This window comes from Melanostigma gelatinosum (genome assembly GCF_949748355.1).
Source record: "Melanostigma gelatinosum genome assembly, chromosome: 15".
NCBI classification, from domain to species: Eukaryota; Metazoa; Chordata; class Actinopteri; order Perciformes; family Zoarcidae; genus Melanostigma; species Melanostigma gelatinosum.
Genome location: NC_136648.1, coordinates 19,084,823 through 19,144,084, shown reverse-complemented (window position 1 = coordinate 19,144,084; position 59,262 = coordinate 19,084,823). Strand labels below are relative to the sequence as shown.

Below are 59,262 nucleotides of genomic sequence, written 5' to 3'. Positions count from 1 at the left end.
CTTTCAGAGGGAAGAAAAAGGAATAAGATAACATTGAGGAATGTATTCATACATTTGCTCCAGTATTATTTGCAAAATAATAAAATGAATTGTAGTGCAGAGGATACATTACATTTTGTCATGCCTATTTTGTATTTAGTAGAATGCAGACCATTTACCAGTCTTATTGTTCATCTCGTTGGCCTGACAGCGGTGTGATGAATGGCACGGACAACATCGGTGGGATCTGCAGAGCGGTGGGCGTGAGAGGAAACATAAAGGTGACCTGATCGCTGAGTATCTGAGCATAACAGATGGGATTGGGTCCTGGCTCTCACACTGTACATGAGAAAGCAGCGGACCAGAGGAAACTTGTGGGGGAAACACATATTAGGATTGTGGAGAAATGTGTTTTTCATGTTATATACATTTTTACTGAAAATCAATTGCTTTTGTTCATTGTGTGGACAACATATGAGGGCCACTGTTTTGCAAACATACAAGTTTGCCCCTGTGTCAAGGAGCGTCGGTGAGAATATTTTTGGTATGCGCCGTATTGACACGTCTCTGTTAAATAATAACCGAGTTCCTCTGACCTTTTCTGAACTTATGAGGATCAAAAAGGCTCACAGAGCCAAAGCACGCACTCAATGAAACGCTGCCAAACATAAGACAATAGCCGGATGAAAAAAGAACACGGTGGATAAAGACAAAGCAAATTGAATTTCCATATGGTGTTTGAGAAGGAATAGTTTGACATTTTGCTCAATGCAAATGCCTTCTTGACAAGATTTAGATGAGACGACCAACTCTTTCAGCAAAAGACAAAAAAACAAAACAACAACAAATATGGTTCCCAACTCTAACTTTTGAAATGACAGCAGGCAAAGCATCTGCAACATTGTTTCCATTTCGGTCATGACTAATGTAACCTCTCACCCTGATGATATCATGCAGCCAAACCAGAGACCGGTAAAGAGAGAAGACGCTGTGCGCTGAAACACTTATACCAACCTGTTGTAATTTCTGAAGAATTGTTCACTCCTAAGCATGAGTCAAGTATTTTCCATTGGAAGTTGTTGCTGTTGCTCTCATTGCTGCGATTACAATGGTGTGATGAAATGTGTCCATGTGTCTCTTCATCAATTGCTGTGTCCAACAGTTTGCTGTGCAGGGGCTGATTCACGCGCTGCAGTTGCTCCGGAGATGAACACAAACAGACAAAGCCGACAGGAGCTCCGCTGTTGAACAAATGATTTATCTGTTGCTGTTGCCTCTCTGCTCTCGCCGTTACAAAAACAAATCCAGAGCATGTAATGTTCACTTTCTCCTTTGTGTAGCCTATCAAAGGCAAAGCTAGGGGGTTTTCAGTTCAAATTTCAGACAGGAAATGTGTCCCTTTATGAAAAGTGTTGAATAATTTACAAAGAGCAGACCAGAATTGAATCATTTATGATCGCTTTCCATAGTTTTTCTAATCCCACAAGCCTTTTGTTCTCTCCATTTAACGTTACATTGTCTGTGCGAAGCCTCATGACTTTCTTACTTATATTGAGTCAGAGCTACGTTTAAGCAATCCTCACTTCAACTGTCGAACAATACTAAGAGTCGACAGCCTCATTAGCAGCTCTGTGACCGTGGCTCCCTGGGTTAAGAGGTCGTCTGTGAACCGGAAGGTCAACGGTTCGATCCCCGACTGGGACGGGTCACGTGTCGAAGTGTACCTGAGCAATACACTGAACCCCCGGCTCCCCGGGAGCAGATCAATGGCAGCCCACTGCTCCCTATATACAGGGATCGGTCAAATGCAGTCGTCAAATTTTGTGTAAATGTATATGACAATAAAACTGGTTTCTTCTTCTGCATTTTGGCCCATGCGTTGCCTTTAAGCTAAATGCTAACGTCAGTATGCTAACACGCTCGGAATGGCAATGCTAACGTGATGGTTGAATGCTAAGCAGGTATAACAATGGTTACTATGTTCACCATCTAAGTGTATGATGTTAGCATGCTGACATTGGTAAGTTACTCCTAAACCCAAAAGTACAGGCAAAGTTTGAAGTATTTAGTCATAAAACATAAATTGGTAGGTTTCTGGACACATTTTTTATTTTGATCTGGTTTTGTTAAGCTTATCATTAGAAGTTAGTTACATTCATCCAGAGGACAACGTGAATAGCTATCTCAAATTCAATGGCAATCGTATCAAATGGCAGTTTTTGAGATATTTCAGGCTGGACCAAAGCGATGGAGTAACCGACCAGTTGACTGGCATTGTCATTCCCAGAAAACTTTGAAATCTCGAAGTCATCTACTTCCCTTTATCTCCATCTCTGTCTTTTTAATCAGTGTAGATCTAATATATCACTTTTACCTGGATAGTGGGATTAGTGGACATTGTACAAATTAAAAGTACATTAAGCATTTAAAATACTCTATTACTCTAACACTATTTTTTTAATGACGACACCTCAACTTTCCACACCTCTGATTCATTTAACTCCAAGCCCACACATAGGACTGTTGGCAAGGGTATGTCCCTCTTTAGAGGAAGCGTACCGCTGTCATTACTGTCACAGAAAGGGCAGTGGTGACATTGTTTCACAAGTCAAAAGCAAGTCATAGGCCGAAGGATTTTGAGTCATAAGTGCTTGCCCTCTTGACCTAATTTTAGTTTTGAGATAGCAACGGATCAGACACATGCCATCATTTAAAATCCGGTTTTTTTTTTGGTCTTTTTTTCAAATTTGAGTTGATTATTTTAATTTATTTATCTATTTATTTCATTCGTACTTGTTGAGATGCTTTGATTTGGGTGTGTGGAGTTAAATTTAGACTGTATTTAAAATTACACACAACTATGTGCCACTGACCTCATAAATAAAACCATCAGGTTGTGAAAACGTGAGGCGGAATACTGTACTCCGTTATGTGACAACATTGTGCTCAACCAGAGACAAAAGAGAGAAATGTTTTCAACAAAATCAATCTCATTCTATAATCCCTTTTTTCCCTTGATATGTCTCTGGCACTTTAATGAAATCCGGCCTTCATTTTACAGTTATTTATAAGAAGGCTCAAAACATTTGATGACCTTCAAATAGGCCTACAAATTGAAAATTGGCTTTCTATTGTCTACTGCATATGGAGCTGTAACCCACCAAGGTTTCCTCTGCTTTGTGCTGTGGTTCAGTATTTCACATCAAAAGCCCTCACAAAGTCACGAGTCACTGGTGTTAAAGTTGGATTACAGGACTTATTTTGATTGAGTCTTATGCAGCCGTGGGCTCTAGTCCACACATTTTACCACATGTAGTCTTTGGGTGAGCGTTGTGATTGGATCCTTCTACCAGAAAAGTCACCATGCTGCCCTCTGGTGGTTACAACTAAAGCTCACTGCACTTAATGACTGCAAACAACCAAAGATTCATTTTTGACATGCGGACAAGAAATAATTTGGATTCTCCGTTAATTATTTAATCACATTATGCATGTTTTAACACAAGACGGATTGTAATGTAAGTAACAAATAGTCATCAAAACAAGAATTCATATCGGTAGTATCGACACTCTGGGGATTGATCCGCCCACTCCTTTTTATTGATTGACTGGAGGCAATATTGTACATTGGTGTTCATTTAATAACGAAGCAAATAATCATTTTGGAGAAAAAAAAATCTATTTAACGATGATTCAATATACAAGAAGCAGTTGAATCAGGATACAATCATGGAAGGAGAAAACAAACGAAACAATTCTTTAATTAATTGTTTTTTCTTTTCTGTATGTGTTTCATCCTCCTGTGTGACGGATAACACGTTCAACTGTTTCTTCTTATATGCCACATTCACAGACCTGACAGATGTGTTTCCATTAATTACACTGCTTTATTTAGCTCTGTGTGTCCCAACTTGAGACTTTTCTATTTCTTAGGGAATAGGCTCACACTCCAGTATAGTAGGTGGCGGTAATGCACCGTTAACGGTAGTCGCCACACACCATTAAACAAGTCGAAGAAGAAAATATAAAACCAATTATACGTCATCAATACGCGCCATAACACGCAGTCTCTGGGTCTTCACATCCCACACGTGAGTTAAACTACATTGTGTTGCCTTCCACAAATTCAGTTTATATCGATTCATATTTTTGCACGAATTAAGCCTCATTAAGCTCGCCTTCAACAATTTGCTGAAGACGTCCACTTGTTCCGAGTGAAATATCGAGCTAGTTTTGTTCTCTTGCAGGAAGTTAGCGTGGACGCCTCCTCAGCCATCGTCTTGTATTATGTAACGTTAGAGGTTGCCTGAACAGAATATGTCAGTGATAAAGAATATGTCACAACTTAACGGCAACCATAATGACCTGGTAAAACACGACCTATGACTGTCTGAACCGTTGGCTGAACGGTGTTTATCTAATATATGCCTGAATATGTTGTTTCCTGAAGAACAAGGTAGAGCTTTCAGTTCTATGATGCTTGACAGTTCAATTAATAATAATGCGTCATATTTTAATTTGTTTATATTTTGTAAGTCAAATCTGAATCACCAGAATAACCAGCAACATGTGTGTGTTCGGTAAATGTAGTACTTCAATGTTCCTCTGTAGTAGAAGCACAGTAAGTAGTAGACTATGCAGCATTGTTCTATTTGTAAGTGCTTTGGGTACATTTTGTGTATTATATCAGGGTATAATCGGTTATAATATTAAATATTTTTCATATTTAGCGGTGAAGTCTTGTGTTTTTTCCGTGAACCAGACTGTAGCCCTAATTCAAAACATTAGTGTACAGTGTCAACCATTTATGATGAAGATGTGCCGTTTGGTAATTCCAGAAAATGTGGACTTGACCATCAAACCCTAACGATGACTTTGTGTTGTTCCCTGTTTCAGCCAGAAGATCAGACGGAGCATCCTCTCAAACAAGATCAAGTCGTTCTTCTCATAACCTGCATGCTGTTAAGTCCATGCTATGTTGGTGAAAACAGAGGAAAGGAAGCAACACAAAGGTGAAGGAAAGAAGAGGAGACACCCTGGTGAAGATGGAGAAGGAGGAGAGAGGAAGAGGAGGGGAGGTGAAGAAGGAGACGGTGGCAGGAAGCGCCTGGACCCCCTGAGTGTGGGCTATTTCCGCCGAGTTGGGGAAAGACTCAGCGAAGGCTTTGAAGAAACGGAGGAGAGAGGTGAGGGATTATTTTACTGGACATCTGAGCAAGTAGACACCTGGAAGTTGGGAATGTGCATCAAAAAGGCACACGACACCAGTACACCACCGTATTAGAACAAAAGTTGGTGACTTTTAACTGCATTATATGGTGAAAATAAAGTCTTTAAGTAATGTAGGATTTTGGAAAATCCCCTGCCAACGTGTCTTGTTAAAGTTTATAACAGCTAGCAGAGCTACGAGCTACGAGCAACAACAGGACTCAGGACAGCAGAGTTATATTGCAAATCAAGATGACTTATTTCTCTCGCTCAAAAACAAAAAATAGCATTTACGGCTAACTGGCTTTGCCAGTTGCTGCTAGCACAACAGCTATTCAAAGCTATGAGCAACACCAGTTATTGCCTCATTGCTTTTCGTTTGGTAGCCGTGAGAGACCGTAGTCTGTAATGCAAGTATGTCTGCATGAAAAGATGTACAAATATATATTATATATTCGCTAATGCTAATCGCGGTTAGCATTTCCCCATTGGCGGAAATGTTAAAATTAGCTTAGAAGCTAGCGAGTCGGACATGTAAAAAGCATCTTGCCGTTCAACCTTTTTGTTAACAGTCCTAGTGAGAGGTAGGTCAAAGGTACTTCATCCATATTGTAGCGACCCTGTCAGTAACAGCTGGTAGCAGAGGGGTTGCTGGTAGCAACTGTTCTGTGTCGGGAGCTAGTAAATGTTGTGTTAGACCGGAAGCGGTTGTTGTTGTGGCGGAGAAAAGCTTTCCATATATAAATCGCACCGGACTATAAGCCGACGCCTCAAAGCGTGGGGTAAAAAGTAGCGGCTTATAGTCCGAAAAGTACGGTGCATATAAACCCACTGTCGCATATTGATGACATCTTGTTGTCACATTGCCCACACATTGGTTTCCTATCATTCTGCTTATTGCATCATTTTACCAGAAATATATCAAGCAGGTTAGGCTAGTTTGTCCAGTTCTGTTTTATTTTTTGTTGACTCCAACCACTGTCAAAATGACTCATCTCGACTTTAAAAAAAAAAAATCTCAATATTGTAGATGCTCCATTGCGGCCTGTGTTTAATCTCTGTCGACTCTTGTTGCGTCTCTTCATATTTCATCTGTAGAGATGTTTGTGGAGAATGTCCTCACAGAGGTGAAAGGTAAAGCGGCGGTCGTGGCGATGGACCAGACGGGAAGCATCACCCTGCAGCGGCTGCTCCCGCTGTGCAGGCCTGACCAGGTGGCGGAGGTGTTGGCTGAACTGGGCGATCCAGCGGGGTCCGAGTTTAAGGCCGTCTCTTGCGACCGGTGCGGCGGCCACGTGGTGGAGAGTGCAGTCAGACAGATATCCAGGCGGACGGGTAAGTTTACATGCGTCGTCTCTGAGCGCTGGACTGCTCATCGCTGTACGAAACGCTTTGGAAGGAATAGGTGGATAACAACCCGGCTTTGTGGTTTCCATTCGTTTTTAAGAATCATCACAAAAGGAGACAACAGCAGAAGAAGAAAACAAAAAGGAGAGCTGTGACTTGTTGGAGGCCCAGGTGTTGTCTCTGAGTCAGGTGGTGAGAGACAACATCGCAGAGTTCATCAAACATGTCCATGGCTCTCACGTGGTCCGCACACTTCTACATGTGCTGGCAGGCTGTCTCGGACCACCGCGCACTGAGTCTCGTCCAGGTACACACACACACACACACACACACACACACACACACACACACACACACACACAGAGATTCTTTGCTTGACCTAACGCCAGGGACTCTATGGGCCCCACCTCGGACATTTGTCACTCCTACTGTGATTGTTGTTGGTCTGACCTCTATTTGAGGGATGATCACGGGGGAAATGTCTGGAATTGTTAAGATAAAGCAAGGCGCAACTAAGAATCATTTCAAGAAGCTGTATAAAAAAGTTGTGATGATGATTTTGTGAATATGTGATGCACAATAAGTCCATTATTTAAGTCATAGAACTATTTGGGGCCACCATTACAAGTTTGCCAAATAAGGATTTAGCTGTTCCTGTCTGCAATGCACACATGGATGTACAGACGGCTAGCAGTGGATTTCTTTAATGTCGAAGAATATTTGATTCATTCTCATGTTCTGGAGTTAAAAGGAGCGTCTTTCTTTCTATGACTTCTTGGTCGTTTACACGCAATGACTGTTGGTAAGCGGGTCGAATCAGTGGCCACGCTACAACAATGCCTGAATTCTGAGGGGGCAGAGTTTGAGAATCCCCGGCCTGATAAAGCTGCTGCTGTTGAATGTCAGTGACCCTGCACTGCCCAGTGTCCGGCAACATTGACTCTAGTCGACCTTCTGAGTGGCTGTTCCCCCTAGAAAATAAGTGATTTTGTCCTTTTGGTGTGGTGGTCGCCTCAGTCACTGCTTTTCTCTTCTTTTTCAACAAGAGAAATAGGAAGAAAATCAAGCTTTTGATCCGTTGGCTTTGTCGGTGCTACTTCTTTGAGTGTGTCACAGGGCCTCTACACACACAGGCTTGTGGCTTCGAGCTTGCACTCAACTCGTCTTTTGTTATTTTTTTTCCAGGTGCAAAGGACCGCAACGTTGCTCCTCAGTTGACAGACTTTGAGATTCCCACGTCATTTTGGTACGAGCTGAAAAGCCTGACGGAGACGTTGATGGACAACGTTAATGGTGAGTCGTCTTTCATCAAACCCAAGCACATGAATCCTAATCCTAGTTGTTGCCAGAGTGAAGAAGACTTGCATTGTGGTCCGCTTTTTCACGAAGGGTTTGCGAAGCAAAGGATACCATCTGTATCTATTTCTGTTGACGTAGGCAAGGCGTAAACAGGCTGCTGCTGTTTATACATTTTATGGGTTTTTCAATAGTTGATTTATGACTTTGAATAATTAAAAAGAAAATGCGTAAAGATCCATGCTAAAGAAGTATTTTGATGGATGTGGTAGAAATGTAAAATTACAAAACACTCAATGAGCGACTCTTAAGGTTATTATAGTTGTACTGTTTGTGTGCATTCAACATTTTGAATAGTAGGTGAAGTATCAATGCCCCATGGCCTGTTGATTGGGAGTATTTAAAAGACTTCCCCAACTCAACACTTTTCATCGCTGCTGCCTGCCTCTTCTTCTACTCAGCTATGGCTTTTTTCTTGGAATTAGAAAACCATTTAATCCTGTTAAATGCAAGCGAGGACTCTTGGGGCGAAAGGGGAAGTGCTCAAGGGCAGGTTTTTATTCACCGGATTTTGTTTGGAATTCAAATGATAAATCCAACCTTGCCGTTTTTTTATATTAAAACAAAATAGTCAATAAATAACCTCGGGGCAAGTGCACAGGCTGCAGGGAAACCTAAGCTTTTAACAGAGCTCTCCTGCACAGGTACTGTTTTTTAAATATCATTTTGAAACAGAGCGGCTGGATGACTGGAGAGAAAGCCCACTTATGCGTCTGATATGCAGCTCTTCTGATATGCCTTTGAAGTGATGGAGGCTGGCACAGTTCTGTTCTGATGAAAGATGGTGTGCTAATATGAGGGCTATAGTGTAACTTTTGAATAGGAGTTTTTTTTGCTTTTGCTTTGTAATAACAACCTCCACTGGCTCCCGGTCAAGTCCCGCATCTCATACAAGATCCTCCTCCTCACCTACAAGTCCCTCCATGCCCATGCCCCCCAGTACCTATCGGACCTCCTCCGCCCACATGCCCCTCCCCGGAACCTGCGGTCTTCAGACTCTGGCCTGCTTGCCACCACCCGCACCAAACTGCGAACCTTCGGGGACAGAGCTTTCAGTGTGGCAGCCCCCACCCTCTGGAACTCTCTCCCTGCGGTGATCCGCAACATCTCCACTCTGGACGCCTTCAAAAGGGCCCTCAAGTCCCATCTGTTCACCAAGGCTTTCGGCCCCTAGTTTACTTGTTCTGTTTTTCTGACTGTTTGTCTAAACTGTTTTTGTCTAAACTGTTACTCTTGTAAAGCGGCCTTGGGTCCCCTGAAAGGCGCTATATAAATTAAGGTTATTATTATTATTATTATTCAGATAACACACTATTCCACTACAGTGGGTGGCGGTAGTAACAAACAAAGAAGAGGAGCAATTTGCCCCACAAGGCACCGGCAGTGTGGAAGAAGACTAACAATCTGCATACTACACACTCTACCACTATGAATTTTCTGTGTTAACGATTAATTGTGCCATTACCACAACACTGATCACACTGAAGTAGTGTAATACATTCTAAATGTGAGCTCACACATTCTTCCTGTTAACCGTAACTTCACTTCATTAGGCCTAGTATGAATACCATGCTAGTATGAATACCATGCTAGTATGAATACCATGTTAGTATGAATACTATGTTAGTATACCATGCTAGTATGAATACCATGTTAGTATACCATGCTAGTATGAATACCATGTTAGTATGAATACCATGTTAGTATGAATACTATGTTAGTATACCATGCTAGTATGAATACCATGTTAGTATACCATGCTAGTATGAATACCATGTTAGTATGAATACCATGTTAGTATGAATACCATGCTAGTATGAATACCATGCTAGTATGAATACCATGCTAGTATGAATACCATGCTAGTATGAATACCATGCTAGTATGAATACCATGCTAGTATGAATACCATGCTAGTATGAATACCATGTTAGTATACCATGTTAGTATGAATACCATGTTAGTATACCATGCTAGTATGAATACCATGCTAGTATGAATACCATGCTAGTATGAATACCATGTTAGTATGAATACCATGCTAGTATGAATACCATGTTAGTATGAATACCATGCTAGTATGAATACCATGTTAGTATGAATACTATGTTAGTATACCATGCTAGTATGAATACCATGTTAGTATACCATGCTAGTATGAATACCATGTTAGTATGAATACCATGTTAGTATGAATACCATGCTAGTATGAATACCATGCTAGTATGAATACCATGCTAGTATGAATACCATGCTAGTATGAATACCATGCTAGTATGAATACCATGCTAGTATGAATACCATGTTAGTATGGATACCATGTTAGTATACCATGTTAGTATGAATACCATGTTAGTATGCCATGCTAGTATGAATACCATGTTAGTATACCATGTTAGTATGAATACCATGTTAGTATGAATACCATGCTAGTATACCATGCTAGTATGAATACCATGCTAGTATACCATGCTAGTATGAATACCACGTTAGTATGAATACTATGTTAGTATGAATACTATGTTAGTATGAATACCACGTTAGTATGAATACTATGTTAGTATGAATACTACGTTAGTATGAATACCATGTTAGTATGAATACCATGTTAGTATGAATACCATGTTAGTATGAATACCACGTTAGTATGAATACCATGCTAGTATGAATACCATGCTAGTATGAATACCACGTTAGTATGAATACTACGTTAGTATGAATACCATGTTAGTATGAATACCATGTTAGTATGAATACCATATCAGCAATAAACAGATTCATCGGTCTAGCTCTAGAGGTAAATGCAGTAGACCTCAAGAATACACGCACTGTGTTTTGGTGAGAAACGCTGGCTATGGATATGTCGTTTAGTTTACCAGAGGACACCTTTTTAAACTGTCAGAGAGGTCTAAGAAGCATTTTCCCCCTCTCCCATTGTGTCTCTTTCCTCCCCAGTAAGTGTGACGGATGCTGTTCCCAGTGCAGTGTTCCAGACCATGTTGACTGTGTGCCACAGAAATCGGCCTAAACTCTGCAAACAGCTCCTCAAACGCACCACGGAGTACCTGACAACTCGCAACGCCGCTCCAGGAGTGAGGTCAGAGACGACTCTTACACCGGTTTCCCTTTTGTCCTGGAATGACTCGCCATGGCATGTTATGTAACCGCTGTTTTTTTGTTTTTGCACTCCTTTCAGTCCCCTTCTGGTCTTTCTCAAGGACCCGGCCTCCAGTCGCCTCATTGAGACGATCATACAGCTATCCCACAAGTCGCTCCTCCGGGACCTCTACAAGAACCACCTCAAGGGTCAGCTGGTGGACTTAGCCCTCCATTCCATCGCCAACTTCCCCATACAGAGGCTAACGGCAGCCTCGGCCAAATACAAACTGGTTGGTCATTATGTCGGCATGTCACGCGGCGCACGATTAAAGTCAGGATTTTGTGAATGGAAGGATGATTTTCTCTCTCTCTCTCCTTCTTTCTCCGCAGTTCCTGGGGTTGTTTGATGAGCTGATCCAAGGTATTGAGGCCATCTTGGCCAAGGGTCACATGGGTGTGATTGTCCAACTGGCCGAGAGCTGTGCAGAAGGCGGCGAGAAACAGGACGAGTTGATACAGTGCCTCCTCCGTGTAAGTGTCAAAGGGTGTCTGTAATTGAGGCGCTACGGTCTTGAATCAATACGACAATGAGCGTGTTTTATTTATCTATTCATGACTGAAATCAAAAGTGCTTAGCGACACAGTAAATCTACTTACTGTTTGATTTGTGGGTAATGGAAACCTTGTTGGTGTGTTGCCTCCCAGGCGTTCCACTGTGCTGAGCCCGGCTCCCGACACGTCAGCTGCCTCCCTCTCTTCATGTCCCTGCTCACCTACGAGGTGTATTACCACTCTGACACAGCAGAGGGCGGCACGCAGACGGAGGTAAAGGACAGAGAGGAGTTGAATCTCATCATTTGGGGCTGGATTTTAATTCATGTCTTGATATTTCAGTTTCATATTTAGTGCAAAGCTGCAGCAAACGACGGCCCTTTGAGATCTGGAGCGTACCCTGTCAGCATATCGCTGTTGAATATATGTACCAGATGCGGACAGTTGCAGTTCTGGTGTTCTTGGTCACTTCTAGGTACCGCTGTCCTCCATCTGTTACCACGGATCCCGGCTGGTCCAGGCGCTTTCCAAGTTCAAGGAGCGCTCACTCCTCCTCAGCAGCCTGCGCACTCTGAGCCCTGCTGACCTCCTGATGCTGGCTTCTGACCCCTCGGGCAGCCACGTCCTCCAGGCCCTCATCACCACATCCAGCGACAAGGGGAGGGGCAAGATCCTCAAGAGACTGGAGGTAGGACTACAGCGGTGTTATACGAGTATTATAGAATAGGAAGCTGGTTATTCATTCAGCAGCATGATCATTTTTACATTTAGAATTTCAAGAATACCCATTAATATGGAGTAGGCCACGCTGCTGCATTGAGGGATTGAATTATTTCACAGTAACTGTATCTGTTATGAACAAGAAACTACACCAAAACTATATCAATTCATAGATGGTTCCAAAAGACTTTATTTCATATTCTTGTATCTGACCTCTTGGTGTCAAAAGGAAGTGGAACATTATCAGCACAGATCATCACACTTTGTCCTTTTCTCCCCCATGTGTCGTCCCAGGGCCAGTATGCTCCCATGGCCTGCTCCAGGCTGGGTAGTCGGGTGCTGGAAGCCATATGGAACGGTGCTTCAGTCAGTCACAGGCAAAGCATCGCACAGGAACTAGGTAATACCAATCATCCCACAGATCCTGACTTAAAGGGTGTGTGTGTGTGTATATGTATACATTGTAGTATCATTTTATATATATAATAATAAATCATTTTTTAAAATCCTGTCAATGACTTCCATTCCCGTCTCCCCTTCCAGTGCTGAGTGAAAGCCAGCTGAGGTCACATCAGTTTGCTCGCCATGTGTGGGCCAAATTTGGCCTCTCCCACTTCACCCACAGAAGAGCCCACTGGCAGGAAATACAGACCGGAGAGTCCAAAAAGAGGAAGCTCTTCAGTGACATTCTTGCGTAAACATTTTTTTTTATATGATTAGTTTTTGCTGTGTAATTGGATACAAAATTTAATTGGATAAAGAAAGAAATACGAAAAATATGTCTTATTTGTGTGCTATTTATTTACCTCCTCAAAAAGAGCACGGATCCTCCTCAGTATTAGAATGTCATTATTTCATCACATCATTTTAGTTTTTAAATAATCTCTGATGTAAATAATTTTAACAAGTTACGAGGAGCTGCTAAAGATGAACAGCAAATTAATTGCACAACATTAATATCGAATAGCATATGGGTGATTCATGGTTTTCATTTAGATTTTAGATTTTGTCAACGTTATTGTAAATGCTATTACACAAAAAATGTATTCTGTAAAAAATATTGCTGGATTATCAGAGTTGCACAGTGTTTTGGGAATATTGTCATTTTCCCTCACCTTGCCGTGAAATGTTGTAGGGACACAAGCAAAACGGTGTACAACTAATCCAAGTGATTAATAGGTGTAAGCAGATGTCGTATTTATTCATTACTGTCTCTTGAAAATTGAGAGAGAGTGCAAAAGTCCCCTGAAGTACATGCATATGGGCTGACAGAAAATACTTCAGTAAAGGTTATGTTACTTTACATTTAAATATTCTCAAAAGTGCAACGACACAAAAGAACAACTTTGTCCAAAAGTAAATTTAATTAGTTACTTCCACTCCTGGGTTTACATATTATTAATTATATGGATCAAAATGTTTGATGTGATATTATTTGTAGAAAATATGATAAACTGAAAATGTCTTTTTTGGCACAGAAAAGTAGCTGTCTCCACTACTATGTGATGTAAGGAGCAGCATGGCCACTAGGGGGTGTTAGTGTAGTATTTATCTGAGTTCTCCAGTGTTGCCCTACTTTAAATGAGAGCAACACTAGCTCTAATGCGTGAACCTAAAGTCACTTAAGAACACACTGAAGAAGCTGATGTTGCTGAATATTAATAACAATAGCAAAACTGAGGCACTATGCTTGTCAGCATGCACATGTGAAATTTGTAATAGCAGTTTTTGTACATGGAAATACGATACATTTGGCGGGAAATATATCTGTCTGAAGTAGGTCTGAAAATCATCGGACAATCTTTAAAGCGTGTTTCTTCTGTTCTCCTGGACGTTGTGCTTCCTCATAATTCCTCAGCACAAACAAATTCGGGCTGTCTCAGTGTGCCACAGCAGCGAGCTCCTTCTGTGGCAGGCCAGTGGGAGACGCAGTAGCTTAGTCACAGAGGGTAACATTGATTATGTATGGGTTTGAAGAGGGAAGGCCTTCATCTTGGCAGAAGCTTCTGAGTGGAGAAGAAGCACGAGAAGGCGCGTGTTATCAGTGTGCGAACAACTACAAAGCCCAACATAACCCTGGGTAATAAACACACTGTAGTTTATTCACAGTTTGATGTGATCACACAGACGGCATGCAGTGTTCCATACTGGACATACTGTACACACTCCCTACATGTCAGGTGTAGACCACACCATAGGAAACCACCTGCTCTTTTTTTTTTTTTTACATCCTGTAAACCCATTTTAAGAAATGGACATTCATTCAATCCCATTGGAAGACCTTAAGCAGAATGAAAGCCATTCTACGTTGTACTTCAATCCAACACAGTAGTCCTGTCATGAATACTACCTTTTTAAAACCGCCAACAATGTGCTGATTCAACTGTCTGGTGCCTTTTAGGCTCCAGGTTGTGTTCAGTTGTTCTGCTGTGTATTTTATTGGAGAATGTTTTACATCGTTTTTTCCCCTCCAAATGTGGGTTAAGTGGAAATATACAGTGGGTGACGGTGGCTAAGTGGAGAGCAGGGCTGTCCTTCAGTCAGAGGTTGTAGTCGCATGTCGATGTGTCCTTGAGCAAGACACTGAACCCCTAAGTTGCTCCCGTAGCTGTGCCTATGGTGAGATAGAATCTGAATTGTGAGTCGCTTTGGATGAAAGCGTCTGCTAAATGACTGTGATGTAATGTATAGTGCAATGCATATCACCAGCTTAGAGTCTGAGAACATAGGATGGAGCTACCCAAGCTAAAGAGGAAGTCTCAGCAAAGGAAGGTAGTTGCTGTATTTAACGCACAAGCTGAATGAAAGATGGCTTCTAGTGATCAAAGCAAGTAACACGGATTACCGTTGAAAACTCGACATCACCGTGTCCGTCCTGCAACACTGTCCTGGTTGTGGGTGCTGTACCTGTGGACTCCACTGGATGCAGCTTCGTGTTTCCTCTTCCTTTCTTTGCAGAATATAAAGCCAAAGTGTCGACGATGCACAAAAGTGGTAACACTTTATAGGAAGGATTCATATCACATGCCTATGAATGCATTCATAATGCCTCCTGTCGCTCGCTATTAGCAGATGATCAAGTCAATATGAGTTGATGTAATTAGAGCTTTAATTACGGTCGTTATCAGTGAACAGGGACTCTTCTCACACACGCGAAGCTTTTTAAAGTCACAATCAGATTTCTGGATCCTTTGAGCTTTAATCACAAACATACATAATGCATTAAATCATCTTGAGTGACGCACGTAGTTATGCAGTGCTTAAGTATGTGCAGTATGTGTGTGGGTTATTTTGTGCCAGATACACTTTTAGCCCGGCACAATGAGCTGTGACCTGGATGACGGTTCATCCGTTGTTCACTCAGTCACTTCTAATGAAGGCCAATCGATGCTCAATAGTTCACGGTGAGCACGTAAACCCAGATTTCAGACACTTATGCAGCATTGTTATAATTTACATCTATAACATTTGACACGTGGCCTTGTGGGATTGTAAGCAGAAAGTAGCGTACGTGTTTTGAGTTCTATTTCATCCTTACTGACCGCCAGAGGCAGTGCTTCACACTGGATATCTTCCGTCTCGCACATGCGCAGGTCGAATATTTATATCAACAAAGTCACGTGTGACCTCGGATGACCCCCGTCGTCTATAAGTTCCGGTGTCATCCTGAGCTCAGTCCTTTTTTCTTCTCGCGACGCAGGTTAGCTACCATGGTAGCATAAACAAGGATGTGTCTACGATCAAGACATATTAGAGCTCGTCGCTGTAGCCTTGTGACTACCGGTCGGAGTTGCGGTTCTCTCGCCCTCCAAAGGCTGCGACGAGCTGTCCCTCTTCGGAGGGAACGGTGTGTTCGCCGTTCGGACATCGAGCCCCGGACTGGTGGACGCCCCTATCAGCGGTCGTCACCAGTCTGATAAGGGTCAGCTAAGTCGTGATGACAGCAATCGGTAAGATCGATTAACATTGTTTTCTATAACAGTTGTTTGTTCCACGGTTGGCAGAGCGCTTCCGCTCTAGTTAATCGAGTGGCGCGCTAACGAGAGCGTAGAATTACGCTGTCGGCCCGCCCTTCACAGTGTTACGGCTATCACAGTTAGCAGAGTGTTCCTGCTGTGAACTAGAGCAGGGATTCCCAAAGTGGGGTGCGCCAGCTGCCTCTAGGGGGTGCGCGAGAGGAAAAGTGTAATGGCTGTCTGATGGTGTAATAATATTAAATATTAAAAAAAATGTAATTTTAATTTAAAAACTGTCAGGTGGGACATCTGAAGCTATCAGTCGTAAAAGAGGAGAGGGACAGAGAGAGAGAGAGGAATCGGAGGCGAGGGGAACGGAGAGGTGCAGCACAGACAAATCGGGAGCACATCGGCCCATCGCGGAGTCAAGGTAAAAAAGAGGAAACGAGAGTGAGCGTCAGACTGGGAAAAACAAGAGGAAATATGATGAACACTATGTGTGTCTGGGCTTCACTTGGATTGGCAACGCAGATTCCCCAAAGCCACAGTGCGTGGTGTGCAGTGAGGTTCTGGCTAACAGTCTGAAGCTCTTATTTACGTCGCCACCTGAACACCAAGCATGCCAGTGCAAGTCAAAAGCCCCTTACATCGTTTATATCGAAATTGGAGGAGTTACAAAACAGCCAAAAACAACTGGAGTCTCATTCATGTGTGGGTCTATAAATGACGCACTACGGGCTTCATATCTGGTTACAGAATAGCGAGAAAGGGGCTACCGCACACAATCGCCCAAGACGTGAGCTTGCCAGCTGCCAGAGAGATGGTGGAATGTATGATTGGGGAGAAAGAAGCAAACAAGTTGTGCATGATCCCGGTGTCCAACAACACTGTGTCGCGCCGCATCGATGCTTTGTCCGAAGACATCCTGGCTACATTAGTCGCTCATTAATTGTAAATTAAATGTGATAATCTGCCTCTGAGCCTGTGCGTGTGTCCTCGCATCCGTATTGCTCTTTAAAAGTGACGCCTTGTGTCACTGAAAGTTATTGAAACTTTGTTGCAGTGTTTCAGGGCGTTTTCACACCTTCAGTTCGTTTGCTTTGTTGCAGTTGCTCCTTTGTTCGGTTTGTGTTCACACTGCAACATTTAACAGCGGACTAAATCTTGTAAACAAATGCCACGAGCGAGCAAACTGTTCTCTCATTGGTCCGATTCTTATGCGGCTATGAAGGCTTAAAAGGCTCTGTTGCTTCTTTTTTTTTTTTTATTAAGGGGGGGGGGGGTGCGCGAACCCGGTCGGGATGTAGAAGGGGGTGCGCGGCCTAAAAAGTTTGGGAACCGCTGAACTAGAGGGTCGGATTTGGCATTCCAATCCCTGCCGCCTTCAACTATGGGTCACGGGAGGGCCCGACCGGATGCTGAGTGGCTGCATAGAACCAGTCTGACTGACTATTCTGAATGCCAATGCGCGGTCTACCTGCCGGCAGTACAAGAAACAGGTGGAAGCTGTTCTCCGACTGGTGTGCGGCTCAGAACAAGGTCCCAGTACAGCGCCCCGTGCCTGCTGTACTGAGTTTCTACAGTCCCTCCTGGATAAGGGCCGGTCTCCCCGGCATGGGACCTACCCTTGGTACTGGACACCTTATGCTTGTCTCCTTTTGAACCCCTGGCACAGGCGGAGCCGAGATGGCTATCAGCAAGACTGTTTTCTCCTTACCGTCAATTTAGCTCAATGTGGGGGCGAGCTGCATGCCCTAGTGTGCCCTAGTGTGGGCCCTCAGAGCTTATGTGGAAGCCACCGCCTGCATAGTCAGTTATGGTGAGCCTAAGAAGGGCTGTGCTCCTTTTTAAAAAAGAAAAAAACAACAGCACCTGTCCCACTGGATAGTGGAGGCCATTGCCGATACATACAAGGCGAGCGGCTGCGCTCGGCCATCCGGGGTGAAGGGTCACTACCAAGAGTGTCTCCACACCGAGGGCAAGCCTGAGTGGTGTGCCTGTGGGGGATATATGTGCGGCGGCCTCATGGGCATCACCGAGCACATTCACCAAACACTACAGAGTTAACGTTGCCAACCCTCACCCACTGGGGAGGGTTCTTTGGCCAATTTTCTCTGCCGGAGCTATAAGGGGTAGTTACTGTGCTTCCTCGTGACTCTTTTGGTATGAGTCATCCAGTGTGAAGCACTGCCTCTGGCGGTCATCCAGGATTCATAGAACCGTAGTTACATTCGTAACTTTCGTTTTATACAGTGCACAACTCGTACCAGAATTCAGGCACCAAACATGATAGCAGACATTAAATGTAGAGCACTATATAATAGATTGCTGCACTAAGAATTAGTCCAGGTAAAAACAACCTTCAGTTGTTGTACAAATTAGAAAAAAATGAATTAGGAATCGTTCATTATTGAGTTTAAGAGGTGCTCTCAGGTATATTATTTCTGTCTTTACCTTTGTACAGAGCTAGGCTGTTTTTCCCCACTCTGAGTGTTTATGCTAAACAGCTTCGGGCTCCAGCTTCATATTTAACACATAAATGTGAGATTGGTACCGGATTTCTCTGGAAGAAAGCAATTCCCCCCCCCCCCCCAAACGGTCCAACTGTTCCTTTAATAGTGTTTTCTAGGTGCAGTCATGTTTTTTTTTTGCATTTGTTCGGATACTAAGACCCCAGTTCCACTTGATGCACCGCACCGCACCCATCACATCCATGTCAGCCGATGTCGAGATCAATACTAATCTCGTGACGGCATCTAGTTATAGTTTGCCATATTTTGCAGAAGACAGGGTTTGCTCTCGCCTTTCGACCTGCTATTAATCCACATTACCGGAGACGTGGGAGAGCATTGCACGAGGCATTCAGCAGTTCGGCAGCCCATAATGAGGTTGATTTGTGCCCCTCGTCTTCAACCTGCTGTCACAACCACTTGGCCTTATCTGGGGTACAATGAGACCATTGCCCCTTGAAAACAAATCACACGGATTCCCCTGGGGATTCAGCAACGCGGCCTTCGCTGCATCCTCCTCATGCCCGGCTCTATCCCCAGATACACGACACAGACCGCTTCCAATATAACCTCCGAAATAACGTGCCTACACACCCACACCTCAGGGAAATCTGCATCTCATTAGTTCTGCACAGTGCTCACTGAAAATAGTCTTTCTTCGGTTGCAAAGTGAGCAGTAAGTTGGAGTGGCTTTCACTGGCACACAGCGGGAGTTTCTCTGCAGCTTGTGAGCTCCCTCTGTCTTCCCTGCTCTCGACAAGTCTGCCTTTGCCCGAAAAACCCCCAGTAAATACAGACGGAATGAGTCAGCGACAGATACACAGAGGGAGAGGGAGGATTTCGTGTCACGATTTCAGAGAGTGATAGGGTGTCACAAAAATAAATGGAGTCGTATTGTCCTCGTTTTCCATCTCCGGCTTCCTGCAGGCTTCTGTGCAGCTGTTAAATGTGCGCTATTATCTGAGTTATGGGACCTGTTTAAGGGTGATACAATCCTTCATGTGTCATTGTCTGTCCACAAAGAGATATTGTGTAAAACCAGTCTGAAGTGTTCGCCTTGTCATCGTCCTTATCGCCGCTTGTCTCTCATTCACATACTGGGGAGGGGGGGATAAGAAGCTCCTCTTTCTGAAAATCAACAGAAATGTAGGACATTTGAGATGCCAAAGGACTCTAGGACTCATCGTCTCCTTGACAACAGTCTCCAAGCAACCATCACTCCTCAAAGCATTTCTCCAACTCCGTCTCTCTCTCTCTCCTCAACCCCTCTGCCTCTTTGCCAGTTTGCCTTCCTCTCAAGAGTCCTCCCATTTGTCCACTCCAGATAGTTTCTGTACCAGCATCAGAAGCTGGAAGCCACAGCTATCTGATGTGATCACATGTGATTAACTGTGGGGAACCGTGTTCTTGCTTGTTAGCCCGAGGCCCTTCTCCACACCTGCTAAAACTAGGGTGGAGCAGACAGGCTGACAGAGGCGTTTTCATTTGTGCCATTGTGTAAAAAAGGAATAGGCCGATCGACTACTACCTGTTTAGTAGCGAGGAATCAAACCCCAATTCGTAGTAGATCGTTATCTTCAGTATTCATTGCTTACATTTTATACACCACCTTGACTTGAACTGTGTCCAACAAAGTGTTTTTGCAAACTGTTGATCCAGAAATCATCGTTGTAAACTAACTGATCTAACTTACCTTCTTTTTGGAACTGTGTCAGGTAACTGACACATGTGTAGCTTTAGACGGTGTCCGTGCCTCCACCGCTGCTTAACCTTCTGTGGAGTGAGGGAGAATAATAACTGAAACAGCGTTTCGATTTTAGACCAGACTGCTTCGAAAAAAACGGAAATTTAAGTAACAAGTATATGAGGTTAACCTGCGGCAAGAATATCAAGTAAGACCATGGTCGCCTCCAGCTTTAGAAGTGTTCCACGTTCTCTATCCCGTTTGTCATTTGCATAGTTACGAGACATATTAAGGTCAGTTCATCCAAATGTCCTCACATGCAGACAGTTTTTCTTTGTCTTGCCTTTGTTCAAAGATATCACTTTTTTTCTTTATCAATAGAATGGAGGTCAACAGCAGACTTTTTGTCAGTTCATCTTGAAGGGGGTGTGGGGTTTGCCAGACAGAGTGAGTTAGGAATCACTGCCATAGAGGACCATGGGGGGAAAATCTGCTGGTTTTTACATTTTCATCTTTAAAGCAGGTAACTTGACAGATCTCCCGAAAGGCATGTCTTCTGTATGCATCTTTAAGTCAGGACAGTTCATATTCTCCCATCATGACGCAATCTACTTTCAACCTGAGATTATTTTACAGCCACAAAGTGCTGACATGGCATCTTTTTGCCGCTCAGTCCTAAATGGAACAACTGTCCCGAGAGACCGTCTAGACGAGAGGACCTGTGAGTCATCTGATGACCCGTCATGCCGTCCCTCAACCTGGTAACGGCTGTAACGAGACATTGAGTTCATAACATTGTTATATATATATATATATATATATATATATATATATATATATATATATATATATATATATATATATATATATATTTTAAAAGACGAGACACTCAATCAGGATGTCAAACAAAAACATATTTATTCTCAGTGGAAAGACGAGAGTGCTTAGTAGACTGTGACAAACGAGTGAGCATGTATCGGTGACGCTGCCTCAAGCTTGATGAGATATCCAAACGTTTCCAGAACGATCTCTTTTTGGGTCACTTGTGTGGCCAGCCTCCACAGAATTTCCGTCTCAACACGTAATAATGCCCGTGGGTAAAAAGAGAGAATTGAAAGAAAACATCAAACAGCCACAGGTAGATTAGGTTTTCTCTTGTTTGTCCTCCTGTGTCCTCAAGAACCTCCCGGTGTTCTGTGACTCAGCTTCTATTGAAGAAAAGTTCAGTCCGGTCAATTCCTCAGAGCCACTTTGACCTTTTTTCTTTCGCTCCACATTCGTAAAGGGTTCGTTGTGCTGATCGCTCACGGTGCATTCAGCGGAAATATAAAAAAACTAAAATCACACATGAACATATGCCATTGGTGGTATCATCAAACACTTCAAAATCAGTACGGGACACAATCGGTGGATGCGGTGTGAAGATTGTGGTCCAAAAAAAAAAGAAAAAATGTGCAGAGGTCCATTTTTTTGTTTTTTTGTTTTTCTAATAAATAAAGGGTCTTGCCTTTGAGATGGCATTGCTAGAGACACTAGCTGGATTGTGCATTAGCTATTGGCCACTGAGGTACAGTCAACCCAGTATCATGTAACTGTAAACCTACAGGGTCACGTCTTAGATCGTCTACTCGGCATGCTATAAAACAGGGTTCACAACAGGTACACAGGTCGCTATCAGATTGCTATCAGTCTCTACATAATCAGTGCATGCTACTTGGATGTGTGTTCTTTTGTGACCCCCCCCCCCCCCCCCTCTCCCCCGTCCCGTTTCGCCACAGTAAGCATTCAATCAGCATCTTGATGTGACTCTCCACTGTCACTCATTTTGTCTCTCCTGCTCTCTCATCAGGTGATGACTGAGCTCTTGCTGATTCACCCAAGCTGGAAGCAGCGAATCAAGCTCACCTCCTCATGGTCACTGTTTATCTCTCCAACCTATCTCTCGCAAAATTGGTTTCACTGATAGTGGGGACCACAAATGTTCGGTGGTGCGATCCTGGCTGATTTCAGCTCTATCTATCTATCTATCTATCTATCTCTCTTCTTCCTCGACTTTTAGCCGCCACTGCTAAATTCCCGTCCTTCCACCCCTCTAATTTTACCACTCATGTGAGTCTCTTCCATCTCCTCCTTTGTCGCTACATCTAGTCATCTGCAAATCACTACCATCTTCCATTTTACCCTCTTCTCCCTCTCCATCTTTTACACCTCCCCCATAGCCGTCAATCTGATGTGTATGTGTGCGAGTGTGTGTGTGTGTGTGTGTGTATCACAGTGCGCTGAGGTCATGGCAGGAGCGGGACTTCTGGCGAAGGATCTTGCTGCCCCGGTGGCGGCTCATCTCCCTGTAGCGGCCCCGATCCCGATCCCGGTCTCGACCGTACGAGCGCGGTACCAGCCCCGACAGGAAGCGCTTGGCCCGGCTGGTCAGGCTCTCCCTGCGGCCTGCCCCGGGGTCACCGTCGGTCCAGCCGGGGCCCACGCAGTCGCCCCTTGCAGTCCGAACTGCGGCCTCCAACAGCTCGTTGGTGCCATGGTCCAGGGAGGCTGAGAGCTCCATGTAGACGCAGTCGAACATCATGCTGCTGGATTGGGCTTCTGAGAGCGAGAGAGAGAGAGGAAGATGTTGGTATGGTGCACATGATATATATATATTTGATGCTTCACACACTAACAGCTGCAAATGGCAATTAGAGGCAGGAATGTTAAGATATTGGATCATAAAACCAGCAAACCACAGCAGCTGCTGTGTGATGTGGCTCACCACAAGATATAGTTCCTCTGCATCAGCAGCGCACTCACCGATGTATCACAGACATCTCAAGTGTTAATGTGAAGCTTCTTATGCATCAAATTGAGGCAAATGGAGCCAATCTACAGCATCTGACTCTCTGGGGAAGCCTCTCTGTTTAGTGTGCTTTTGAAAGAGCAATATTTATAAAGGGGAAAATGTTTTTGGGGGATTTTCATTTATTACAACGGATACAAAATAGGCATTTTTTTAAAACTATATGCTTATTATCATTTGCACACTGTATGATGGATATCATATTTAAGATAAACGTGGAAGTCCATTCTTGACCCTGTAGATAGTAGTTTGTAGGTCTGGGGAACATGTATTGGATACCTTTTTATGGTATCGCCTGAAATAACCCGGTAACAATTAGGCTCGTGTTAGGATGAGAGCCTGCAGGCCGCAGGGACTTTTGTGCTGCGAGCTTCGTAGCACGCACGCGCATCAGAAAAATGGACTGGATCCGGTTCACAATTAATAACAATATTTAATGTACGACACAAAGTTCACTTTCAAGCTGAATTAACTATCAATAGTAATGTTCTCGAGAACAGAGACCACACGCACGCATCTCACTCACAGGTCTGAATTCAGGTACTGAAAAACGAGAGCGGATGTGGTCTGAGGAATGCTCTCTAGAACAGTGTCTTATATGTCATAAAACGTGTGACTGATCCTCCATTGATCAGTGATTGGCTCCATTCGAATTCTGTCCCCTCCCTGGATCGATCCTTCAGCGAAACAGCTTTGCGCCTTGCAAAACATCTGTCTTGACTCCACCTCTGGTCAGTTGTCCTCCCCACTGACCACATCCTCCATTTGCTGCATGTCCCATTCAGAATCCCTGTCTGACCCTCAAACTATTCTTAGTGTTTTAATACCTTTAGTGACTATACTTTTATGATTTAATACATTCAATTAGTTAATACGCTGTAACACATAATATCTTCTATAAGTAAGAATATTGTAAACATATTGTGACTAACATATTATTATTGTGACACTTCTACTCATCACTAGGGGGGTTATTTAATCGTACTTATAATGTGTTTAACACTGAAATTCTCCACACCAGCATCGAAACTTCTCCAGTCAAACGATGCATGCAATGGATCCTTATCCATTATGCACCATCCACCATGTAAAATTCCTTGTATGTGCAACATACTCTGGCAAAATAAACGATTCTGATTCTGAACTCCGGGGTGGCGGCTAAAGCAGCTAACAGTGCTAACAGCGCTAACAGCGCTAACAGGTATGGCGCATGGGTTATCGGCTGTGTGAGCGCAGTGCAGCAGCAGTTAGCTAGCCCGTGGGACACGCATGGTATCGGTACTGGCATCGTACTTTTTATTAAACAAGCCCCAGCCCTCATCGTTTGACAAAATAATCACAACTCAAGGTCCACTTGGTAGCTTTTCAACCATGTCGCTCGGATGAAGTTTACTCAGTTGTCATGGAGATAGATCTGTTTACATGTGGCAGAGCAAAGCTCCATCCACTGAAAAGGACCGTGTGATCCAGTTAAAAGCAACAAAAAGCTGGTAAATGAACCTTGAGTTGGGATTGTTTTCTCAACTTCAAGGTTGAGAAAAGTCCCACGGATGAAATCATAACAGTTACTGAGCTTGCGTGTCACAACATCCATCGCCGTGAAAACCAAGCAAACTCCATCCACTGATGGAGAAAGGGTCATATGGTATATGGTGGACCTTGATTTTTTTTTTTATCCGGATTTTGTCAAAAAATACGGTCAGTTTTGACCAATGTTCACAAATATGTTAATGTGTGCCGTTTGTTCGATTTGTTTTTAAGTTGATTTTCATTCAGATGTCATGTTTCCTACACTGACCGCTGTAGTTCAAAGGTCATTCAGTCAAAGTTCAGTTAATACAAAATTAAAATGTAATAAAAAAATGATTAAAAAGTCACAAAGCAAGAAATGGTTAAACCTAGAGCTTGCACCAGTGATACAAAATGCTGTAAATTGGTAAATTTAAATATATTTAAAACTCATTTTCATCTGCTTTTTAATATTACATTCATAAAGATCCCTTTTTCCAATGGGCCTTTATTGCATTGTAACGCTCTAAACTATTCCTTTTGAAAATCTGTCAATCAACAGTCATGAATACTAAGAGCCAGAAAGCGAGACGGCGATGGCAGGATAGAGTTAATGTTGTCACGAGCTGAGTTGTATAAGCTCAAATCTCTTTACTGGCACTCAAATGAAAAAAAACGAAAAAAAAAACAGTTTTTATCTCAATGTGACTCCTCTGGATAGGGAAAGGTGACTAAACGTGTTGTTGACAAGGTTCAGTATCTCTCCAAAAATTCCCTGGTCAAACACGCCTGGATGATAAGGAAAGCTGACAGATCAGTCTGCAGCAAATGGGTTTCACTGTCAGCTCCAATACCATTTATTTCCAACTATATTTCAGATTTTTCATTGCCTCTGCTCTCTCAGAGTGCTCTTGAGCAGCTGTGTGCAGAATAATGCTTTTAAGGTTTAATCTCCAATTTCCATTCAACATCGCTGTATAAAACCTACACTGCATGAACTCAAAATGACTGCATAGTGTTTGAAGCAGGAAGATGTCGCCGCCATGCACACATTCTATGTTAGAAACACCCGGGCTGGGAAATAAAATATTCTTGGAGAGAATCTTAACACAAGGGCCTTTTTTCCAAGAGCTTTCGGCTGCATGTTCTTCATCAGTCCATAGTTTGCTCAGTTGTCATGGAGATAGATTTGTTCAAATGGGGTTGAACAAACTCCAGCAACAGAAAAAAAAAAAGTAAGCAGTTCAGTGTGTACCTGAAGATGTTTTACTGAAGACGCCCCACAGTTAACCCCTTCTTAGTATTCTGAACTGTCGTAAAAGCAATGTGACATGTTCATCAGTTTGTTGTTTGTTGGCTGCAGTTCAACAGCATGCACTTTTACTTACTGAGGCAGTGTTGCAGGTACAACAAATAAACAGAACGAGAGGGTAATAATCCAGCCGCACAGCAGCTGTCACCTAATAGTGGGTGAGGCAAGTCCCAAACCAGGTCAACGGGGCTTATCCTAATACCTACGACAGATGATTGAATTGAACTAGATCTTTACAAATAGTTGAAAGAATGTTTTGGAAATTGAATTGGAAAAGAGAGGAAACTAAGGGAAGAGAGGAAAGGTAAACAGAGGAAACGAGGAGAGGAAAGAAGAGGGAACACGAGAACAACAGAAGAGGGGAGATTAAAAAAGGAGAGAAGAAAGGACACCAGAAAAGGGAACGAGGAGGGGAGGACAAGAGTTAGACGACGAGAGGAGCAGAGATGAAATGAGGAGAGGGAGTTAACGGAGAGTAGAGTTAGGAAACGAGAGGAGAAGAGAGGAAATGAGGAGAGGGAGTAAACGGAGAGTAGAGTTAGGAAAGGAGAGGAGAAGAGAGGAAATGAGGAGAGGGAGTAAACGGAGAGTAGAGTTAGGAAACGAGAGGAGAAGAGAGGAAATGAGGAGAGGGAGTAAACGGAGAGTAGAGTTAGGAAAGGAGAGGAGAAGAGAGGAAATGAGGAGAGGGAGTAAACGGAGAGTAGAGTTAGGAAACGAGAGGAGAAGAGAGGAAATGAGGAGAGGGAGCAAATCGAGAGTAGAGTTAGGAAACGAGAGGAGAAGAGAGGAAATGAGGAGAGGGAGTAAACGGAGAGTAGAGTTAGGAAAGGAGAGGAGAAGAGAGGAAATGAGGAGAGGGAGCAAATGGAGAGTAGAGTTAGGAAACGAGAGGAGAAGAGAGGAAATGAGGAGAGGGAGTAAACGGAGAGTAGAGTTAGGAAAGGAGAGGAGAAGAGAGGAAATGAGGAGAGGGAGTTAACGGAGAGTAGAGTTAGGAAACGAGAGGAGAAGAGAGGAAATGAGGAGAGGGAGTAAACGGAGAGTAGAGTTAGGAAAGGAGAGGAGAAGAGAGGAAATGAGGAGAGGGAGTAAACGGAGAGTAGAGTTAGGAAACGAGAGGAGAAGAGAGGAAATGAGGAGAGGGAGCAAATCGAGAGTAGAGTTAGGAAACGAGAGGAGAAGAGAGGAAATGAGGAGAGGGAGTAAACGGAGAGTAGAGTTAGGAAAGGAGAGGAGAAGAGAGGAAATGAGGAGAGGGAGCAAATGGAGAGTAGAGTTAGGAAACGAGAGGAGAAGAGAGGAAATGAGGAGAGGGAGTAAACGGAGAGTAGAGTTAGGAAACGAGAGGAGAAGAGAGGAAATGAGGAGAGGGAGCAAACGGAGAGTAGAGTTAGGAAACGAGAGGAGAAGAGAGGAAATGAGGAGAGGGAGTAAACGCAGAGTAGAGTTAGGAAACAAGAGGAGAAGAGAGGAAATGAGGAGAGGGAGTAAACGGAGAGTAGAGTTAGGAAACAAGAGGAGAAGAGAGGAAATGAGGAGAGGGAGCAAACGGAGAGTAGAGTTAGGAAACGAGAGGAGAAGAGAGGAAATGAGGAGAGGGAGTAAACGGAGAGTAGAGTTAGGAAACGAGAGGAGAAGAGAGGAAATGAGGAGAGGGAGTAAACGGAGAGTAGAGTTAGGAAAGGAGAGGAGAAGAGAGGAAATGAGGAGAGGGAGTAAACGGAGAGTAGAGTTAGGAAAGGAGAGGAGAAGAGAGGAAATGAGGAGAGGGAGTAAACGGAGAGTAGAGTTAGGAAACGAGAGGAGAAGAGAGGAAATGAGGAGAGGGAGCAAACGGAGAGTAGAGTTAGGAAACGAGAGGAGAAGAGAGGAAATGAGGAGAGGGAGCAAACGGAGAGTAGAGTTAGGAAACGAGAGGAGAAGAGAGGAAATGAGGAGAGGGAGCAAACGGAGAGTAGAGTTAGGAAACGAGAGGAGAAGAGAGGAAATGAGGAGAGGGAGTAAACGGAGAGTAGAGTTAGGAAATGAGAGGAGAAGAGAGGAAATGAGGAGAGGGAGTAAATGGAGAGTAGAGTTAGGAAAGGAGAGGAGAAGAGAGGAAATGAGGAGAGGGAGTAAACGGAGAGTAGAGTTAGGAAACGAGAGGAGAAGAGAGGAAATGAGGAGAGGGAGTAAACGCAGAGTAGAGTTAGGAAACAAGAGGAGAAGAGAGGAAATGAGGAGAGGGAGCAAACGGAGAGTAGAGTTAGGAAACGAGAGGAGAAGAGAGGAAATGAGGAGAGGGAGTAAACGGAGAGTAGAGTTAGGAAAGTAGAGGAGAAGAGAGGAAATGAGGAGAGGGAGTAAACGGAGAGTAGAGTTAGGAAACGAGAGGAGAAGAGAGGAAATGAGGAGAGGGAGCAAACGGAGAGTAGAGTTAGGAAACGAGAGGAGAAGAGAGGAAATGAGGAGAGGGAGTAAACGGAGAGTAGAGTTAGGAAACGAGAGGAGAAGAGAGGAAATGAGGAGAGGGAGTAAACGCAGAGTAGAGTTAGGAAACAAGAGGAGAAGAGAGGAAATGAGGAGAGGGAGTAAACGGAGAGTAGAGTTAGGAAACAAGAGGAGAAGAGAGGAAATGAGGAGAGGGAGCAAACGGAGAGTAGAGTTAGGAAACGAGAGGAGAAGAGAGGAAATGAGGAGAGGGAGTAAACGGAGAGTAGAGTTAGGAAACGAGAGGAGAAGAGAGGAAATGAGGAGAGGGAGTAAACGGAGAGTAGAGTTAGGAAAGGAGAGGAGAAGAGAGGAAATGAGGAGAGGGAGTAAACGGAGAGTAGAGTTAGGAAACGAGAGGAGAAGAGAGGAAATGAGGAGAGGGAGTAAACGGAGAGTAGAGTTAGGAAAGTAGAGGAGAAGAGAGGAAATGAGGAGAGGGAGTAAACGGAGAGTAGAGTTAGGAAACGAGAGGAGAAGAGAGGAAATGAGGAGAGGGAGCAAACGGAGAGTAGAGTTAGGAAACGAGAGGAGAAGAGAGGAAATGAGGAGAGGGAGTAAACGGAGAGTAGAGTTAGGAAACGAGAGGAGAAGAGAGGAAATGAGGAGAGGGAGCAAACGGAAAGTAGAGTAGAGGAAAGAAGTGTCAAAGGAGAGGAGAGGGGTTGAGTAAATGAGGAAATTTCCCCCTAATGGACCAAAAAAGTTGAACTGCGCTGAAGAAAGGAAAGGAGGAGGAAGCAAGGCGAGAAAAGGAGACGAGAACAAATGGGATGAAACATGTGAGTCACAAGACAGTCGAAGGAGACACTGAAAGGGGAGGACAGGCAAGATGGCAGATGAACAAGCAGCAGGAGGAGAGGAAGAGACGGGCAGAAAGAATGTCGACTCAGCAAACAGAGCCAGAGTGCATATTAATCAAAGCCCTGAGGAGCAGGGCCACACCACAGCCATGTTGAACAAATGATAAATACGCTGCTGATGTGACACCGTGTGTTTGTGTGTAGTAAGGCTGGAGAGAGACGTGGGGGGGGGGGGGTGTTAGTTGAGAGGTAGCAGAATAAAATTGTCACTATATGCCATAAATAGACGTTATGACTTTGGCATTCTCAGCCAGGCCGCAGGTTCTTGAAGGGGGAGTGTTAGTTAGCCGGGCAGGCGTCAGGCTCACATGTCAGAAAGAGTTCATGTGACCTGTCCCGAGAGAACATAAGAACATCCTCGTCAGGCGCCCTGGGAGCAGGGATGGAGCGTTTCCATATCGCTGCCTCTGGATTTCTTTTTTTATAAAGAGAGAATATGCTGAGTATCGGCATCTCTCATTACTCATTCCTCGCCTCCTTCCTTTCCTCCCTCCTTAAGAATACTCCAAAGCCGCGATCGAACGTGACGCGACAGCGATGTGCAGGCATCGATGCGCACAGATTTGTTTCACTTGCTGCCTCTGTTTAACATGCACAACAAAGCAAAGCAAACAAGACTTGACCCCCAGGCTGTGGTTTCTACTTCCAGAGAACACACACACACACACACACACACACACACACACACACACACACACACTTCATCCCAAACAATCCCAAAAGACTCCATGTAGCATTAGAACAAAATACCAAACGTTTAAAACAATAAAGACAAAAAGATGCCGGTACACTTGGCTGGCCTACGTACTACGTTTCTGTGGCTTAATATGGATGTTTAACGAGAGCAGTGAAACAAAAAGAAAGAGCTAAAAGTAAAAGCGTGGTAGAGCTGCAGAGATGTAGGGTTCTCTGTGTGTTGACAAGCAATCTCTTCGCATTTGACTCAGTCGGAAACATTAAGTTGCTATCTGAATGGATTCTTCTTGCGAGGAGTCGCAATTTAAACTTCTAATGTATCTGAAAGTGGAGTTCACCTCTGGTCACTGGCAATTTCTGCAGAATACAGATGAGACAATATAACTTGAAAACCTCTCAGGTTGAGGGAGGAAGGATACCATATTCCAAATAGATGCAAATTGATATACAGCCTCCCTCCCTTTTATAAAAACATCCTCCGTCTGAAGGTCTAAAAACTCAGTGGTTCCTTCAAGGACAAAAAAACAAGCCCCACTCTCAACACACACACACACACACACTGACACAATGCCTTCCATACATCTCTTCAAACCGAGACTCCCATTCACACACACACACACACCATTCTCACACGTTGGCTCTTCCCTCTGTCTCTCCTCTTCCCGTCGCTCTTATCACGGTCCTCGCTGTGAAACAGCCTCGCTGTCATCAAGCTGATGGGAGAGACACGAAGCCGCGAGTCTGCTCGATGGCACGTTCGCCGCGTCTGTGTACATGCAGGCGGTTGTGCGCGTATGGCGAGTGAAAACATGCATAAAGATAGTCAGAGCAGCGGCGTCCTGTAAAGAGGGCGATAATCCCAGCAGAGATGATGTTGTGTGCCGCCACCAAAGGGACACAGATGGAGCCCCTCCAGAGGGTTCGATAGGGACGGAGAGGGGAATGTGGGCAACAGCAGCGGAATATTTCTCTTTCGTTATGCGACAGTGTATATTTGTTTCGGAACGAAATGTGTAATGCGAGTACACACAAATAGAGTTTTGAGTTTTTATATCATAAACTGTGAGTGCAAGGTGAAACTGCGCTGTCAGCATTTTCTCCCACTTTGCATTTGAAACATTAATGCAATTCAGGCAATAGGACGGGCTGCCAGGGCTACACAAAGTCACACAAAGTCACACAAAGTCACTCAAAGTCACTCAAAGTCCAGCAAAGCCACTCAAAGTCCAGCAAAAGTATAACTTGCCTCGAGTCTGATCTCTGTTCAGCGGGTTTCTTCTTCAGGTAATTCGTTTGGCCAAAACCAGGCTTCAGTGTTGCTAAAACACACAGAGGTCTGTAGAGCTTGCTGCTCAACACAATGCTATTGACCAGCTCTCAGATTTAGAGGATTGATTCAATTTGCATCGTTAATTACCGCATCAAAACAACACTTACACATGCCGATAACAATATTCACCCCCGTGGACTTCTCCATGTCTTGTTTTCTTTAATTACATTGAATCACAGTGGATGGTTTTAGGATTCCTTGACAATGATCGACCGCAAAATACTAATGATGATGATGATGATGATGATGATGATGATGATGTACCTAAATTGAATACGAACACAAGATAATCAACTGCATTCATTTTTATACCCACTCATGATTGTGAGGTATTTCATCATCAGATTTGTATTGAATGCATCTTTGTCGACATGAGGTCATTTTTACCTGGAAATCGACACTTTATCCTTAAAAATACAGGTCACCTGAAATGACCTCACACACTTGGATTACACAAGTCATTTCATTTATTGTGACAGCTGGATGACTTGGGTCTGTCATAACAACCCCACCTGCAGACATTTCCAGCATCATTGTCAAAAAGCCTCCAGATTACACCCAGTATGATTCAATGTGGTGAAACAACATACAAATAGATTTCATCAGCAGTCTTTTGTTTGTAGCCCTTTACAACAATAATAGATCAAAGTTTCCTCCCGCAAGGAGTTTACCAGCTGAGCATTTATCCCTGGATATATTAAACAGCAAAGAAACGGGGTGTCTATCTTTAATCTTCAAATCAATGAGTCTTTTAAAGTCTGAGATCGGCTTGGAGGAAGATTTATGGTAAAATACCAGCGTAGAGAGACAGATGAGCCGAGGCAGAGAAAAGGCAGAGAAGAGGGTAAAAAGAAGGGATATATGAGTAATTGCACAAAACACACTACCACTGATCACCAGGGGACAATGTGTCTGTATGTGTGCATGTGCCTGGCGGCTGGGTTCATCGGTGCTCGTGTTTGGTTCAGATGCAAACGAAGCGTTTGGTAAACTCCCAGCCCGCCACGGTTACCTTTGCCGGTTGCCATACGAGGCTGTGACATTTGAAAGACTTTTCAAATCGATTACTTTTTTCGACATACAATACGAAGATGTTTTTATGACTTTTTTTCAACACACTATGATGTTATTGACTTTTTTTTATCATTCCTTCTACATATTATACTTTCACCTTTTGGAAAAAATACTTATTTTTTGACTTACCAGCCAAATATTTTTGAAAAGATTATATTCTAGTTCTAGTGATATGACGTTTTTCGACATACGATATGAATTTTTTAAGATACACTACTATGACTTTTTAAATCATTATTTAGACATTCTATGACTTTTTTGACTGACTTTACGCAAATTCTTTCGACATACTATCATATGACTTTTCATCACTGTTTTCGTCATACTATACTATTACTTTTTAAACATACTGTACTCTGACTTCCCATGACATTTTATACTATGAATTATTTTTTACTTTTTTGACATACTGTACTGTGACTTTTTAGTTATACTATACTGGGACTTTGTTATCAGTCTTTCGACATACTATGGGATGACATTTTTCAACAGCTATGCTATACTATGACTTTATTTAATATTCTTGTGATATACTATACAATAACTTTTTTTTAATAAATAGACTGACCTTTTTAAATTATTCTTTTGACTTTTTCATGATTTATTTTCAACATACTGTACTGTGACCTCTTTTGACATACACTAGTGTGACTTTTTTTCAATCAATATTTCGACATACTATGACTTTTTTTGACATACTCTACTATACCAAGGGTCACTAGGTCACTAGGGTCCAAGTCCGGACCCAGACGCCATGGTATCTGGGCCATGGACTTATAACCAATAGATAAGTGAGAATTAGGACATTTTCATGGAGCGCTTCTATTTTGACTGGCGCAGCTTTTCTAGCCTTTACGGCACTCGCTCAGCGGTCCAGGAAACACCAACTAATTACATGCGTTGTAAATCACATTGTTACCTTTTTCAACATACTACACTATGACTTTTTTATCACTTTTTCGAACACACAAAAATATATTTGTAACAAATTTTTTAAAGCTTTTTTCGACATAATATACTTTTTTTTTTTTACTTTTTCCTGACTTTTTCCGACATACTAAACCAGGGGTCTCAAACTCATCTTCACTCCGGGCCACATCAGCATCACGGTTTCCCTCAAAGGGCCGGTTGTAAATGTAAGACTGTGTAAATGTAACTACTCCTAACATATTGGTAAATAACTGTCTCTGCATTTGATTATTGTTTATTCAAGTGTTAAAATATTGTACATGCAGTTATATAAATGTAAAACTATATTTAAGCACATTTCTGTTATTATAACTTAAATCCTTTTAATTTAGGGTCAAGAAACCCACATTACTCTGTCAAAGATCAAACTATTAAAGAAAATATCAAACACAAGTTATTACAATAACTTTGTTCAATGCTTAAAATCCTTTTAAGGGTGCGTTTGCACAATCCCACGTGAAGTGTTTCATGTGTTTTAAAGCCACGTTTAAAGTAGTCTTCAATGTACTCACAATAATATTTCCATGTCAAGTGTACAGTAACCAGCCAAAGAGCTGCTTCTGTGACTGTGTGTTTAAGTATCTCATAATTTTGACTTTCTATCTCATAACTTCGACTTTCTCTCTCATAATTCTGACTTTCTATCATAGTTATGACTTTCTATCTCATAATTCTGACTTTCCATCATAATTCTGACTTTCTATCATAGTTATGACTTTCTGTCTCAGAATTCTGACTTTCTATCATAATTCTGACTTTCTATCTCATAATTCTGACTTTCTATCATAGTTATGACTTTCTGTCTCATAAATTCAACATCAAGTCTAACTTTTACTTTTTTTTCACTTTTTATTTTTTTTGGCTGGCGGATTCGCGGGCCACATAAAATGACGTGGCGGGTCGGTGTCGGCCCGCGGGCCTTGAGTTTGAGACCCCTGTACTATACTGTGACTTTTTTTTGACATACTGTACAATGACATTTTTTCAACATTACTTTTTTCGTCATTTTCCAACATGCTTGACTTTTTAAACATTTTTTGGACATACGATGGCTTTTTGAAGATTTTTTCGACATACTATACGAGGACTTTTTTGACATACTTTGCCGTTACTTTCTAAAGACTTTTTTTGAAAGGACTTTTTTTTTTTTATCATTCTTGCAGCATACATATACATCATTTCTTATGGCATTTTATGATCTGCCATTTTTTCTGACTTTCTTATGCCACTCTATACTCTTCACATCAAACCTATGGTCTCTCTCATCACGAGGAGGAGTCCATAGCTTGACAGACCTGCCATGCCTAGATATGGTTGCTAACCTTCTGCGCTGATTTCACGGGAGCGGACGAGGTCGCTCTTGTTCCCCACCAGGATGATTGGTGTGTGTGGCTGGGACTCCCTGAGAAGGAGGCGGAGCTGGGCAGTGCGGTGGAAACTTCGCCTGTCAGTCACTGAGAAGACCAGGATACACACATCACACTGTAGAGTGGAGAAGTCCTGTGGATACAAAAACACACATGAATAAAACCCCTCAGTGGAGTAGATTAGTACTGCATACATAAAGGAGAGGTCCGATGACAGCTGAACAGGTGTTGGACGTCAGGTTATGCAAGATCATTTTCATGCCAGAGATAAATAACAATTTGTCCTTGAACATGTTCAAAATCAGATTTCCCCTGACCATAAACACATCCCATCGGGGCTTCTTGTCACAGAGGCTCTATTAGCCTGAGTGGCTCTTGCAGCAGCAGCAGCAGCTTTGAACTGCCTCGTCTAGGTCCCTCTTGCGTTCGATCAGACACTTTGGACTGATAGATATACGGGTGTTAAATAGGTCATGGCAAGGTTCTCATGGATGTACCTCAAACAAAATCTCAACTAGTCATCATATCAAGGGAGCATCAAAAGCCAGATTCCTCCGACTCAATCATTTGTTGACCTAATTCTTTATCAAGCAACGGTCGGCTAATTCGATAAGTAATATGAGACGCAGAGCTTTGCCATATGGTTCAGGGTTTAGTGAAATTCCCTGTGGTTGTGAAATGCAATCACATTATGGATTTAAGTCTGACGCCTGTAGTCATGGGGGTTAGGTATATGCACCATTCATGTCTCACGTCATTTTAGCTTTTTAAATGATTCATCATCTTTGTTCAGAATATGGCCGAAGAACAGCAACCTTTTATTTTGTGGTTCCTCGTATTCCCCCTAAAAACAGGTCAAACGACTATGTGTAGTCCAATATGAAAGACGTCGCTCAGGGTGACAGATCCACCGGCAATGATCACACAACTTTACGGTTCCCCTCAGCTCCAGGGAGCGTTGTAGCACCTATCATCTCATTGTTTTGCTTTTTATGGCCCATAATCTGTTGTATCAACCCTGTACCAGGCTGTACTATCTGGACAATTTAGTCAAGTATTTGCCTACTGAAGAGCAGGTATGTCTTTCTGGAGTTGGAGGAGACCAAAAATGAGGTAGAAATTAATTCATTTTATTGAATATTGAACAAACATCTGACATCTGGTTTCGCAAGAACCACGAACCCAAATAAATGCTAAAGTTGTCTGCTGGATGTGTAAATAGGCAACTACCGGCTACATGTTGGGATTACAGCATTCAAATCGTCCAATTACGACTGCTTTACAATTCCCTTAAAGTCACTGCAAAGTTAGATACAGAAATATGTTTCCGCTCTGGTTGACAACATCACATATATCTGCTTGATCCAGAGTCTCAGTGATTCTACTCGGCCTGGAACGCTGCATCAAAAAACATGTCTTTACCTAATCTCCATCCTAACAGTTTTGATTTGGCATCCTCACTATGTTTTTGGTTTACGGTTCTGTTCTTCTGGAATCAGCAGTGCTACTCCAGGCCTGTGGGTGTGAAGAGGTTAAAACAAAAGACATTTTATCTTTAGTCCGAGAAGCACAATCAATACAAACTATTTCTATGTCAAAGACAGAAACCTGAGACCAGGCTCCACAGTATTATGCCAGTCAAAGTCTTGTTCTCTGTGTTTGAAATAGAGACTTATTGTAAAAGAGGTTTCTTGTAGTGAAGCACAGACTGTCACTGTGGACTGCAACTGTTTCAACAAAGTATTTCTGTTCACTGTTTATAGCAAAATACCAGGAAATAAAGTTTATATTACAGTCTTGAGCTCAGAAGATACCCAGAGGGTTGGTACAATTCTATTTGAGGTTTTAATCCATTACTTTCCAACTGTTTTATTTCTAAACACTGCAAATCTCTGACCTACAGAACTGCAAACACAATCACGTTGTATTTCAACTGGAAATAGGCCTCTGGAGCTGGTGACTTCATCAACATGAAAACATGTTATTCCCACTAGATAACCCAACCGGACCGCTAGCTGTGGACTGCATGTTGTCTGTGTGTATGTGCGAGTGCACAGGATGCCCTTGCCCTACATCCACAGCCCCGAAGGAAAATCCCTGCCCTCCGGAGAGTTTCAGACGCCTGAAAAATTCACGTGGTCTCAAGCGGCCAAGTAGTATCGGATCAGACCCCGGAGCAGGAAACTCATGGGGAGCAACCTTGGCACTCTGTTTGACGTAGCACAGGAAAAGACAGGGAGCGGAGAGAGGAGGAGGGCACGGAGCCATTGGCGTGGAAGGCTGCTCCGCCACCTGTCACTGTCTGATTCAGGGATGAGGATGAAGAATGGGAACAACAAGACAGAGAGAGAGAGAGAGAGAGAAAAAATGGAGAGAGACACTAATCTTAGTAAATATAGGAGTACAAACAGAGAGTGGACATCGACTAGGAGTGTGATGGAGCACTTCAGGAGAAAAACTGACCACGTCAATACACCTCTCTATCAAACGGAGGCAGAGCAACTCAGAACAGTGCCAACTCTCCCCCTCCATCTCCCCCTGTCTCTCGATTAAGCAGCTCCTCTCTGTTCACAAAGAGCAGACCATCTGTCAATACCTACTCCCCCTATACGCACACACACACGTACGTGCGCACGCACACACACACACACACACACATTCGCATGGACTAATACACAAAAACAAAAGCCAAGCTGAGAGAATAATATGCAAATCATATGTAAATACACACGGATCAGTGAGCATTCAGGAAAATATCATTTAAATCAACTTAACAACAAAGACGTCATCGGGCTGACGAAGCCATTTCCCCTGAAATGCGTCTGCTTTGTGAGGTTTCACTTGATTGGCATCATCTTTTACACTCACAGCCTTGCTACACTGCCGAGCCAAAAGTGTGTGGACACATATCCGGTCAACATATGTCGGTGTACTTTTAGTCTGTGGCTGTTTTTCGTGGTTTGGTCGAAGCCCCTTTAGTTCTAATTTAGGGAATTTGCTCTTAAAGGCCCTGGGAACCTATATTCTCAAGCATCTTCTTACTATGAGCAATGGGGTCGTACGTAAACACAAGATGTCCGGCCAAAGAGCTTTGCCTGGGCTCTTCTCACTGGTTTGAAGTGGGCGGGACCCGATTGGCAAAAGGTGATGTCACGCACTTCCATAAACCAATCAGGATTTAGCAATATCTGAATCAAAGTGTGATGACAGTTGAAGCCTTGTTTGCTATTTGCTTGTTAACTGACTTAATGATGATACTTTATGTTTTGTATTTTTTGGGACCAAACTTTATACTTGATTGTTGCCCAATTAGCAGTGAATTTCTGATGAAATGGAAGTACTGAAGATGTAATCCATGTTTTCGGCGGCTTTAATGCAAGAGAGCATACAATGATCTTTCTAAAGCAACAGTGTGCTTCCAGATTGAGGTTTTCCAAATGTTGAGGCTGAGCTCCCCATCCTGAGATAATGACACAGCTGAAAGTTAAGAACATTTATATTCAACGCTACAATGTTGGCTCTATATTGAAATTATGAATAAATAATGATGGGCGATTGTTGCTTTGGGCTAAATCCTGGAGTGTGTCTGCCAAATGTCTCACGTCGTTTCACATCATTTGACTGTATATTACCATCTATCTTGCTGATAGCTTTACTTCAATGAAATTCACCACGAGTGCTGAATTGTTGAGGCCATGAACACAAGTTAAACTCAAATATTTGATAAGGACCCCTTACATTTGGTCAACAAAGAACTGTAACAATACCGAGCAGGATAATGACATTACTCTTTATAAATAACCCAAAACATATTTGCCACTTCTGTATATTTTAAACATGCCATTATCGGCGGATAATATACCATGCTGATACATTGGCTGGAGCTCTTCTTTCCACTCTGCTGTAGCTTCTCATTCTGTTAAACACAGTCCACTAGGGCAACAATACACATTATACAAACACACATACACTAACATGCACTCAAAAACACACCCACACCATCGTGCTACAGCCAGACACCACATCAGTGACCATTAACAGTGAGGAAAATGAATCACTTATCAGGCGTCATTTGCATAACTTGCTGTGGCGCCGCGAGCACTCTTAACTATTTCTCCCAGTTGTGAAACAAGGCAGAAAACACAGCATTTGGCCCCATTTTGAGAGAGTGCTTGAGCACATGTGTGTGTGTTCATCCCCCATCATACGACATGCTATTGCATCGATTGGCTCCCAAGCAATTTGCTTTGCAGAACAAGATACATGAGCAAAGCAGCTTCAGGTGCTTAACTTGGAAACACAAAAGGTCAAACACTTCCCCACCTGCTTGCACAAACATCCACAGAGTGCGCTGACGTGCACAGATAAATACAGAGATGCTAATGCTACCACTTTGCTTCATCAAAAGCAGACACGTGCTTTGTGCACATCTGCTTCTTTGGCTTGTGGTCCATCTGTCTTATGCCGTGTTCACACCGGTCGCGTTGATTTTTTGACGCGCGTCGAGATTACATACAAAGTCTATGCACAGACGAGAGACTGGCGCGCCGCGATTTTGCGATGGCGCGGCGCGTTGGACGCGTTATTGCAGTGCGGTGGACGCGGTGGACGCCGCAAAATCGCCAACGCGCGAGTTGAAATTTTTCAACTTCAGCGACATAATCGCGTGACGCTGTGGCGGGATAGCCTATCAGCGTTGAGTTGCTCCCCCTGTCATCACTGGCTTCCTGCCGTTCTTGAATCAGGAAATAAATCCTGTAGCCGTCTGTGTTCACCCAGAGCTCTACGATACCTCATATCAACAGAGACCGGACCAAACTATGTGTACACATGTGTGTGTGTAAACCATACGGTACAAACAATGAATAGACGCTGCCGAGTGCTGGTGGAGCTGCTACGATGTTAGCATAGCCTAGCACCGATCCATCAGAGCTACATTGAGAAGACCAGTAACCTACAAATCGGCATCATTACGTCGTTATTTCGGAGTCCCTTTTTGTCGGAGAAGACAAGTACAAATCGGCATCATTACGTAGTTATTTCGGAGTCCCTTTTTGTCGGTTTATTGCCGTTGAATCACAGCCAAATCAGTTTATTTTGTGTTCCTACAGCTGTAGTAAACAGCGACCGGTGGCTTGCTAGACAGTGAATACAGCTCGATGAAATCCACGGAGCTCCTCTGAACAATATTATGAACCAGACATGACGGCGTTTGGCATTCCGATGTTTGAGGGACTTCCACAACACGTACAAAGCAGCAATTGTCCTTATTCCTTTCACGGTTGACAGCGGAAATAAATGGCGGCCAGGTGAACGGCTTCCAGGACGATAAACCACGCCCCCTCTCCGGCGCTACGAGATTTTGCGGCGTTTGGTGTGAACACGACCGGCGGACCGTTGGACGCGATTGTCCAGTGCGTTGGACGCTTTTTTGCAGTGCGTCAAAAAATCAACGCGACCGGTGTGAACGCAGCATTACTGCCTGTCAGGGGAAAACGAAAGAGCTGGCAGGATCAATAAAGATGCAGGGGTGATGAATGAAGGGAGGGAAAGGGTAGGAAGAGGGGGCAGGAGCGAGAAGAGGAGATGGAAGAGTACCTTGTGTTGGGAACGTAAAGGAGCGTGTTTGGGTTATCAGCGTCGAAGAAACTAAATTCTTGACATCAATAGAATTATTAATGTCAGTAACAATTATGAATGATTGTTAATAATAACGGGGCACCACCCTGCGAACAGGGACCAATAACCAAACGATAACCTAAGTCTCATAATTAGTGTTCACTCACAATGTCAGTAGTCTGAGTACTATTACACATTCAGTGCGAATGTGAAGGGTGAAGTTCGAGCACAGACCACATATACAGTTATTATCACAATACGCATGCACAAAGTAATCACAGACAGCTGCTCTTTAAAATATAACAGAGTTTATTAAGTTCTAATACTAATGATCTAGTCAACTAATATCTAAACTAACAACTATACATTCATGAGCACGCTATCTAAAATCAACAGACCATTGAAAAGAGGGGGGGTGTGTATGAGCAAAGGGGGGGGGGGGAGCGAGGGGACAGCTCAGTGACGTGTGGCGTAGTTGGGACGTGGTGACGTCTCTCATGCGCGAGACCCAAAATGGCGGATAGCCAACGGGAGACCCGGTGTCTACATGTGCCGGTAGCTGTTAAGCACGTAGCTAGATTAGCTCAAAGCTATGTGTGTGTTAGTAAAAGAGAAGGGAAAGGAACCCAAACAAAATGAAATAAAACAAGCGATTACGATCCTCTGCGCCGCGCGCGAGTACTGAAGATTGTTCTCTCAGCCAGGGGAGAGAACAGCGACTCTTTGTCTCAGCCGGCGGTTCTGACCTCCTGAACTGATGAGAAGCAGCTTCGACCTCACTAGGCGGCTCGCTCAACACAGATCACAGTAGCATGGAATACACGCTACTCCTACCCAACCCCTACGATCTCAGCGATCGTTAGTGTCTGCGATTATTAAGCATACACCTCGTTATAAAAATGAACAGTACTTTAAGCACGTAAACAAGACAAAATAAACACAAATGAACTCTCTCTAACTCTGCCCAGAATCGATTCGCCTTACGGTATGATTCAATCGTGGTGATTGAGGGGAGTCTTCTGGGGGGTTTCTCCTGAGCTTCGGTGGGCTCAGCCTGCGGCGTCGGAAGCCGTGTTTCTCTCGGTGGGAGAGGTACGCTGTCGTCTGGAGAAAGGACTTTCGCGTCCTTATGGCCGGAGCAGACGAGGCGCTTGGTGAGGGTGGAGGGTGTGAGCTCTCTCTCTCTCTTTCTGAAGAAGTCTTGTCTCTTCACTTCTGCAGGATTAAAAGGGTTCGCTTCGTGGATGCGAACAAAGATAAAATAGACAGTTTGGTGGATTCGGCCAGCGAATATAAACTGTTAAACCTAGGATTTTGGTTAAAAAGAGAAGCAACGTTGATGCGCGCCTCCTGCGATCCCGGAGGGGATCGGTGGAAAAAGCATTGAGATGGGAGCTGCAGGTAGTTTTGTAGAACAGTTGCTGAACCACAGGGGTCCTGGTGCTGTCTTGGCTCTCAGCCAATGAGATTGCAGCGGTGCATTCAGGTGACTTCAGGAGCCCATAGTTTTTTTGGGGGGGAAATTCACACCCTAATGTGAAATTCCTTCAGAGGAGGTTTGGTGCTCATCAAACCACAATCAGGATGAAACCTTTGCTTGCAAAAGGGAAGGCCTGACTCTCTTTGTTCACAGCACATGTTGAAGCCATATGGTCAGACCCCAACACTTGCTCAGATCGCTAAGTCAAAATCTGATAAGAGGATGACGAAGCTTACTGGAGATGGAATGCTGAGTTCGTGGTTTTGTTATTTTTTCTCTTGCTGACTTTCTTTTGCACAGAGACAACGCTTCCCTAAGGGAATTTATTACAGAAGCCATCTGGCCTGCACTGGCTAGGCCACAAACATACACACAAACAAACACAAACACACACACACACATGTATAAACACTGCGTAAGCCAAGCACCAATGACCACGAATGACCACATTATCACCGAATGCAGCTTACATCACAGCACAGACATGGTGAACCATGTGTAGACTGTTGCATGCCATGACCACACACACACACACACACACACGCACACACACACAGGAGGGTGGTTTAGGGAGTGTCCCTGCGTGACCCAGATTCAGGTTTTAATATGACGGCATGTGGAGCCTGCAGCCTGCTAAAGTGATCATTAGCAAGCCCTGAATCCCTACCGGTTTCAGGGATGCTGTTCTGTAGTTGACCTCTGACCCCAAGACAGGTCCACGTAAACATTACGATAACAGACGACCGAACGCAAAAGCACGAAACAAGAAACAGCAACTTTAGGAATGAACTGGCAAGGGGTGAAAGAAAATGGACTCGTTAAATATGTGAAAAACTGATGAGAGAAGTAGGAACAGGTGAGCAGGTGGGTGGGGGGGACGGGACTGCAGGTAACTGCAGGGCTGATGAGAGCCGAGGGAACAGCTGAGTAGACGGGTGGGGCAGTCATGCGACCGGGGAAAAGAGAGAGGGCACCTGGCGGACGGATGGTAAAAGGGCAATGAAGGGTCCTTGGGGTAAGCTTCACCATTAGCTACCATGCTAGACAGCTAGCTTACTAATGTCAATTTCATCTCACGCTAATGTTTGTTAGCAAGAACGCATGTCCTTATTAGTAACGCAAAGTTAAAGGCTACTTCAGAGATACCGTCAGGGCAATTGAAATTGAAAAATGAAGTATGTGTAGCGATGTCAAACAACTTCAGCTGTCTAGCACGTAAACTAGCTAGCTAGCTAGCCGACAGGGTCAGTGAAGCGTTGCATCATATTTCGGTGATGGGACACTAACTCTACTGTGCTCTTAACTCGATTTGAGTCTGTTTATAACTTGCCACAGTACACATGAAATTATGCATTTTTTTATTTTTTTTATTGGATTATTGATAAAATTATGAACGAGCTGTATTGTCAGTTCAAATGTGCCTCTTCTGTCTTTTCTGTAAAGACAATCAAAGCTTTCTGTGAATTTATCAGCTTGTGCCGTCCACCTGATTGAGAAAGCTTCATTAAAAAAATGTAATAGGATTTTGATATTTATCCCTGAAATACAATGCAGCGTGAAGCTTTTCCATTTCTGTATTTTGGTTCACAGTATTCCACACAAGCAAATTGAGCAGTGACTCCCAGCGGAGGCTAAAACAAACAGAACTGTTAAGGTATAATAGCTTATGTGGATTAGGGCAACAAAGGAGAAACTGTAAATCGTGCAGAACGACTCTCATAAGGCTGCAGAACAGCAAAACAGGCAACAGAAGACTGTCCTGGGAAGAAACGCCCTGGGGACAACGCCAAAATCTGTCTCTGTTCCAAGAACTGGATGGTGGGACAATGTTTTTCTTCCCTCCTAATCGAGCAAAAGAATGTGGTCAAGCAGCAATTATCTTCTTCCAAATGACATCCTGCTTTAACACAACAAACAATTCTGTCCTCAGGGGGCAGCAGCAAATTCTCCTCACGCTGATGAACACACACGTATACATCACTGGCATGTACAGGCCTCAGGCTGCACCTTTTGGTTGTCTTTGATAGATATTTTTTATTTCAAGCTGTCAAATAATAATGGGAACTCCTAGACTGGCTCGAGTTTAAAATATCTACCGACACACGCGCAGACACAGAGGCTGATAAACACACATTACAAAAAAAAAAGGGTGAGAGGGCCCCTCTGGTCCTCAGTGACCTCCATATCCCACTTGGTTCCCCTACATACAGAAGCCAGACCCGGCTGTTTAAGAGATACATTACACAACCGACATCAGTCGGCGAACGGCAGCATGGGCCGGGTAGGTCAAGGCCATGTATGTCAGTGTTTCTATTTTGGGCCCATAGATAACTTATTTAAAGCATCCAACCCCACGTGACGGCAACAACACTCACAACGTCCCAGTGTCTGGCTGAGCAGACTCTCAGCCTTCTGTGTGTGTGTGTGTGTGTGTGTGTGTGTGTGTGTGTGTGTGTGTGTGTGTGTGTGTGTGTGTGTGTGTGTGTGTGTGTATTTCACACATTTGACCAAAGCCGATGCGGCGCATGCACGTAAACACACAGTCCACATATGTTTGGCAAGCTCTACCTGCGGTTTGTTGTGCGCCGCTCTCGTTGTGCACTGCAGTTGGGCAGATTACAGCACCAGCTAGACCAGGGGTGTCAAACATACGGCCCGCGGGCCGGATCCGGCCCGCCACGTCATTTTATGTGGCCCGCGAATCTGTCAGATTAAAATGATTAATTATGACACTTGAATAAACAATAATCAAATGCAGAGACAGTTATTTACCAATATGTTAGGAGTAGTTACATTTACACCGTCTTACATTTACAACCGGCCCTTTGAGGGTGAAAATGAGTTTGACACCCCTGCTCTACACCCTCCCATACAGTAGGTGGCGGTATGCAGTTGTGGTTGGTTTGTGATCCAATAAAGACACAGCTGAAGAAGAAGACTAATCAACGCATCAATTGGATACATCCTGAGCTCAATAGGCTTCGGCTAACGACAACAACTACTCCTTTGAATACGGAAAAGCGGAAAACTAATCAATCACTTGAGACATTTCTTTATTAATATTATGAACTCACTACAGAAGCCCCCGTTGTTTCAGGCTGGGTTATAGAGCTTCTGAGAGGGACACGCACCTGGAGTCCTGGTTGGAAAACTACAACGGTGAAGGAGCGCGTGGTAATGTCAAAGACATGGCTTTGAGAAATGTTACTTGTAACCTCTTATGTACAGTCTATGCTTGTATGCATGCTGATCACAACTGTGTCCATTAGTATGGGATTTACATATTCTAGGCAAAATAATAATGTTAGTTTCTGATAATATGTGCTTGGTATGTCTAATAATCTTGTTTACATTTGGAAACCAGACTGTGTTTATAATGATTTCTCATTTTTCGGTTTGTATTGCCCGTTTTAAAATGATTTGAAAAGGTAAAAAGGACTGGGTGGACTACCATCTGTCTGATATAACTGATTAAATAAATCAAGTCATTTTGAGACATAAATAACCTTATTATGAAATGACCACATGGTCAAGTATATTTTTGTATGCTACTGTGACTTCAATAAATGAAATGTACTGAGTGTTCTCTCTTTTTTTGTTCAGAACTTAAAAGCAAAATGAATACAAGTCTCAAGTGAACTGATAGAAAGGAAAAAGTATATGTTCCTGGCCAAGGGGACAGCAGAACGTAATATAAATCAAAAACAGCGGATAAATGCATTTTACAGGACAGGTGGCAACATATGGCCCATCATGATGATTTAGTCTGAATCTACTGCATGTTAATCGTGTGGCCTACATAACCTCACTGATAATGATATCATTGGTTAGTAACTGAGTTTAGAGCAGTGGTCCCCAACCACCGGTACCGGGCCGCACAGGAAGAATACAAATTATATTATTTCCGTTTTATTGATTATCAGAGTCTGAAGGAAGTTTTATTTTGAAAAATAACCGGATTCTCTCGGAATTCCATCCGCCTGTACCTCGTGACACATGTCAAGATGCGATATCTCGGTCACAACTCTGCGGGTGTTTTGGATTAAAATGGAGGCTGAATATCCTGAGATCGCCACTAAAGCACTGAAAACCCTGCTTCCATTTCACACTTCCTCTTTGTGAAGCGGGATGTTCTGCAGTGACAGCAATCCAAACAAAATGACGGAGTAGACGGGACATCAGGAACAGACTTCGGGTGTCATTGTCTCCCGTTACCCCCAGATGGGACCGTCTCGTTGCAGAGAAACAAGCTCAGGGCTGCCACTGATTCAGCGTCATTGTGAGGAGTATTTATTTATGCATTTTGTTTTCATGACGATCGTATCATTTTATTTCGTCGTGTTTTTCCGCCACACCTTGAAGGCCGGTCCGTGAAAATATTGTCTTACATGAAACCGGTCCGTGGTGCAAAAAAGGTTGGGGACCTGTGGGGTAGAGTATCAGGTGCACCTCGGTTGGCAGTGCAGATTGTCTGGGGAGGGACAACAGCACAGCCAAAATATACAGCCGACACGTCGGAAAAAGTCATAGCAGTCTCATGTAAATTGTGTAATCTTTTCTTCCAATCAGAGCAGTGAAATGTGCCACCCAAACAAAAAATAATTTATAGAAAGACTTATTATTATTTGTCTTAACTATTATCCACCAAATAATTCAGTTCAGAACAGTTTCAAGGTCTTAAATCCATCAATTGCCGAATTCCCAAACTCAGGTGCAGGTGAGATTTGGGTGTGGCTGTAATTACCATACAGTACACGGGATGCAACATATTAGCGTTTGAATATGAATTTGCAAACATAGACATCTTAACAATGTCAAAAGGATCATTGTGGAGTTACTTGCAACAGCTTCAACTTTTGTTGTGACTTGTTGCATCTATGATTTAAAATATCTGCAAAGCAATAGACTCAATTATTTTTTTTAATATACAGTGTCTTGGTGAAGGTCTATCATCTGGCAAATTGGCTTTTCAACCTCACTTCAGGCTTCCGGTGTGTCCGATAGGCTGCTGTGGTAAGATACTCCCACCAAACTCCTGTCGTGTAAACCAGTAGCATATCTGACCTGTAACTTTGGATTCAGAATAGACTTTGTCCGTCAGCATTTTTCATAATTGAGTTGAGTATGTTTGGTGCCACTATAATAATTTGAGGATTACCAAATCCCTCCTTGAATATCAAATTGTTAGCATTGATTATTTACTGAGAGTAAAGTACAGTAAAACTTAGAGCTTTGCATAGAGGAGTGATATTTTGAAATATCGTATTTATAATCATACAGTTGTAAAATAATTAACTAACTGTGTAAAATGTTGGGATTTACTCTAACCTCCTACATCAGGACAGTGTTTTCATGCTCTCATTCACTCACTCTCTGTGGATCATCGTTATATCTGGACACTGGTCTTGCCTATCACGTAGTTGTGACATATGCAAGAGTACGTTCCGCGGTTGTCCTGATCGTGACAGTGAGCGTGACCTGTTGGGGAGAGACGGTCACGTATCTCGCCGAGAGTCGGAGGAGAGTCCTGCACGGTGACATGTCGCTGTGTTGGGCTGCTGTTTCAGTCGTATCAAAAGGGGATGGCCAGTCTTCAAATCATGTGCCAACATGCGTTAGTGTACTTCCGGTGTCCGATGTACGATGACGGGGTAATATACTCTCACCAAACTCCTGTCGTGTGAACCAGTAGCATATCTGACCTGTAACTTTGGATTCAGAATAGACTTTGTCCGTTAGCACTTTTCGTAATTTAGCTTAGTATGTTTGGTGCCACTATTGTCACGGCTCCGCTGTGACCTCAGCTTGTCTCTCCTCTGTTGTCTGTCTGTGTGTGTGTGTGTGTGTGTGGCTTGAGCGCGGCTGCAATCATCCGGCACCTGGGCTCATCTCCTCACCTGACAACAATTAGACCTTCATCACCTTCAGTTCAAATACCCCGGCTTCCTGCAACCTCCATCGCCAGATTGTTCCTTCAACTCAGTGGTAGCTACACCTCGGCCCCTTTGAGTTTAAATCTTCTCTTAGGGAAAGTTAGCCTCTTTGACATTTTAACTAACTTGTGTTTTCCCTCTGCCTCAGCGAGTCCCGTGCCACGTCGCCGCCCAGACGCCGCCGCACACACCCCCTCGCTGCTCCACCTGCATGCTCCACAGACAAGCCAAATAAAACCCTTTTTCTCACCTACTCTGCTGTCCCGGTGTCTGCGTTTGGGTCCAGAATAAACCGACCATAACAACTATAATAATTTAAGGATTACCAAATCCCTCCTTGAATATCAAATTGTTGGCATTGTTTATTTACTGAGAGTAAAGTACAGTAAAACTTAGAGAGCTTTGCTTATAGGAGGGATATTTTGAAATATAGTATCTATAATCATACAGTTGTAAAATAATTAACTAACTGTGTAAAATGTTGGGATTTACAGTTATTTACCAATATGGTCGGAGTAGTTACATTTACACAGTCTTACATTTACAACCGGCCCTTTGAGGGCGACCGTGATGCTGATGTGGCCCGGAGTGAAGATGAGTTTGAGACCCCTGAGCTAGACCTTCATGTGTCAATCAGCTGTGAGTCGAGCCAAGAGAGCACTTAAAGGAACAATCACTGAGTGTGAATGTAACAGTTTTTTAAAATCTTTTTTCGCAGTTTGTAACGCAAGGCACCGATGAGGCGCTGTCCGGGCTGGCCAGTGAACATAAGAAGCCCCACAGCCAACAGCATCGGATGCTGACTGTTCGAGCATAGTCTCATGCGCGAGTGAGTGATTAAGTCAGTTTTCTATGTGCGTAGTGTACGTGTGTGTGTCTCTGCATGTTGCTATGGTAACTTGGGTGTAGGTTGTGGTGCACCATGGAGAACACTTGCAGCCCGGCCTCATGGGACTGGCGGGTAACGTTGTGCCAGTTCGAGGCCACCACGTGCGTTAGTCAGCTGGACAACATCTGTCTGCACACCTCACTCTCTGTGCAAGTTTCTATGTCCGTGTGTGTATATATGTGTCTTTTATCAATGGGCATCGCCACAAATAAAGCAAAGAAACATGAGCATGAATTGGCGGATGATTCGGGACGCCGTCCAGTCCTCTCAACCCCACCCCCCACCCACTGCTGACGGCCTTGGAGTTCTTCCAAGCTTCCCTGCTAGCCTGGGTCTGTTGCTTCAGCCTTAATGCTCTGCCTCGTATTAACACGCACAGAATAACACATGTAATTATCTCGAGATTTATCCACCACAGAAAAGAGCCAGTGGAGAGAGGCGAGCAAGCGTCACGAACAAAAGCCAAGAAATGATCTAGCGGTCGGTGTAGTGCCCCAGAGCGAGGTGTAGCTGCGTGTGAATAATTGAAGCTTACGGGGAGAGCCCCTGAAGGCCGAGTGGACATCTGGAAAAAGATGCATTTGACATGATCCAACCTACACTCTAATCAGAGTGTTCAACCGTTCCATCTCATTGTGAATAGGTATTCATGACGGCATGCTGTTGGATTTGGCAAACAATGTAATCAGTGTGACGAGGAGCTTCATGACAAGATGTTGTTTGTCTCTGCCTGCTGCAGCTGAAGTTCTTCCTGCTCAAAAGCCATCGCCACAGGGTCATATTAACTCACTCACGCTGTTCCGCTCAGTGGATGGAGCAATGTACGGTACAGTAAGCCCTCACTGAAATGTTCTTGTTCACTGAAAGATTTCAATTGAAACAAGCAAGGTTAAGATGAGAGTGATTTCCACTTTTCCGAACGAGAACTTCAAAAAAAAGCTTGAGTACAATGGGCACAACTGCTCCTGTAGGATTCTCTGCAATGTGTAGCACACAGACACACACATGAAAGCTCCAACATACGCACACTCTCTTTACACACAAATAATGTGCCCATCACAGAACTCTAACAACCCAACGAATGTCAAAGCAGGAGAAGTTAATGGTGGCTTTGAGAGAAGGCACATTGAGAGCAAAAAAGACTAAATTGTTCAAGATTAAGGAGACTGAGGTGGATGCTGACAGTCAGTAACTCACCTGTTTCCAGTTGTCGAAAATGATGAGTTTGCTGTCCTCGTCGTCGACTGTCACTGAGCACTCGAAGCCCTCACCTGCAAGCAAACACCCATGTCACACACATCAGCACGCAGAGCGTAGTGATGAACACCACTGGCATGAAGTAGTAGGAGTACGATATACATATATATATATATATTGACGGTATGCATTGTGGAGTCTAAATGAATTGCAATATTAACTAAAGAGAAATGGCTCAACTGCTGCCTGAAAATGTTGACAAATGAAAATGTCCTTGACCTACTCGAGACACCTTGAAGCAGTTTAAAGATGTTGAAAGTGTGTTATGTGGCCATGTTTGGAAAGTGTTACTGCAACCCGTTTCAGACATCTGCTCCGTATCTTTATGAGGACATTTATTTCTAGATATTTTTGAGTTATTTTTCTTATGGTCAACAAATCCCATGAAAAGAAAACCAACAACGTTTTAGTCTATTTTTCAGATGTCCCTAACCTAGTCACTCAGTTTGCACAGAATGTTTTTTTTTATCATTCAAAAAAAGCTTGACACTTTAGGTTGAAGCAAAGGTGACTCAAACAGGACTGAAAAGTATCGTTGTTGGGGACTATTTTTAGCTCCTCAACTATTTTAACATACATTTAGTTTAATGTCAAGTTTTTAGTGGATGCGGGGTTAACTCAAAATCATCTGCAGTGTCCGGAACAGGAACCTTTCAGCAATGGTGTGGCTCGGTGACATGTTTTACGACATATCAGGCTTTAACTACACAAACGATGCTCGTCAATAGGATCCATTTTTCATTGGTTGTGGCTTTTGCATGGGATTTGTTGACAACATGAACAACAATATAGACGTAGAAAATGCTTCCATTAGCTGCATTTTACCGGTAAATTGCAAAGAAAATCTCTTCTTACGAAGTAAAAAAAGGTAAAACCTTAAAAATGGTTGTTGACCATTTGACTGTTGTGATACAACCAGAGAAAATAAACGACAAATGAATGAATTAATTAATTAAATAGGTGTTTTACACGTTGAAATTTTGACGTGGAGCTCATCGAATAATTTAGCACTTTGTTCAAATTTGCAATGAGAAAGGGGAATGCCATCGTGGAAACACAGTGTACAAGCTTCTTGGATGGAAGTGCTTTTTCTAGACTCTTTTTGCATGACTCCAAGTGTACAACATGGGCAGCAATGAATACTGTATGGCGTGAGTCAGGGGGCAAGTCAGCTCTATGCATGAGGGCGAGCAGTCGTCTCTCGGTGACACCGACTCATGGACGAGCGGGTCGAGGACCAGGTCTGATTACCCTGTGTAGCAGTGAGCTGTGTAACAGACAGACCACCGTGACCAACAGAGGCCACAGCGCGTCTGATTTCAGAAGCTTCAAAGGGAAACAAACCCAAAGGAGAAATACCTCATTCACTTTCTTTTCTTTTTCGATACCCCTCTCGTATCTGTTTGTTAAATGAATAAAAACAGCTAGCAGCTGGTTAGCTTAGCACATAACCCCCATAGAACAGCTGTTTTCTGTTCAATTAATTGTTCGTTTTTTAATTCGTAAAATGTAGAAGTGTTAGTACGCAGACTGCTTTATCTTTGGATGGAGCCAGTCTGTTTCCCCCCTGTTTCCAGTCTTTATGCTAAGCTAAGCTAACCAATTGCTACCTCCAGGTTCATATTTAGCCTACAGACATGAGAGTGGGATCAATCTTTTCATCTAACTTTTGGCAAGGAATTGTGGTCGTTTTCACTCACACTTATCGTCTGAATAGAACTTTTCTAAAGTTAACCCTTAAATCCTAAAACGGATTTAAAAAGGTTTGCCAGGTGCACACACACACACACACACACACACACACACACACACACACACACACACACACACACACACACACACACACACACACACACACACACACACTCTCCACCAATCCCTATCCAAATCTTTACCACATGTCTCAGAGTCTATGGAGAGGGATCTGTCCGATTGCCCGGCCAGAGATAAGGCCAGCGAGGACTTGCCCACGCCGTTCTGTCCCAGTAGCACTATCTTCAATGCCCCGCCGTGGCTGTGGTAAGCCAACTGGCCGGCTGCCGATTGGCCGATAGAAGCATCCCGAGTCACCCCCGTGTCACCGACAGGCTCCTCAATGCCCGGGATCCAATCACAGTCCTCAGATACGGCCTCTTCCCTCCGCAGCTGGTGCTTGAGAGGCAGGGGTGTGCTTCCACGCCGGAGGGGGGGCGCCATGGTGAGAAACATACGGTACTAGAATTACATTGAGAGAGAAAACCAAAAAACAGGTGTGTAAGTCGAGGACAGTTCTTACAAATAGTCCAAGAGGTGCACACATGCTGCAGATTTACATGTGCAGTAAGACCGTCTATTCTGGTAAATGTTATCGCTGAAGAATGGGGGAAGGGTGTTCCCCCTGTTTGTTGCCTGTGTGTGTAAAGAGGACAGAGGTGATAACAGCGGAGGTGAGTCAAAGGGAACCTACACAAGGAGGAGGGAGACGGGTGGGAGGTGTGTGTGTGTGGGGGGGGGCAGGACGAGCTGCTGACAGACTGACAGAAGATAAGAAGATGCTAAAGGACAGCAGGTTGAAAAGGACACAGAGCGAGAGGGGAAGGAGAGAAAGGGGAAGAGGTACTTAATAAAGAAAGAAACACAAGGGAGGGCTGATGGAGGACAGCTGATGGAGGACAGCTGATGGAGGACAGCTGATGGAGGACAGCTGTGTATAATCAGGGCTGCCGGGTGACTACACATTGTGACCTCCGCATTAATTCACACAGAAATGGGTCAGAAACATAAAGTCTTCATCCTTAGTCATTGTTAAAAATAAAAAATAAAAAAGGGAAAGCTGTCAACCCTTTTCTCTGGAACACTAGTTTGGCTGAGAAAAGTGTGCCCGTGCATGTGCATAACAGTGAGTGTTTGTAGCCACAGCAGGTCAACCATAAGACAACCCTCATCAATATTAATACAGCAATTAATCTAGCTCCAGCGCCCCTGGACTTCCACGGCCCAGCGTCTGCCTTTGGCAAAGATAAGTATGCTGTATTGGCACTTAATTAAAGGGTATTGACACAATAACAGGAGCACATTCGAGGATAATGCAAACCAATTCAGCACAAGAATAGAGGAAAGTCTGGCAGATAACAATAACCTGAATGAACACGTCTCTCTGGCACAGTGTCAACATTTAGAGATTCATGTACGTAGACTGCATGAAGTGCATTATAATTTTCAATATACTTTAAATAGCAGTGGAACATTTGTTCACTACATCTGTGTAGTACAGTACAGTACATTGCAGTATAATATAGTGTAGTTTAGTTTGTATAGTATAGTACAGTGTGATGTAGTGTAGTATAATACAGTACCGTAACGTATTGTGTAATGAAGTATAGTGTTAGTATTTCATGAAGTATTGTAGTTGTGTACAATTGTAGCTTATATGTTGTAGAATGTGGGGACATGGTGCAATATAGTGTAATGCAGTGTAGTATTGTACTGTATAGTGAAGTAGTTTAGTATGGTATACTGCTATATAGTATAGTGTAATGTAGTCTGATGAAGTAGCACAGTATCGTGTAGTGTAGTGTCTGAGTACTATCAGTTTGTGTGAGTTGTACTTTTCATAAATGTTTGTTTTTCTAATGAGCAATAATGAGGCTATTTATGTGCAAGAGAATTCATTGAAAATATATGTTTAAAAGGCAGTCACTTTGGAAGGAGAAGGGTAACATCCGCGATTAAACTGTGTTCAACAAACATTCAGTTTGTAGTTATTCTATTTGGCTGATTTAAGTGTAGTTGTGAAAGAGATTTCCTGCAATATAGTGTGGCGCTGTGTAATGTATTGTGAGCTAGTATAATACAGTAGAATAGAAGGCTGTAGTATGGTGTAGTATATAGTATGGTAAAATATAGAATAGTACAGTATAGTAAAGTATATGTATAATATAGTAAAGTGTAATGTAGTATAGTATAGTATAACATTGTGTAGTGTATTGTTGTACAGTACAGTACAGTGTACTTTCATACGGTACAGTATAATAATGACTTTGTCGTATGCAGTTGAGGTGTGGCTCCCTGTGACAGTAACGCGCTTACACACACCCCCCCAAACATCACTCACACAGGTTCACTCGGGTAGCTCAATTAGGTTAATTGAGCGCACGAATCAATTAAGCACGGTCTTTATCGCCAGCGGTGCTCAGGGCAGCCACGCGCGCACAGGATGAGCGCGGGCTGAGCCAGCGTGGCAAGGGTTAATCTCCTTCTCTAGCCAGGCTGTGGGGAAACTAGGTCAAACAACAAACAGTGCACAATACAACATGAATACTCCGGGCAATGTTGTCATCCTCCCGTCGTCACAGCCCAATTCCGCTGTCTGCTGCTTCTTTTCCAGCTGCAGCCCAGAGTTACGTCTGGTGTAGGTCCATTCTTCCGAACCACGTTTCGTGTACGGTTCGTTATAATTCAGTTTGTGATTAAATGCCATAAGATAAAGACAGATACAGAGCATATAGAGCGTAGAAATACTATGAAGTCCATATGGAGGACCACAGACACGCTGAAGGTCTAGAGTAGAAAACGCTCCAAATTTAAAACCGACTTTCCACATACAGAGTTAGTGTGACGGGGAGAAAGTGTGTTGCATAAAAAAAACAAGGGTTAGATCTCGTGTTAGTCTCTCAAATACACATTAGAGCGTGTGTGTCTATGTGTGTGTGAGGGGGGGGGGGGGGGTTCTGTAGCCTACCTGGTGTGTGCGCGTGTAGTCTAGGCTATTGTGCAGAGCGCACGAGGTGGGAAAGCAGGCTTCGCCTTACCTGGTCCGCCATGGTTATCAATAAGTCTTCTCTTTATGGAACAGCTGATGTCGTTACAAACCGCCTCGGCCGCCCGGTTCAGGTCATCTGCGCCGGGTGCGGACCCAGCATCGCGTTCACAGCGGCGGTTACAGGCGGCGCACAAAAGAGAAGCGCCACATCTCATTTGACAGGATGATGTTCTTCATACCCCGCGGCGCGTAAAAATCCTCCTCTGGTGCCTGGAAGGTAGAGGTGTATTGGCGCATGGACGGCTGGGGTAGGGGGCAGCCGGCTGGAGGAGCCGATCAAGAGGCTACACCTGCGTCTCCGTTCGGAATAAGAAGCGAGTTAGAAAGAAAGCCATCAGCACAACGGCGCACCCCCTCTTGTCCTTTTGGCGTCCCAACGACCAGCAGCGACTGCGCTCCCCTCCCCACCTTCAGTGAGTACCTGCATATCTCTCTCTCTCTCTCTCTCTCTCTCTCTCTCTCTCTCTCTCTCTCTCTCTCTCTCTCTCTCTCTCTCTCTCTCTCTCTCTCTCTCTCTCTCTCTCTCTCTCTCTCATGCAAAGGGTGTAATGGGGGGTGGGGGGCGCGTCAGGCCAGCTCAGGTGCGCGGTCTCCTTCACAACATGTGCCTCGGTCTCACCGATCAGGGCTTTTCCCGGTGTGTTTCTTTCAGGTTGGACGAAAGAGGTTCAGTTTTCTATTGGTCGCTGTGGGGTGACGCTGCCACCAGAGGGAGGCAGAGGGATGTCTCTTGGACAATGTGCCATGTTTGAACAGAGGAGTTAGATTTGAGATTGTGACCCCTCCACCTCAAATGACCAGAATAAGCTTTGATTGAGGATTTAAAGGGTCAGCTCACCGAGTTTAATCGTGAAGAGCAGTTTTTTCTTGTCACGAGGACTTCTAATCCATTTGTGAAAACTGTTGTGTGTTGTGTGTTGTGTGATGTCATCAGTTCACTGTATATCAGATTGGGTTTAAGTGAACAGAAAAATGTGTTGCATTATGGGAGCTGTAGGAACCATTTGCATGTGCGGGAGCTTGACCTTTTTTTTATTTCTCTCCTGAGTCCCTCAAATGAAGAAAACTGCAACGCTCACAGTGCACTGCCCCTTTAATTTGAGTACATTATTCAATTTCAAATTAAAGCATGGTTGTTGACTACTTTAGTGCCATAGGTTTATAGAAATGATCATCTGTCAGAAGATAAAGATGTGAAACTAGTAGAAATGATCATGAATAGGCGTCCTGATAGCAGAATGGTAAAAGCACAGAGCACAAAACTGCAACGTCCCTGATTCGATGAGTAGGTCAGTGCTGTTTGTACACTTTAAGCTGTCACAATGCCCAGTTGCAGGGAAGTATGTTTCTGAGTTGAAGTGATGTTTTGTACCCTTTAGCTATTGCATCCATCACCAAGCGCTGCCAAGATGACACTCCTCTGCGACTGTGTGTGTGTAAGCTAACTGCCACTCAGTGCAAAATCCGTTGGTTCAATTTATTCACAAAACCCCTTGAGAACCGACAACACCGGAACCCCAAATCATAACTGTCAAATATGTGAGAAAGAAAATCCGCTTCCCATAACACATCAAGTGACATTTTGTCCCAGAGTTTGAACCTCCTCTGGTCCGCACACCAATTTACTGCTCGCAGTGACTGGACTCTGAAATTGGGGGTGAACCTGCTCTTCTCAGTTTTTAAGAGTTATGGTCCACTCTATATGGTAGACTGATTTGCACATATGAAAAAGGTTGTCAGAAGCACAAAAACAACAGCGTCCTGATCAATGACGCATGTTGCTGTTGGTGATGTCCTTGTTGTCGATGGTGGAGCGTTTTTAATGTTGTTCGTCTCCAAGCTAAGGCTATCAATTAAACATCCCACTTTATTGTGCTTTCTGTTGACTTCTGCTAACTCTTAGACTTTTCTACGGTAAGCCCTTCCTTCACACAAACTCTCCAAGAGAGCGTTTGCATTTTATATCCAGTATCTGGAATCAATAAATCAACAAATTAATTTATTAAGTATAACTTTGGTGACCGTAGATAACTGCTGAATGTCTTCTTTCATAGTTTCATTTCGGAACTCATTATCCTGAGACTATGGTCACATGAGTGACAAAGTTATTTACTTTCTTTATGCGAAGAGACACCGGCACAGTGTTACACAAGGAGACCAAACAGCCTTGAGCAGAAATTAGCCAGTGAGCATGTTAAACATTCCAGACAAGTTTAAAAAAAGATCGAATTCTATGTTAACAATTTCAAAACAGCTACATATAATTAATAACTATGAAGTTTTTCATAAATGTTCAACTCTTAAAATGTAGTGTTTGAAGCTAAACTACGCAATATTGATATATTTACAGTCGATGGAATGGCGAGCTCCCCAGCACCAAAAGCAGACAGAGAAAGTTTGCGATGAGGCAGCAAACAGAGTGGAGCATTTAGCAGGACGCTGATGTTGGTGGAGACCAAAACAGAGCTCAAATAGCTGAATATTGGACCTACATTCATGAGGTGGACAGACATGATGCTCCAAATAATTGCTGACGTTGCACCACTGTGTACAAAGCAAGTAAAAGTCGAACCTTTCTTTTATTTGGTCACATGCAAATGTTGCTCTGTATCTTCTGAATGTATGAATAACTGTTATAACACATTCGCCATAACAACTTCACAAGGTAATTCAATTACGTATTCTTGTTGCGCTGCCCCCATGTGGCATCCTCCAGCAGTTATTTAACAGTTAGCATGTTAAAGGTTTACATTGTGGCCTTTTCAAGAAAAATACCTCGAATTTTAAATTCCTCAAATTACCATTACTAGGTGTTAAGTTAAGATAATGATGCAAGGGCAATTTAATTATATATATAATTCCGTTTTTGAACATATATATATGTATATATATACATCCATATATATATATACATATATATATGTATATATATACATATATATATATACATACATAAATACATATATATATGTATATATATACATACATAAATATATTTATATATATATATATACATCCATATATATATATATATATATATATGTATGTATATATATACATATATATATGTATATATATATGTATATATATATATATGTATATATATATATATATACATATATATATATATATATATATATATATTTATATATATATATATATATATATATATATATTTATATATATATATATATATATATTTGTTTCCAATTTGGCACATCGCAAGGATAGTCGAAGGCTCGTTTGTGAATCACTCCTCAACTCAAGCTCTTTGTGTTAAACAGATCCTCCCTGTGGGATCTAAACAGTGTTCAATGACAGTGAATGACCTGACATCCTTTGCAGGCCATTAAGGGGTGAGGATTCGCTCATGGTGTCACAGTCAAAGAATCAATACCTCTCCGAAATGGCCATCTGTGTGAGGAGAAGGCCACCCTGTCTCACTTTGCAGGCTGGCTGATCTCGCTGTGTTTTTTCAAAAACTACAACAGGCCTGCAGACAAGTGAGGGGCTCAGTGAACACACTGTGATGGAAACGGCAAGGATCCCCTCTATGGGCCATGCTGAGCGTGGCTTGTGTTTTTTATGCTTCCACTGATCTGCAGACTTCATTAAGTCTCATCAGGACATCAGAGCGCGCTGGTGCCGTGCACTGTGCGAGAGGATCACAGCGCAGACACATCACGGAGATAAGTGCTCTCATTAGCCACCGAGACGGTATCGACGCTAAAAGCATGCCTGCTCCTTCCCAAAGGAAACCCTGCGACATCAGGATGTGCAGCTGTGCGGTCAGGGAGATGAGGTCAAGAGGTCAAGAGGCAACAGAGGTGCAATTTATAGCAGTCAACAAGATGGCCACCGCAAGGCCAGAGAAGATGCTTTATCACAGTCACCTGCCTGCCATTCTCTTGAAGTGAATTACTTTTTGTCATCCAATGAAATGAAAAAATGAAGGATGACTGTGGTGCATAGCGGTCTTTGATGACTATTACTTAAACAGGTGTTCCACTATATCGATACACTGAACAACGGAGACTCCAGGAAGTCACTGCCAAGAGAAAGTCTGGCACATAAGACTGCAATCTGTTGTTCTAACATTTCAAATTTTTCCTTTTAAGGATTAAACAAACAATATACAACGAGTTAATTGGTGAACTAAAAGAGTCAGGCTAGCTGTTTCCCCCTGGTTCCAGTTTTTATGCTAAGCTAAGCTAACAGTCTACATTCTACAGTCTTCATATTTAGCAGACGGACGTGAGAGCGATGTCGATCTTCTTATCTCTCTCTCAGCAAGAAAGCGAATAAGCGCATTTCCGCATGTTTCAGATTTTTTTTTTAAATCAAGCAATTTCCATCTTTAGCTCAAGTGAGTCCACATTGACAATGAATTGAAATCATTGCTTCACATCCCTCAATATGAATAAGCTTTAAA

The 59,262-nt window shown here is 43.3% G+C and overlaps 3 protein-coding genes across 4 annotated transcripts in view; 1 reads left to right on the top strand and 2 right to left on the bottom strand.

Moving 5' to 3' along the window:
• The first annotated feature begins 4,033 nt into the window (after positions 1-4,033).
• nop9 (NOP9 nucleolar protein) lies at positions 4,034-13,019 on the top strand. 2 transcript variants are annotated; one of them, XM_079284565.1, is made up of 12 exons: positions 4,034-4,070; positions 4,876-5,165; positions 6,286-6,522; positions 6,635-6,841; positions 7,720-7,827; positions 10,846-10,987; positions 11,087-11,279; positions 11,380-11,520; positions 11,695-11,814; positions 12,017-12,229; positions 12,556-12,661; positions 12,805-13,019. In XM_079284565.1, the coding sequence occupies exons 2-12, from the start codon at positions 4,955-4,957 to the stop codon at positions 12,957-12,959; spliced, it is 1,833 nt and encodes a 610-aa protein (XP_079140691.1). In that variant the 5' UTR covers positions 4,034-4,070; positions 4,876-4,954; the 3' UTR covers positions 12,960-13,019. The 2 variants fall into 2 exon arrangements, with proteins under 2 accessions (XP_079140691.1, XP_079140692.1); XM_079284566.1 differs by lacking the exon at positions 4,034-4,070 and adding an exon at positions 4,269-4,347.
• A 9,369-nt stretch (positions 13,020-22,388) lies between these two features.
• On the bottom strand, positions 22,389-54,957 carry rem2 (RAS (RAD and GEM)-like GTP binding 2). The gene is made up of 5 exons (XM_079284292.1): positions 54,820-54,957; positions 51,925-52,243; positions 49,970-50,043; positions 34,807-34,984; positions 22,389-23,009 (listed from the first exon to the last, which is right to left on the bottom strand). The coding sequence occupies exons 1-5, from the start codon at positions 54,829-54,831 to the stop codon at positions 22,681-22,683; spliced, it is 912 nt and encodes a 303-aa protein (XP_079140418.1). The 5' UTR covers positions 54,832-54,957; the 3' UTR covers positions 22,389-22,680.
• Positions 54,958-58,459: 3,502 nt separating this feature from the next.
• LOC306789140 (somatostatin receptor type 5) overlaps positions 58,460-59,262 on the bottom strand; it is a gene marked incomplete at both ends in the record, with an annotated part of 4,057 nt that continues 3,254 nt past the window's right edge. The window contains one exon of the mRNA XM_079284948.1: positions 58,460-58,482. Coding sequence (XP_079141074.1) covers positions 58,460-58,482 — 23 coding nt within the window. The remainder of the gene's footprint in view (positions 58,483-59,262) is intronic.

Excerpts from the sequence above, each read along its gene's own strand:
- nop9 (XM_079284565.1), top strand. The coding sequence starts at position 4,955 with ATGTTGGTGAAAACAGAGGAAAGGAAGCAACACAAAGGTGAAGGAAAG. Across the intron at positions 5,166-6,285 it reads TGAAGAAACGGAGGAGAGAG|AGATGTTTGTGGAGAATGTC; the intron begins GTGAGGGATTAT and ends TTTCATCTGTAG. Across the intron at positions 6,523-6,634 it reads ACAGATATCCAGGCGGACGG|AATCATCACAAAAGGAGACA; the intron begins GTAAGTTTACAT and ends TTCGTTTTTAAG.
- rem2 (XM_079284292.1), bottom strand. Across the intron at positions 34,985-49,969 it reads TTTTCGACAACTGGAAACAG|GACTTCTCCACTCTACAGTG; the intron begins GTGAGTTACTGA and ends TTGTATCCACAG. Across the intron at positions 23,010-34,806 it reads CCGTGAAATCAGCGCAGAAG|AAGCCCAATCCAGCAGCATG; the intron begins GTTAGCAACCAT and ends TCTCGCTCTCAG.